Here is a 58,766-nt window from a genome sequence, read left to right on the forward strand (position 1 = left end):
CTTTGTAAAGAACGACATGCATAGTTTAGGTCTTGTACCAAGTATATATGACCTCAGATAAAGTTTATTGAAAGACAATGATCCATATAGCAGACCCCATTTAGCTAAGATTCTCTTAATTTGCTGGGCGACTGTGCTTCTTTTCTCTTACTTTCATTTTTCAATTTTTTTTAGACCTCATTTTTTTTCCTATTTTGTTTTGTTTGGATACATGTGCATGTGCAGGTGAACTCTCTCCTTAAAGTCACGGGCCTGATTCGTTCATTAGTAGAGCTGACTGGGCCAGGCCCAACGTTTTCCTTTAGTTGAAGAAAGCGAGTGGTTTGGGTGGCATGGGCTATCTATGGCCCAATCTTGAAGTAACGCTAAAGTTTGCCAATCCGCATTCGCCGTTACAGTGAGGAGAGGAGCGAAAACCGAAAATAGTTGGTAATGGCTTTCTATACGACGACGCCCACAGCTTGCCTAAGCCGTTGCAGTGCTTCAGAAGGGACTCTTCTTCCCTCACCAGCTTTCAGAGCACTAAAACTTCCACGCTTAAGACCTCTAATCTGGCCATGGGAGAAGGTAACTCGTGTCTTGTAGCTCTCGAAGCTGTGAAATCTGCTTCCAACTCTTAATTGCGCTCCGTCTCTCTCCTTTTTTTTTTTAAAGCTTGGTCCACTGCTTGCAGGTGAAGATGGGCTCGCTGATGGTTTCTCCGATGGGGTTCGGGACGTGGGCTTGGGGGAATCAGCTACTGTGGGGTTATCAGAAAGAAATGGACGGCGACCTTCAAGCCGTATTCAATCTTGCGGTCGAGAATGGGATCAATCTCTTCGATACAGCAGACTCGTATGGGACCGGGAGATTAAATGGACAAAGCGAAAAGCTTCTTGGCAAGTTCATCCGTGAATTTCCAGGTTAGAAGAGTACCCGCCCTGGTGTTTTTTCCATTCTTAATCCAACTTTGTAAACCAGTTTCTTTTGCAGAATGTGTTCTGAGAATCAATAATGCATTTCCGTTCAATTCGGTTATGAGAGATTGGGCTTGGGTTTTGGATAAGAAATTTATGGAAGCTGTAAGGTTCATCTAACTAGATGTGAAGTAAAATGAAGTTTTTTATTGGTAAGATGAATGGAAATTAAGGAAAAGGGGGTGTTTGGAAATAAAATTAATGTAACCAGCATGAGAGAATTGAGAAACATGAAGCAGGAGTCCAACTGATGTCTTGATGGTTTTCTTCTTGAACAACATCCCTTCCCTTTGAGTTGTATCCCTCCTCTTTGCCATGTGTTGAACCAATGGAAAGATATACTGCCAGACCTTTTTTCAACCCTAGCAGATTTTAAGCGATAATGGACATTATTTGAGAATGTTTTGCACAAGTGTAGAAATCTGCAATCTAACTGTACTCATATATTTGCAGGACGAGAGGGTGTACGAGATGGCATTGTGATTGCTACAAAGTTTGCCGCTTATCCTTGGCGCTTGACGCCTGGGCAGTTCGTAAAAGCTTGCGAGTAATACTAACCTCATTTTTCTTCTGTTTTTTGATTACATACTTATGCTTTGTCCTTGTGTACTGTTTTTTGTTTGTGTGGGTTTTTTTTTTTAAAAAAAAATTATTTCCAAACAGACCATCTTGCTTTGAATCTGTGGTCCATCTCAATTGTATGGTTCCTTGTATTGAATTTTTCATATTGTATTTTCAGCTGTTAAACTAGTGAGAGGCTGATGTAGCCAGAGTCAAGATGTTGAATTTAAAAGAGGTGTGGGTTGTGTTATGTTTTTTTGCTGCAATTTTACCACATGCAGGATAACGGGTAACAACATACCCATGAAGTTTTGAGTGACAATTGATCTGCCTGTGGCAGATAAATACGCCCAAAGGCATTTTTTGTGGTGGATTGGGTTAGCTTGTGGCCCAGATTTGAACATCTACTGCTATTATATCAGTGGTTTAGGCAGTTTTCAGCTGGCCTATTTAGGTAATGAGAGGTGGACCAACACAGATGTTCAGAGGACATAGCACCTGGCTTGAATAAATGCCTAAAGTTATACAGGCAGTCATTTTGTTAATCTGATTCGAGACCCTTGTGCAACCTGATTGACCTGACCTGCTTCTTCCTGGTTTGATGTCCTGATCAGTGGCAAAAGTTTGCATCTGTTTCTCTATGTTGATTTGCTATAAGGTTTAAGGAGAACATACCTTGTTTCTAGAACATAAAATAATCTTCTCTGCGGGGCTCAAGAACATAAAATCAAGCTGGCTGAATATTATCCACCCATTTCCAATTTTCCTTTCATATGAAAAAGTAGCTAGATGTGAGCTCTTGTTTTTGCCTGAATCATGATATGTGCTTTTCAGATCTTCTTTGGAGCGGTTAGAAATTGAGAAAATTGGAATAGCACAACTGCATTGGTCGACTGCAAACTATGCTCCTTTGCAGGAGTTGGCTCTTTGGGATGGTCTAGTTGCAATGTATGAGAAGGTTATTTGGATTTATCCTGTAGTGGTAGAACCAATATTTGTTAATAGAATGAGGATTATTGCTGTAAACTTGTCTTGGTCAATATAGTTTCATTGTTTTTGTCTATGAGGAAATTGAGGTACATGCATTGAACGATTTTATATTCATGGTGATGGAAAACATGCAGGGCCTAGTGCGAGCTGTTGGTGTGAGCAATTATGGACCAAAACAGCTTGTAAAGATCCACAATTACCTCAAAACCCGAGGTGTGACCCTCTCCTCAGCTCAGGTACGTCAGTACAATTTCTCATTGGTGTTTGCAGGATCAGCAGCAATAATTCTTATTAAGATAGGAAAAAATAGCTGGACAAGGGTGGTAGGGAAAGAATGAAATGTACCAGGGCCCAAATTAAATCTGTACTGTCACAATTTAAGCTCTCTGTATCCTGTTTCCACAAAAGGGTCTGCCTTAATATATCTGACCTAGGGGTTAATTTAATCAGACAGTGGCACCTTTTGATTAACAATATATGATGCTTTCCAAATTTTCCTCCTTGAATCTAATAGTTCAAGTTCGCCAATTTCTTTGCGTCTGCATAATGGTCCTGAAACATAATGGACAGTCTTCCTGTCATTATTGGTAAACAGTTCCTGATACAAGATGAGACCACATGCATCAGCCATTGGAAATCAACCTTTTTGCATTTTTCATTAAGGAGACTCCAACCTGATTTGACCACTTGGGCTACTTGCAGTAAAATAGTTGCCACCCTGATTCCTTTACAATATTGTTCTGATGACCCCCCGTCCTATTGAAGTTTTAAGGATGAGTGCCCAAGTAGTCACCTACCATTTTTATTTTCTTGATCAATAAAAGTTTCCTTCTCGAGGCATCAAACAATTTCTTTAAGATTATTCAGTTATTAAGATTTTATCTTCGAACTTGTATGTTTTGCAAATCCTTCACGCAACCCAAGCCCATAACCTTAGAATAGGGCATGACTTAATTATCTGGTGCAATACACCTTCATTGTACGTACTAACTAAATACTTTATGTCAAACCTAGCAGAGTCTGAAATTTTTTATGCATTAGGACATTTTTAAATAACTTATCGTTTGTTTAGCTATGTTCTGGGCGCTAGGTACTTGACATGTGCATTGTTTACAGGATGATGTCTCATAAAGATTGGAGATGTTATTCTAATATTGCACAAGACTAATTGTAGGTGCAATTCTCTTTGCTGAGTATGGGGGAGAAGCAGATGCAAATCAAGGATATATGTGATTCTCTTGGTATCCGTTTGATTTCATATAGTCCTCTAGGTCTGGGAATGCTTACTGGCAAATACACAGCTTCCAATCTTCCACGTGGGCCACGGTACTGGAATTTCCTTCTCCCTGACCATGCTGTAGGATAATGAGTAATCAATGGTGAAATTGTATAAGGTATCAGTTACTGTTTAATCACAAATTTTTTTTTGCCCTCTCTGTTACTTTGGTTTTCACCTTTGTACAGGGCTTTGCTATTTGGCCAAATTCTACCAGGTTTGGAGCCTTTACTGCATTCACTAAGAGAAATTGCAGAAAGGAGGAGTAAAACTATACCACAGGTATTTCTCTTATTTTTGCTAATACTTTTTTATCAAGAACTCGGAGTACTATCTGTGCTAGCCAATTTTTCATGCCACATGATATATTATCCTCCATATCTAACCAGGAAATGTCTTTTGATTCTTTAATGGATGATAATTCAGCATTCCAACAAAGATCAAAAGTTCAATTAGGCTAATTCCTTTTTGGTTCACAAATTATTTTATCCGGAGAAGCTTGAACCTAGCCTTTCTACTAATCACGATATTCATGGTCAAAGTTAATCATTTCAGCTCCCTCATGGGTAGATGTGAGGAAAAATTAGGTCAATGGATGAATGGTACACCATGGATGATTTAAATTATTTTCCCTAGGCAGAAGATATGTTTGCTTGTAATAATCTGATAGAATATGACTCAGGCTTGTAGTATTATTTTAGAGGGCGGGCCTTGGTGTAACGGTAAGGTTGCTCCATGGTGACCAAGTGGTCACGGGTTTGAGCCTGGAAACAGCCTTTCTGTGAAAGCAGGGGTAGGGCTGCGTACATTATGACCCTCCCCAAACCCCGTAGTGGCGGGAGCCTCTTGCACTGAGTACGCCCTTTTTTTTTTTTGGGACCCAAATCATATGTAAGTTCTTGCCAAGTCCAGTATACTACAAAGAGGTTGCACATGTCCAGTATAGAAGTAAAGTCACCATTAAGGATATTTGTAACATAATTTGAAGTTATTGCTATATATATATATATATATATATATATATATATATATATATATATATTGCTATAGCTATCTTGGGGGGAAAAGGATAAAAGTTTCAGTATTTATACTCTATAATGTGAGTGATTGAGTTGGAGGAGCTCCTTCTGTAATATTGCAGCAGAACTCTCTCTCTCTCTCTCTAATATTTGTGAACATCTCTGCAGCATGTGTTCTTTGGCTCATGGAGTTGCATCTTGTGGGCAGGTAGCAATAAACTGGTGCATCTGCAAGGGTACTATTCCAATACCTGGAGTGAAGACGGTGAAACAAGTGGAGGAAAATTTGGGCGCTCTTGGTTGGCGTCTCAGTTCAGATGAGATATGTCAGTTGGAATATGCAGCACAGGAGTCTCCACGGAAGATGATCCAAAATATATTTCAGACCAACTGAATATTCATTCCCATCTTATAATGTTATCAGATTGCTCTCACACACTCTCTCCTCCCTGATCATGTGGGTTCATGTATATTAATCGCGAGGCATATTTTCTTATTGAGTTTGTTGGCTGGGCATAGAGATGTCAAATTACATGCGAGCGGTGTTTGGATCCTCTGCCTAAACAAAAAAAAAAGGAAAAAGGAAAAAGGTTGTCTGAGGCTCTGAGCCAACCATGGTGTAACTTCTCCTCTGTCTCTCTCTTCTTCACATGAAATGATGAAATGATCTCTCTATCCTTTGTATAAAAAATCATTTTGTCGCTTCTCATTGGTGCACTCTTTTATGCGGCTTGCTTATAGAACCATATGATGCATTAGTATTCTTAGGAAAGGAAAATGGTATTCCAACATTTGCATTGTGTACTGCATTACTATCCCAATCAACCATCTATCGATGGTTCAAGTAAGCAAATTGGCTTCCATGGATTTTAATTCCAATTTAATGGGAATCATTTGGAATCAATCTGAACCCTAGAAATTAAATACGATTGATCAATTCCGATCCAATCAAACTGAAATTGGGGATTTGATTTCGAATTTTAAAAATGCCATCAAATTGAGTTATAATGAAATTACATTCTAGCTATAATTTTTCAGGAATGATGCTAAGGCTCTCTTTGTGGTGTGATTTTTTTTCACTTTCTCTCTTCCTTAACACTTTTTTCTTTTCCTTGCCTGCATATGAACCATGGTAGATTCCATTCCACAAGGGCCAGCATGAAATCTTCTGCCCAAAAATTTTAAGGCAATTAGTTTCTTTCAGCTGTAATTTGTTCATCAAAACTTACCCCACCAAACAAAAATTGGTCAAGGTGTTTTGTTTTATATATCTCATTGGTCAGATTCTAATATGAAGCAAGGAAAGCATCTTCGCACAAATCTTAGGTAAGTGCGAAAATCCCATTTCTTATCAAAAAAAAAAATTGCGAAAATCCCATTAAAGTGAATGGCATTCTTTTGATCTTATGAAGCTTCAAGTTTATACTTGTTTGAGTCTTTTTGTAGTTAAAGATTTTAATCAATAAGATGGAAGTAGGGTTCTGTGTCACATTGATCCACCCCACCTTTAAAAGACCTTAAATATTCGTTGCGTTGTACTTTCTCAAATACAACACCATTATCTGAGCCGTGTATTACGGCGTTACCCTCAGGCCTCAGGATCTTAAAAATCAGATTGGATCGGTTGGCATCGGCTATCCCCATTCCTGAATCCTGATTCCTCCCCTCATTCCGGCCTGGGCCGATTCTACAGAAAAACCAAACCCTAGATGCCTTAAATTACCAATTCTAGGCTGATCTAGACTGATCCAGGCCATTGTTTTAAGAAAACCATGAACGGATCGATCTCGGCCGATTCCGATTCCAATTTTGGATGTTCGGGAGAAACTGATCCGGATCAGAATTGGAAGAGACCGATTCGAATCCGGTTCAAGTTTGACCCTGGTTACCCTACCCGGCTACCCACCCCTACAAGTATTTCAGCTATATCGTGTCGCCAACAGTGCTGGCCCTGGGTCGTACTTGTACAGAGTTATTCCCTTCTCGTTCTTCCGCTGTCAACTATTGACTAGTCACTCTTCATTGACTCACTTTGTACGCACTAGTCCCTCTTTCTCTCTTCCTCCCTCTCCCTCTCTCTCTCTCTCTCTCGGACTCTTTAGATTGTAGTCTCAGTGATGAACGACCTCACTGAGGCTCTCAGAGAACGGCATTGTTATAGCTGCAAGCCTATTCCAGCTTCTGTTTTTTGCGTTCTCGTCCCTCTATTCTTTCTAGGTCTTACTGTCTCAATCTTCATCTTAGTTGTCGTTCACAACGGATTCTTCTTCGCATTTCTCCTCGTGCTTTCATCTCTGGTTCTTGCTTTCCTGGCTTGGAACACGCTCAACTGGAGGAAGAACAGCGCCATACTTCTCTTCCTCGACTCTTTCCCCGATTCGGACCTTCGTACTGCTAGGCACGGCCAGCTCGTTAAGCTCACTGGGGTAAGAGTGTAAAACGATTCTTGCCTCCGCAATTCCCCTAACCATCCGACATCCGACTGCTTTTAGTTTCTAGGGTTTCTTATTGTATGTTTTCTTTGTCACTACTAGGCTTTATGGTTGAGGAAACCCCCATTGTTTCATAAATTTCTTGTGTATGTTACAATCGTTATTAATAGATGTCTTGCAAATCATATATGCATATCTTGTGCTTCGAAAATTTTCCTTGATGACCAAGGACCAGTTCCTAATCTTGTTCTTTTGATTTCAGTTTGCTTCGTGTGGAAGTATCCCTCTGGAATCATCATATGAAAAGGTTCCTAGATGTATTTATACATCCACCCTTTTGTATGAATATAGAGGATTCCATTTGAAGGCAGCTAGTGCAAACCACAAATGCTTGCAGTGGACTTTAGCTTATTCAGAGGTGTGGAAATTCTTTTATCACCATTGTGAAAAATCTTGCCTTTTGGTTCTAGAAAAATCTTTTAAAATCTAATCTATTCTTGGATGTCTGCTGAAATTTCATCATTAAGCATAATATGATTCATGCAATACTACATTGTCTGATAATTGCTTACTAAGGAAGAAATTTCATTGCAAGAAGTATCATAGTCTGAACATATGTTAAACAAAGTTGTGACTTGACAAGTTCTTGGAATTTCTTCTGATGTTGCAATCTGTTATTTCATTTCTTATATGTAAGAGCATTAAGCTCTTAACATTTAATAGTTTTTTGATATTTGACCTTCATCTGTAGTTACTTTGTTAGATCAACACTTACAAATTTGTTCCTACAGTCACATTAACAGAAAATGGGGTGAGACTGGTGAGAGGTATATAAAAGGCAGGTTATTGCCTCTATCCATTACCTCCTTTTGGATGTATGTGTACCCATGGATTTGACATGATACTTTGGGTTTTCAAGTTGATTAGATGATTTGCCCTAGTTGATTGGTAACAAGTATCTGAGCTTTTGTGAATTTCTCTAAAGCTTCTTCACAGAGGAGAAAGAGTTTATGGGATATGCTTTCCCATCTTGATTATACTCCTATTTCTGCTTCTACTCTGCCCTTGCTCAGTTACTCCATATTCCTATTGGATTAAATACTTACGAAAACCCACCTTAAAGGTTGGTTTTGAGATTATTGAACATAAAAAGTATTTAACGAATAATATTCTTAACATCAGTATTATAAAGTTATGAACACTTACTGAGATCCGCAAAACTGATCTATGGCTATAAGGAATCTGAAAAAATGAAAATCAGAAACATCTATCTATCGAAGTAAGGCTGAAGTGTGATTAATCACTTGAAGACAGAGGTTGTCTCCTCAGTGGTTGAAACCTCTTGATGCATTAGAGTCTAGGTGGCATCCAATATACAGCATCCGAAGAGCTTGTGATAAGCCTACATCAGCAAGTATCATGGCCTATGGTGAACCACTCAATATATTACCTGATTCTGAAAACTCAAAAAGAAGATAAAGATGAAGAGATATTACTCTTGATATATAGAGTCCAAATATATGAATTGTGTTTCTTTGAAGAGCTCAACCTATTCGAAAGTGAAAAGGTTGCCTCTGTAGGATTATGGTCATTCCCTTTTGGAACACTTGAGAAGCATTTTAGACATCACAAGTTCAAAATCGATCTTGACAAGTTTTGGATAATGTATAATTTCTATGAAATTCATAAAAATATCCACTCATCCAGTTCAATGTGCTTTTTATTTTTGTTTTGGGCCATTTCTGAGAGTTGATATTTTCAAAGATCTAAACCATTAATGGCAATGTCCTCTGTTAATCACCTTTCCATATTTTAGGCATAAAAAATGCATGTAGCTCAAATGGTTGACATTCTGCACTGCACCTGTGAGATCAGAGGTTCAAATGCAGGTTTCCATAATTTTAAGCATCCTTATATACTGGTCTATGGCTTTAAAGTTGTGTGACAATGCCCTAGGGATGAAAAGATTTTGAAATTCCAAAATCTCCATTATGCAGAAGTGTAAAGAAAATGAAGTAGGAACAAGTATATGGAGTTGCAATATGCAAGTTTCTTTTTGTGACTGTCATAGGATGCCCCAATGGTTAATATGTATTAGGGAGCCACTAACATGTTGGAACTTTATCCTTGTCCAGAGGTTCTCAACCGATTTTTACATCACTGATATAAAGTCTGGAATGAGTGCACTGGTAAAAGCTGGTTATGGTTCTAAGGTCACTCCCTTGATTGTTGAGAACACACTCGTTAATACTACAGATGGGCACAATATTTTGTCCTCCTACCTCAAAAAATGGTTAGCAGAGAGGAATCTCTCAACTGAAGCTCGTCTGCTACATCTAAAGGAAGGGTACTGCACTATTTATAGACCTCCATACATTTTCAAATGGCTACTACTCTAGAGCTTATTTAGCTGATTTGACAGGTACATAAAGGAAGGAAGCTATGTGACTGTCATGGGAGTGTTGCATAGAGACAACAATATTGTCATGATTCTTCAGCCACATCAAATTATATCTACAGGCTGTCATTGGAGAAAGCTTCTCCTCCCAGTCGACTTTGATGGGTTGATCCTGAGAGTTCTTCGAACAACTAGCTGTTTGACTAACTGATATTCTGTTGAAGCCCCTCAAAGACAATTGGTGAGTCCTTAGTTCACTCTTTAGAAATATGCACAAGTCATAACAGTTAAAAGTAGGAAATCAACTTCTACATGATTGAAGAACTGCCCCTCTAGACCTTGCTCTCGTTATTTAATTTAATTTAATTTAATTTATTGTGTTTTTACTCTCTCTCACATTTCTGAGTGGAAGCAGCCTCTTCCTAGAAGGGAATGTCATCGTAAAAGAAGACAATTGAACCTGCTATACATGCTAAAGGAGAGGAAAGTAACAAGAAGAGTTGAAGGTGAAGAAAAACAATTGTAGATGATCATAGGCTAGTAGTGTGTGCTAGGAAACCTTAGCTCTGGAATGGTTGAAGAATGGACAGTCTGCCTATTCTTTGATATCCTCAACCATTCCAATAATTTGTTCTCAAGACCCGTAACATAGTAGCATCTCAGCCATACAAGGACTTTGTGAAGCAGTAGCTCGACTGGTTGGAGAGAATTGATTGTGTGTAGCTTCCGGCCTAGAAGACTAACAAAGGTAATAGTTGGACATTGATCCCACATGGGTACATGCAGAAGCAGATTCACCTCACCTGCCTGATGTTGTATGTCGAGGATTGCTGATCCTTTCATTTGATTTCTGCTTCAAATAGGTCGTAGGGGGATACCCTGCTTCCTTCTCATTTTTTCTATTCGATTCTTATCTTTATCTTCTCTTTCCATTATCTTTTCCTTCTATTCGATTCTTATCTTTATCTTCTCTTTCCATTATCTTTTCCTTCTTCCTATTCGTAGTTCATTTTTTCTACCACTATTTTACTGTCTGGTTATTTAAATATTACCATCATAACCGAGTTTCCCCACAATTACCAAAGCTTAATTACATAAGTGATAAGCTTATTCTCCCAAACAACCAAAATTACCATAGTCTAGACATTTGTCATCCTATTTCGTCCTAGAAATCAAGAAAACCCATTGAAACCCTCTAGTTTAGTAGTAACTGAATTTCCGCAGTCCATATCCTTCTTCCACTTTTCTTTCAAATTCCTAGGTTTTCATTGAGAAATCACCTAATTGAAACTTTCAATAGGGAAAAAGATCTCTGTCCGGGAGTGTGGCCTACGCCAGTGAGTCTATCTTATGTGAAAAGACAACCTTACCCCCTTGTTTTAAGGAGGAGAGAGATAGACACATGGGAATACTAGCGTAGGCCACAAGAAAACTGCTTCCCCTTTCAATATTACTAATCTGCCGGACCTACACGGCTGAATTGATTGATATTCCATTCATCCCTTATAATTATCGGGACTGAATTTTTCTCGGATATTCATCATATTTGTGTGTTGGGGGGGGGGTATTATGAGATCAAAGTGATGGGTTTCCCTTCCCCTCTCTGCACTGGGGGCGTAGGATGTGTCCAGACACATGGGGTGGGTGAAATGACCGCCCCACTCCCAGAATGACTGAAATGATTGTCCCGTCCCATCTCATGTGTCTAGAGGATTTGGGTCCTCTATAGCACGACATGGTGTGTAGCGCATCATCCGATGGCCCACAGTGCTCTGCACTAGGGGTGTAGGATGCGCCCAGACACATGGGGTGGGTGAAATGACCACCCCACCCCCTGAATGACCGGAATGATCGTCCCATCCCACCCCACCCGATGTGTCTGGGGGATTTGAGTCTTCTGTAGCATGACATGGTGTGTAGTACACCATCCGATGGCCCACGATACTTGGGCATGCAGCCCAACACACAGGTAGGGTGTTGGGCTGCATGCCCAAGCACTGTAGACCGTTGGATATGCGCTACATACCATGTCATGAGCCCAATACTCTGTCTGGTGCAGCTTGCGTCCCTATGCGCTCCCTGGCAGAGAATATCGTCTCAATTATTAATTATTAATGGGCCCATTATTAAAAGTTTCTTTACACTGGTAGGTGCAGAGTTTTTTTTTTTTTTTTTTTTTTTTTTTTTTTTCCTTCTGATAAACACCCAAATTTGTACATCATGGAATGTGATTTGACATTTTCAACTATATTGATTCTTAATAATGTAGTGATTTTTGTTTTTTAGTAGAAATAATAATGGCGTGAATGAGACACATCAAATTGAAGATTGTCGACACCATCTCATACGAATTTTTATCACTTCCAATTCGCTATCCTTTCCAATTCCCTCTAATCCCTCACATAAGAGCAGAAATGATCACCCTATCCCACCTTGGACAATGGGTAAGGTGGTCATTTTTGCTCCTATGTGAGGGATTGAAGGGAATTGGAACGGGCTGGAATTAGAGGTGATAACTATTCTATCTCATACCCAATGTCATGGCACACTCTCCCATAGTGTTTGTGCACCTTCTTTCCACACCATCATAAATTTTTAAATGACAGAAATGATCACCCTACCCCACCTTGGACAATGGGTAAGATGGTCATTTTTGCTCCTATGTGAGGGATTGGAGGGAATTGGAACGGGCTGGAATTAGAGGTGATAACGATTCTATCTCATACCCAATGTCATGGCACACTCTCCCATAGTGTTCGTGCACCTTTCCACACCATCATAAATTTTTAAATGATTTGTTTTAATTGACAAATTTGTGTTTTGGGTTGAACCTTACATGTGAGCAAGAGACCTTTGGGTCTATTTTTGTCTAAAAATTTTCAGCTTTATCTAGTGTGCCATGTTGCATAACTTACGGTGTGGGTATAGAGATACCGTGTACTCCTGCCGGTGTAGGGAACCTGCCCAATTATCTATTATCAATTTAAATCCAACCCTTCTGCTTATAATGTAGCATTTCCATAACAGTCCTAACATTTTGCTCTATAGTATCACCACTTGGCATTATGAACTTGTGTCTTTGGCAATAAATTGTATAATATATTTCCAGATGTAAAAGTATACTATTAGACAGTGACTGGCCTAGCTCATTTTGACCCTGGGTCTTTTATACGTGTTTCATCACATGGCCAAGCCCGGGTCTTAATAATGGTAACCAACTTCAACTTTGAAAAAGTTTGGTTGTATGAGCTCAAATTCTCAGCATGCATTAACTCCGTAATTTAGTGCCATTGCCCATTTATAGTGGTTGAATTCCCACATTCGGCACACATTTACACCATTGGGAACTGAGAACCACTGATTCGTTTTCTACTTCAACCATAAAAGGTGACAGTGTAAATGTGTATTGATGATTCAGTAGTCCAATCATGAGGACACGTTACCCATGGTCAAAGAATTCTTCCCTCTGGGTGAAGCAAACTCTTTGTAATAAAACTCAATGCTCTCTTCCACACATTCTTGATGTTGATTCTAGTCTCCAGACGTTTTGGACTTGATCCACCGATCCAAAGATTTTTTGAACCAATCTTGGCCAATTTTGATCCAATCCAGATTACAATCGAGAACCCAAATTCCAAGTTTAAAATCCTTGCTTGCAAAAGTTTGCAGCTTGACCAGCTGGACCAGGATGAGTATGGAAAGATTTAAGTGCTGCAAGTGCCATGTTTGGTCGCACAAACGGCACTAACAGGCTAAATGAACTATAAATACAAAATTCGAAAGACCAGGGAAAAAACTTTTGGCAAGAGAAAAGGCCACAAACCGAGGAGTAAACCAAAATTTCAACCCCATCTAAGGTACCACGTGGCAAAAATAGATGCTAGCGCACCTATTTATCCAGATGTGCCTGCAAGACTTGAGAGAAACTCGACCGCCTCCTATTCCCAAATGTTTTCTAAAATATCATGACAAATGCCTTCCCTAGTGACTCAGGGTCAAGTTACGATTGCAAGAACAGCAGCAAGGCATATGGTCAAACCATGAAACGGCTAATACAAAAATAATAACTTTAATGACTCAAGGTCAAGATAAAATTTCCTTTAGAAGCAGGGTAATATGTCCACTGAGATACCACCATGCCTACCGAAGCCTTCACCATTACATCTACTTGATCTTCTTCTTTGGCCTCAACTGCAATTAAAATAGCAAACAAATAAATAATGCTCATCGCTATAAATGAGATACAATATATAAAGGGATTTCCTTATAGACAGTTTGTCACCCCTCAAAGTGTTAAATAATTTGTAACCTTACGGTTTTGCCCTTTTGGTAAATAATGCTCATCGCTATAAATGAGATACAATTTTTTCCCAATGAGGGTAATAGTGTTATTTCACATATGTATTCAAAATGTGCATGACAATAGCACGTTTTGATAATGACATAATGACATCACTTTCAACTTAATTTTGGAAACTTTATACCCCTATCTTAAAAACATTTTGGGAATAAGACAATGAGCAATAAAAAGGTGTCAGGTTCTATCTTCTTTTTTTTTTATTTTTATACGAAAGGTGTCCAGTTCTAAATACACCTAGAGGTGTCATTTAGACACTCCTATATATTAAAAAGAATAAGAGCACAATATAACACAAGTAAAATGTACCTGGTTGCTGTGTCCACATTTCTTTTTCCTGCAGTTGACAGCCCGGGGATGCAAGCGTGCATAACATCTAGCATAAAAATAACCACATTGAACAAATGAGGTATTAGTATCATGATAAGAAATGCATGTTCAGTTCATATGCGTCAAAAGATACTATACAGCATGATCAAGGATCATCAGCATGGTTTTAAGTACCAGTATCAGCAAAGACTAATCTGATAATGGTAGTTGAAACTATGGGGCATGGGCTGTTCTTTCCACATTTCCACCATGGATCTGTCAGGATATGGTAAGACTGAATAATCCAGAACGGGATTGGTTCATAAAAATTCAATTTTGGATCTTAGTTCATAAAACTGTCAGCTGATTTATTCATAACACAAATGAAGAATCATAACAGCAAAATAGATGTTGGCATTCTATAGAAAATTCTGTTATTGACCTGCAATGGCAATAGTTACAAGGCCAATATCTTCCCAACCACAGATCGAATTAGTTTATCAAAGGGACCAACACCTTAAAAATGGAGCTGGGCCTACAACCAGAATTTTACTCCACACAACTTACAGAACACAAAATGGTTTCTTCAATTTAGCATGCCCAAATCTAACAGTCACTCCCAATCAACTCAACAACTGAAGCTTTACTTAGGAAGGCAGACAGGATAGTGAACCAACTGTTTTCACACGTACAAGAGAGAAATTTGCAGAGACATGATAGGTAAATGGTAAACATTTCAAAGTGATTTAGGATGGCAACCTTACCATCCCACTAGATTTTCTGAATGGGGCTGCAAGGTTAGGATGAAAATAAAGGACAGAAACTTTAAGTACATACAGATTTGACATGGATTGATGGTGGTAAGACGGATAATTAGAAGAAAAAAAATGGGTTTATGATCGTTAGACATTGATGAGATCGTAATTAAAGATTGGAATGAACGAACAGAGATTCTCTGAGCAGCCAATGCAGAATTATCACATTCTAAGGGATACTGCTTGATGGATATGTGTTTCCATTGAGAAAAACGAGAAGTCAAATACTTGAATTCAAGGACCTGGACAACACTGATGCAATGATTGGAGAAGAGATTGGCAGGACTAGATAAACAAAATAAGAGCAGCAATGAAAGGCTCAAGATCAACTTATCACAGGAATTCTGAGTTGATTTTATGCTCCCGCAGAATCATTGGACCGATGTTTTCCTCACGATCCCTTGTCCACCTGAGCACTTGTTCCCTTGTTCGAGAACAGATATTGGCAAGACCGGTGATGCAATCACACTAGAGTGGTTGGACTCATATGGTCGAGTTTGGAAACCCAAGCCCAAACAAATCCAACCCAATTTGAGACCAACAAGGGTTGGTAGGGTTATTTGGGTTTATTTTATAATCTTCATTCTTTTCTTTTGCTAGGTTTTACTTTGAGCAGGGAGTAGAGTTCCATTCCGTTTTAGTCTTAAGAGTTTGAATAGGAATCTCCTCTTTATATATTTACATGTAGCCATCAAAGGAACAGAATTGAATGAAAAGAAGATTTGAGTTGGAGTGTGTTGTATGAGCCTTCTGGTTGGCCAGAACCTTTTCTCTTCACATTCCTTTCTATATCTCAGGTTCGACTTCTCTCCTTCCTTCTACTCTTCATCTCTTCTACATCTCCTCCTTTCCTTTTCGGTTTCTGATGCGGAATGGGTCACAACCCTATTGAATCCAGCCCAAAAACTTTCAACACCCATGATTTATTTGGAAGATAAGGCGCTGAAACTGGACCAGCAAGAGGAATAAAAACCAGTTATGTGTCTGGATTTTGATCTCACAGTATGGGGGTTCTTTGGGGATGAGATTCTAGGGATAAAGTCACCTAGGGTAGGGATTCCTTCGACTTGAACTTCAAAGTGAAAGGATTTGAAAATATGGGATTCAATTCGGTTCTCTTGGGCTGAAAATATTGCCAAAAATGAAGTAATGGTAATAATAACAGCAAATAGAAGAAACGGAGGAGGTCTCGGGGAAGGGGAGGAACAAAGAGATGAGAGAGATGGGGGGGGGGGGGTGAAGGATCACACAAGCCACACACGCATACACCAGACAAAGTCAATCTTGTTCCATATTCTTTCACTATCTAAGTTGTTGGATTACAAGCATATAAATAAGGAAAGAAAAATACTCTCATACAAAAACAACTCTACTAAGATCCTACCAAAAACAATTCAAAAGTTGGCTAAACTCTTCCTACGTATCCTACCCAAAATAAAAGATTACATAATATTTTCCCAAATAAAAAACTTCTTAAATATCCTACTGAACCAACCAACCATACTTGGAACCAGTTCTTGGTCAGGGCTCTCAAACAGGTTCGGCCCAACCCAAGGAAGTGATACTGCATTAGTTTCCATTCCAGCCTACCTTCCCTTTGTTCTTTTATTTTAATAAAGTACTACCTGTGGTGCCGGATTGCATCTCTCTCTCTCTCTCTCTCTCTCAAGTTTCAAATAAATAACTTCTTAAATATCCTACTGAACCAACCAACCATACTTGGAACCAGTTCTTGGTCGGGGCTCTCAAACAGGTTTGGCCCAATCCAAGGAAGTGATCCAGCATCAGTTTCCGTTCCAGCCTACCTTCCCTTTGTTCTTTTATTTTAATAAAGTACTACTTGTGGTGCCGATTGATTCAAGTAGACACTTAAGATCAAAGAAAAAAATCTGGCTGGTTTGGCGATTCAGGATTAGTTCTCTCTCTCTCTCTCTCTCTCTTAATCCACACCAGTGTATTCTTGCTGTGGGTAACTCCCAAATGCAACCATCTTGAAATTGATAAAACTGGAAGATCGATAAGAGTAAAGAAGAGCAGCGTTCTCTCAAACTGCAATGACCATGCTCACACTGCAGCGATGGAAGGATTCTATGAAGATACTTCACAGAGACTTCTTAATCGATGAGCATCCATTTGAGAGGCATGTTTCTCTACAAGGTGGAGAGTGCCATTGTAGGCTTTAGCACTAAACTAATATTCACCATTGCTTTTACACGTTCAAGAAATAGAAATTCCACCATAAATTAAAACCTAGACAACAATTCAGCCATAAATTTTTCAAAGCAACTTTGATTTTCCAGATCATCATGTCGTTGGATAAACAATTTGGTTCCATTTTTTTTAGGCATAAATGAGCAAGGCTAAGAAAAAGTGGGGAAGAATGTGGTGACTTGTTTGAGTTCAAAATCAATAGAGAGATTTGAAAGTCATAGAGAATCGCAACTTTTATACAATACTGCTAACCTCCAATGACAAATTCGCATCATCTTATAATTTTGAAGCCCTTGCTCAGGAAATTCGTTTTTTCCTGACTATTTCAATCTAAATCTATCAATTTCTGAACCACGACAAAGGAGGTGAAAGTTGATCATAAAGAATGAAAGGCAACAAGGAAATTAGGAATCTCAGAAGATTAAGAAGAAAAGCTCTATTGCAAGAAAAGGCAAACGAGGATGATAAGCATCACACACAATGGAAAGATGGAAGAAACGTTCAACACACTAATTTCAAATGGACCTAAATAACAAAAAATGGATAAACTTTGTCCAACAAAAAGCAACAGTAATAAGCCACATAATGACTCCAAACTCTAAGAAATACTTGAGCACGCAAATCCATGAAACACCAATTTGACTACCAGCAGAATACCAATTCATTAAGAGGGGGGGGGTGGGGAGGGGTGTAGGTGTTAAGCATTAACTTACTTGCGGCATATCATTTTGTCCTGGTTATACTTTCTGGCCAACGCCATCAACGACGGCTCAATGATCCCACCACGAAGCCTCAGAACAAGATGCAGTGTTGATTCTGAAAAGATTCATGTACATGCAAATTAAATATGGAGAAAGAACAAAAAGGGGAAGGGAAAGACTTCAAGAATTACAGAAAGAAAATAAGAAGGTCAAAATAGCTCTAAAATCTTGCCCAACCTTTCTGGATATTGTAATCGGCAAGAGTTCGGCCATCTTCAAGCTGCTTCCCGGCAAATATAAGTCGCTGTTGATCGGGAGGAATCCCTAAGAAATTGAGTTAAAAAAATTTTAGACGCCTCGGAATTAGGAAGAAAGGAACATATGAATCGACCAAATAGCTCTTAAAATTGATAGAGGACGACATGCTCAGTAATTACCTTCCTTGTCCTGGATCTTGGCCTTCACATTGTCAATAGTGTCGCTGGACTCAACCTCGAGGGTTATTGTCTTCCCCGTTAGGGTTTTCACGAAGATCTGCATTTTTCTCTTTCGCTTCTTTCTTCTAAATGTTTTCCTTATAAAGTAAAAGTTGTCAGTCCTCTTATAGGGTAGGGCGGGGAGTGGGGTTTCCGGTTTGCCTAAGAGTGTCAATCCGTCGGTTCAGTTTAATACTGGGCCAAACCAAAACCAAACCTTTGAGCAGAAGTTCAGTTTCAGTTTCGGTCCGAGTCGATTCTGATTTTTAGCGTCTTCCTCTTAAGGTGTTATTACCGGTGCGATACCATCTCAGCTTCTCAATCTGGTTCAATTTAGTATGTTACATACATAGTTAAAAACCAGTAATAACCCAATTTTTGGTTTCTTACCAGTTTCCTATCTGATTTTTTTAAGGTTTGGTTTGATTTTTTTATTTCAGTTTGAGTCAGTTCGCTTCCTTATCGGTCTCCAAAAAAATGCAATCTGAACCGCCAAAATAAGGATTTGTTTCGAATCAGTCTGGTTTTGTTTGGTTGGTTCCATTCGGTCCAACTGGTTCAGGTTGGAAGTTGACCCCTTAGGTTTGCCATGTTGTGGGCAGTTTTCGGGTTTCTCAAGTGTGACTTGGTGCAAAATGATCAACTCGTTTTGGTGAAAAAGGTTACTTGATAGGTCCACCAAGGCACCAAGCTAGTTGTGCCCCTAGGAAGGATGATGTGGCAATCTCAACCATTGAATATTTAGAAAAATGGTTACGATTGGTAACATGTAAAATTTGAAGCTTAAATTCAATTATTTACCCTCCCATATATGTTTATAGTACAAGACTAGGGAAAGGGATTTCTTGCTGGGCGGATCAATGATGCAATAAGTGCATAAGAAGTTCATTCCACGGCCAGGAGAATTTAATCCCTACAATGATTTGACTTATCACCTTAGAACGGTCTTTTCATACGAAGCTCGAACTTTTGGGTTGAACATCATCAAGTGATATTAGATCATGTTAGGAATGTCTCACAAACTTGTACCCGTTTCGAAGAATGACCCACTCTGACAGTTTTTTGTGGCAACTCGAATGGAACTTTTTCTGAGATCTGTTATTGTAGCAGAGGGCTTGGTTACGGTACGATTCGACCCGACCCAATCCAATGGAGGAGCATTATTCTTTACCTGCTTTGTTGTAAAGTGAATGAGATTTGGGGTTTTCAATTTAGGTTTTATGGGTGAGAGCAGCAGTGCCGTTTTTGAGTATTCTTAAGAGATCTCCATTGTAACTTTCTCTAATTTATATAGTGAAACATCTTCAGCTTCGCTCGTGGACGTAGCACACCATATTGGTGTGTGAACCATGTTAAATCTTCGGGTCATCTTGCTCTGTTTTCATTTTTGTTCGTATTTTGTTTGGTTTTTGTTCTATCAGATCAGATTGTCTGTGCACCAACTATGTGGGGGCTTATAGCCCAAAGCTGAAGGAGTTGATGTGGACAACCGATAAATACAAGCACGCATGAACATAGTCATTGCAAACCATTCCTAGATATCCAATAGTAGGAATTGCAATATCACCTCCTCCACATAGCAGAAATAGGTGACCTGCTAAGAAAACCTCCAAGTCTCTAACTAGTGTAGAAAAACTTACGCATATTTTTCAAAGCTTGTTTTGCTACTTGTAAACTCTATTTTGACAGAAACACAGGTTTCATGGCGGTCTATCCCTCCACCAATCAAAATGAATACAAATCCATCTCAAAGTTTAGGCAACATATCATCACACATCACTTGTTTTCTCTATAGCATAACCATCTCTTTAGCTACTTCGCAGTCTTGCACACTCACACTCAGTTACAAGTTTTTTATAGGAGAAGCATATTCTTTAAAACTAGTTAAATTCTTACAAGATGTCCTCTTTTGTTTCCTCTAATAAATGATTTCCTCTTTAGCCTAATTTGAGAAGGGGGAGGGAGGGGGGCGGGAGTTTGTTTCTCTACTTTTATCAGCCTTTTTATTATCTTATTGTCGTGAGTGATTCAAGATGCTTCCTACCATATCTCTTTCTAGCTGCATGACTGAAAGACCTGAAATTCTCAACCTATATAAAGAAACATAAGAAGGATAATTATGTAAAAGGAATGTGACCTTGGTGTGTCCAACTGTTAGATTGGAGTCTTAGACACCCAGACCTCCAAAAATTAAGAAAAATGACAAACTATGAATAGCCCAAGAGAAGCAGAGCCAAGCTGTGGTCTGCAACGTTGTTATAGAAGCTATACCAAATAAGGAAAAGCAAGGAACAGGAAAGGCTCCTTGAATCTGATGATCTGGATGCAAAAGAACCAACAAAGAGAATTCCCCTCTGCTATTTTTAAAGAAAAGAACAATGAATATGTTATGATCCAAAGAAAGTGACAATGGTTCAAGTTTTAAAACACATAACTAACAAGAGGCCTGAGGTAAAATCTTTGAAATCCACAAGTAATGAATGCTAAGCACCCCTAAACATTGTTACAGTATATAAAGCTGGAAAATCAACTCAAAGACTGATAATTGTGCATTTTTTAGCACGCTGGAGTGTTGACAGGATAGAAGGATGTTGGATATATGTGTCCATCAAACCCAGTTCGGTCCGGTTCAACCCGGTTTATCTTTGTATTGAACTTTTATACATTTTAGTTTAATATTATCACATGCAATATAAACTTTTTGAGCACTATGTGTCCGTAAGTTATGCTTAAAATGGTAGTCACGATTAGGGTTTGGGCTGGGCACCCTTATCATATGGTCGTCGCATTGAGTATGCCTAAACATGTGATGTCAGGGTACGAATGCGAGTACTCACATGTTGATGTGTGTATTGGCGAAGAATCTACTTTGTCGATTCCCTCATGTATTACTGCCAGATGTAGAAAGGGATAGACATGTGTCACCGACACCCTTTTGCTTAAGGGAACCCTATCACTGCAAAGTGTGATCGCATTCTTTGGTTCATCTATGACTGAAACTCAAGCGAGTCAAAGTCGGTGTTTTGGGAATGCGTGAACGCTTTGTGAGTGAAGGAGTTACTCAACATGGTTACCACTGCCCGATTGGGGAACACCAAGATAGAGATTGTCTGTGTATGATCAGATCGAAATCTGGATCCAGTGCCGTTTTGGAAATGGTTTTGCAAAATTTATTTTACATAAAATGATACATTATTTATAGTTATTTTAAATAAATTGTTTAATCGAGTTTTGCGGGACCCGATCAGATGCACAAACTCTCTTATATGGACATGTACTATGGATTGAGGTTTGGCAGTACATGTGTACATGTCCTAAATTCTATAATGATGGTGTTGATTAGTGGGGGGGGGGGGGGGCTGTATATGATAAATTGTTATCATATAAGGAGTTATTTGGAATTTGCTAATTTAATTGGCTCTTTATTTAATTAATGGATTTGGTGCTAATTGTAATTATCCATTAATAATTAAATAAAGAATCTACTTAATACTTTCCCTATTAGATTCTGCTTCTTCACCTGTGTAGCACTTTGAGTTTAAACAGAACTGCCAAACAAAGAGAGAGAGAGAGTCAGACTCTCACAGGGGTTCTATTAACTCCTACTAGGATTTAATTAAATCCAGATAATATATATAGGGGACCAAAACGCAGAAGGGAGAAAAGCTCTCCACGTTTTTGAGTAGACACTCTCTCTCTCCTACGTTTTTGGTTTCTCTCTCTCCCTCTTATGATCTCTCTTCTTCTTCCTGCTTCTCTCATCTGTGTTTGCGAGTTAGGGTTTGAGAAACCCTAGATCTGTGCTGAAGAGCTCGAGAGCATCTAGGATTGGCTTGAAGAACCTTGGTAACACCATTGAAGGTTCAGATCTGTTTGCTTCGAGCGCTCGCTGGACGGAGAATCACTGTCTATTGGAGGAGCAATACTTGAGGCTCACCAGGTTAGCAGTTCTTTATTAATTCCTTCAGTTTATTGATTATTAATATTTATGGGATGCGAAAGAAACTCGAATCGATTAATTTCCGCTGCGCATTTGAGTATGGGATGGATCCCTCTTACCATGTGATGGACTAGCGATGAATTTCTCTGTCCCTATTGTGATAACTAATTTTATGGGACGCAATAGGGAAGGAGAAACCCAAATAGGGATGCACCAGGGTTCCCATGGGCGACCATAGGAAACCCTAAAATTTAATGGGGCACCCATGGGACACCATAGGATAACCCAGGGCATGCAAAACCCTAATTTTTTTGTATATTGGTTTCCCTAGGGAACCATGGTTTGATCCCTGGACATTAGTTTGGCCTCCAAAGGAAACATGTAATCAAAAAGTCCTAATTGGATCCAAGAATTAAATATTTAACTATTTTAATATAGAAAAAATAAAATCCATTTACTGATGCAAATGAAGCAGGCTTGGAGGTTCATAGGGCTGGACATAAGGAAGGCATTAGGGGGTTGTTGCGGTGGTGTAAGCTATGTGGCAGTGACGTTGGGTTTAGTTATGCCACCGAAGCAGAAGCAGCCGTGTCCGACGTAGAAAATTGTTTTGTTGTGAATCTAGAAGAGAAAACCCAAACAATTATGGTGCAGTAGAAATGGTAGTGGTGTTGGCATCAGTGATGAAACCAGCAATGGTGTTGGCTGTAGATCTCATGGATACAGAGGTAGACATAGAAACAGTTACAACAGTAATGAGATTTCTATTCTATCAAGTAAAAGAACAGAATCACGTTTAAAATATGGGATTGATAACATAAAAGATATTGAAAGGGTTAAGAGTACAAAACTAGACAAATAAATCCATCAGAGTTTCTTTCAACTAGAAAATGTGTGTTTTTGTCGATATCTTCTACTCTACAATACTAAATGAAAACATGGGCACAGAATGAATCAACAATAGCACAGGCCTGCTCAAGAGAGGGAAATGGATCGTGATTGAGAATATGTGCCCTGATCTAATCAAATTCCATATTCAATCCCGCCAGAAAATCATAGACCCAAAGCTTCTCTTCCCATTTGCGAAAGGCAATAGTATCTGTATCACAAGTTGCAGTGAAATGACCATAGAAACCAAAGTTGCCATAAACCAGGTAAAGCATTATAATATTGGGATAAAGAGAGACCCTTTTATTGCATGTTGTGGATCTTCCTTCAGAGTTCATAGCATTGCGCATCATTACCAACCTGGGAATATGTTTCCTTCTCAACCTTCTAGATTTGAGCAGCAAAGTCAATAAGTAGATATCCTTAGGTAATAGTGGGATCTATTGAAGTGAGAAGATATGACATGACTAAGCATTCTTCAGTCTCCCATTTAACCAGAGCAGGACCAGCAGTAGTAAGTTTCTCAGAGGCCTCGGCAAGATGGCCAGAGAGACCACGGGAACCCAGGGCAAGAGAGCAGGATCTCGACCACATCAAGTAATTACTCCCATCAAGCTTGACGGAGTTCATAGGGAGCGAAGGGAAGTCACATTGTTCACACTGTAGGACTACCCCTTCCTGTCCAGTAGATGCAGTTGACTGATCTGACATAGCTGCTGATCACAAGGAGAGATGGGAAACAAGAAGAAAAAATTACCACATGAAAATCTCCAGAAAGAAAGGGAGATTTACTTCATGAGACAGAAGAACTGAAGAAGCCCTTGGTGGGAGAGAAGTAACCACCAAGAGGAAACCGCAAGGAGGAGCGAGGCGGTGGGAGGTGGCGGTAAAACCAATAAGAGAGAGGGCGGCGGTGTGTGGTGGCAGTACCAAGAGGTCGAGAGGGAGAGGAGGGAGAGGTTGCCGGTGATGGTGGATGCTAGCGGTGAAGGTGAAAGCCGAGAGAGAATGGCGGTGAAGGCTAGGGTTTCATGGATGGAGAAGCTCAAATCCCAAAGTTGATTCCCTGCTCTGATACCATGCTGGAATATTTTGGGAATTGAACTTATGTCAATGAGACACAAGCACTCTCTTATATATAATAAAACGTATGAGATACAAGTTACAGTAATACCCTTAGGGCAACACTAACTAAACCCTAATGAACAAATATACCCTTGTACCCATATTACAACAGATCTTTTATCTGAAACAGGTAAGCTTGCTTCCAAACCTATTGACACCCCTATGGACCCTCACCATAAGCTTGGGACTGATGATGGCAACGATCTTGAGGATGGACATCAGTACAAAAGACTAGTGGGTAAACCTATTTATTTGACTGTTACTAGGCTAGACATATCCTTTGTTGTTGGTGTTGTTAGTCAATTTATGCAATCACCCAAGAAATTGCATTGGGAGGCAGCTTGTAAAATCCTAAGATATTTGAAAGGAGCTCCAGGAAAAGGGCTTATTTATAAATCTCGTCAGGGAATAGATCTGGTAGGGTTCTCTGATGCTGACTGGGCTAGTTCTGCTAGTGATAGGAGGTCCACTACTGGATATTGTACCTTTGTTGGAGGTAACCTAGTAGCTTAACGTAGCAAGAAACAAACAACTGTGGCTAGCTCCAGTGCCACAGCTGAGTATAGGGCTATGGCTCACACTGCCACCGAACAGTCTGAACTAATGTGGTTGAAGTCATTACTCTAAGAATCGGGGTTTCCAATTACCTCCCATATGAAGATGTTTTGTGATAATCAAGTTGTAATCTATATTGCTACCAATCCAATGTCCCACGAATGAACCAAACACATTGAAGTTGATAGTCATTTTGTGCGGGATGCCGTCATGAAAAAACTACTGGTTACTCCATTTGTCTCCTCTGTTGATCAGCATGGCGACTTATTCACTAAGTCTTTGTTCAGTCCAGCATTCCGGAAGGGTTTTTCCAAGTTGGGCATGGAGGATTTGTATGCTCCAGCTTGAGGGGGAGGATTAAACCGAGGGTGCCATGTGATATTATATAATAACGAGTCAACGATAGAGGGAGTCCCTCTATTGTGGACTCCATCTTTCTTTCTTTCTTTATTTTACTTTCCTAGTTGTACTAGGAGTTCTGTTAGCTTAGCTTTCTTTTGTTCTTTCCTAGTCTGAATAGGAGATTTCATATGTACTATGTTTTCTATCTATAAATAAGATTGGAAAGGGGGAGACTGCCATCGGTTGTTAGAGACTCTGGCAGAATCTCCACTCCATTTTCTCCTTCTTCCTCTGGTTTTATTCTCTGATCTTGTTACAGAACTTTTTTACCTTCTTCTCAGCAATACTGGCCCAGATTTTCACATATTTAATTGGTTTTATATGTGTTTTTTAAGATTGTGAAGATTTTCAGAATATTTTTGTTCGGGGAAACGTATATGCTATAAAGTTGGGTGGGTGATTCATGATTGGTCATACGTTATGCGGGAAGGATGTCTTTCTTGAAACCCAGTTTGAGGAAACATACATGCCTATTAGAAATCCCAGTTCATTGTATAGTTATGATGCTATGACCTGCCAGACTCTTACCTATCCAGTATCACTTCCACTCCTGCCAGAAGATAGACCTAGGTTGTCATTAAATGCCACTTACAAAGGTGTACAAAATGGGAAACCCAACTAGCAACTTGAGATAGACAGAATCACACAGAATAAGAATCAATGACAATCAGCTGGTACCAAAAGATTTATCAGCTTATAAAAATTAGTTGGCACCATCACAATAAAGTGAACAGATAGCAGCAGAAACGTAAAAATATTTTGACAAGAAGCAGTTCACACTCTGTAGATTGCCATCTTCCACAACTAAGAGAAGCATGGTATGAATCTCTACCTTTTCAAACTTCTCAACCCGGATTAGAGGTTTCATAAGGGTGGTATATGTGACTACATCGGGTATCAACTCCTATATTCATAAGAAGCAATAAAGGTCGGTAAAATGTAGTCAATGAGGAATGTGCAATAAAACAATTGGCCAGGAAAATGACAAGTATCTAACAACATCAATTACCAACTTACATTTTCCTTCATGTACTGCAGTATTGCAAAAGCTTCAGCATCCCTTCTGTCTTCACCGAATGCATTATTAATGAATTGAGGACTAAAACACTGGGCTTTACACCATGTGTTCTCATTAGCCTAAATGTATTTAGTGCTTGGTCTGACAAACCCTGCAAGACATATAAGGAATGTCAGCTTGCATACTCACCAAACTTATTCTCTTGTTGGCAATCAAGAGTAGCTGATCAACAGCATTCTAAACCTGAACAGTAAATTATATGAAAAGAAAAATACTAAACTTTGCCTTGGTTTGGTAATTAACTGCTGACTGCATAAATTTAAGGTGATTCATATGGCTTGAGAAGTCAGAGAATGCATGCTATACATCTGAGATGTCAGATCGTAAGGAACTCTCTGCATGGTTGTAAATACCACACCCAATAAGCTAGCCTAATTTCGCTTTCAAATTACATAGAATTCCAAGTCCCTTCACCATAGTTTGTCGCATTTCTCTTGTGAAATTCTACTGAAGAACCCAAATTTCCAAATCAGAGACCCTTCCACCCCTCTAGGATCAACCCCAATTGCATCAAAACCAAACTCAACTTTTTCTTAAAATCAAGTTGAGCTGTAGGGTCACATTCCCACATCAGATGTCTAATGGCCCCGTTGAAGCAAAGCACCATTCTTGTATTCTCTATTCGCTCTCACCTCCATTTAATTTTAACTCTCCTCATATGGATCGATATTCTCGCTTTTAGTCCTGAAATCAGACAATCCGTTTGTTGCCTATGGGTCTTTTAATGCTTTTATGTCATCCTACTTGAGGAAATTCATTTGCAAATGCACTAACTAATTAGATACCATCTTCCCAAAAAAAGAAAGTATAATTGACATAATTCAATCACATATCCTCTTAGCATTAGAGTTCTATCCACGGTCCTTATCTACTATTATTCCAATCTCATTTCTTATATACCTTTTCTTATAAAAACTTCTCTTTAGATCACCTCCTTTGCACTTAGTCTGTTGTAGATATGGCTACGTCTTAATCATGCCTACCAAATCCATACTCTAACTTAGTCAAGGTTTTTAACTTATTCAAAATAACACAAGGAAAAGAGAAAGAAAAAGGAAAGAACAGCTTATGCAATCGTACAAGAGTGTGACTTGTGTTAATGAAGTTTCAAGATGGACTGTCTAATGGTTCAATTAAACATTCTAATGCTAGCTAGCTGCCAAAGATTAACATGCAATGGGATGAATAATCATCATCATCACCAATGAATATGATGCCACCTCAATACAGATTTTGCAACCAAAATGCAAGACATATAAGGCCTTGGGGTGACCTTTTCCACGATAAAGTTTAGGATGTTCTTGTTAATGTTTTGAAAAAACTTAATTACAGTCCTTATGTGGCCATGTGCCTAATAAAATTTCATCTGTTTCTTAGAAGAAAAAAATTGTAATAAATAACTGCTCATACAGATTCCAGACACACCAAATTCAGGAATAAGAAACATACCCTCTGCGCATGTGCATTGACCAAAGCGTTGTACATTGTCGAGGAAGGTTTCAACCCTGCAGACTTCAAGACCTCCAAGCAATCAACTGCATCTGTAAACCTCCCTGATTGCCCACAAACGGCAACTAGCATGGTATATGTGACCACATTAGGCAATAAACCTTGGCTTTGCATCTTCCCAAGGAAGTTTTTCACCTCCTCCCACTTCTGCTGCTCCCCAAGAGAATTGATCATGATATTGTAGGTTGTAGTGCAGGACAAGCACCCACTCTCCTGCATTTCCTGACAGAGCTCATCAGATCTGTCGTGGCGACCTGACTTGCGGTGGCAATGGATCATCGTGTTCCAAGTAACCGTGTCAGGCTGAATCTCATCTGCTTTCATCCGTTAGAATGTGGCCATCGCGTGCCCGAGGCCGTTATACTTTCCAAAGGTATCGATCATCACATTGTAGAAATGCCTATCGGGGCAGACACCAGAATTCCTCATCTCCTTGAGAACCGAAAACGATTTCTGCCATTCCCCTCTGTCTCGATAACTCGCCAAAATCCTACTGAAGACATAGGAATTAGGCGACGAGGGCGTAATTGACGAAATCGGACTGGTATCCGTCGCGGTGCATCCGAGACATCAAATGGAGGGCCTTATCGAGATCATCGTTGCGGGCACAGGCACCAATTAGGGAATTGTACGTTATAGGGGTCAGGGTCTTCAGTTGAGACAGCAGGAAGTCGGAGCGAGGGCGTGGATGAGAATGGAGTAGAGTAGCTCGTAAGAGAAGCCTAGGTTGTGCTTTCGAAGCCAGGAGACGAGGGCGTAAGCTGTGTGCCGGGGGTGGAGGAGAGAGTGCCAGAATGGGGGTGGGAAGAGCTCGATAGGACTCGGCGAGTCTAATCTCGGTGGGATCGAGTGAGATGGCAGAGTTGGTAACCGAGTCAGATTCGTTGTTCTTAGTCGTAGTGGTGGAACTTGGAAGAGAGGAAGTGTGGTTCTTGACCTCTGTACCATCAGAGTACACTGTACAGTGTACAGTTTACTTGGGATTGGTTCATACAAATTACCATTAATACCTGAATCTAAGAAGTGGGCTAATGGCTTCCGCTCCAAGTGAGCATCCATGGTTTAACTCTGGGTATTCTTTCCCTGCAATTTGGCCGGGTTAAGACAGAGACTTAAAATAGTCACCGGCGAATGATTTATCCTGGTCGTCTTCTTTGCGATGGAAAACTTGACACGTGGATAATAACATTGGTGCTTGAATTAACCACATCAGCCTTCCATACGGTAGAAAATAGCCAGTTGTTCATTGGGATTCCTATATGGTGGTACTTCATGTAGTCCCCATTTAGTCGTTACAAGTGTTTCACCTAGTTTATACACTTCTAATTGTCTCTTGCAGTAGGCATTTTGTTAACATTGTTCACGAGTGGCTGACTTCGTGGCTCGAAGGGAGTTGTCTTTAGTTGTAGGACTTCTTAGCCCAATTTCATTCCATGATTATCTGATCTTTATAATTCGGATATCGTATATTTTTCACGCTTTAATAAATACATCTCTTCTTATCCCAAAACAAAAATTGTCAAGACTGATGTAATACTTCTAATTGAGGAAATGATCTGATGTGTTCAAATGTCAAAATTTAATCCCATGTATGTCTATGTAGTCTCTTGGAAGATGATAGTCTATTTAGGCTGCGTTTGGTAAATGTCTGAATAGTGTTCAAAATTGTTTTTCCGTTCTTTAAAAACAAAAAAACATGATTTTTTGTTTGGTTTGACGGTTCATTTTTTTGTTTTTTTAGAACGAACCGGAAGAATATTTTATGTAAAGAACGGTTTTTACAGCAAAGAACAAAGAACGACTGATCACGCGATTCACGAGCAAAACTCGTGAGCAAGGCTAGAAGCAAGACCCGTGAGCAAGGCTTGAAGAAAAAATGGAAAGACAGATCTTGGGAAGGAAGAGCAGTATTGGGCGAAAGTTGCAGGTCGATCTTCTGATGAGAACAAAGGAGAAGATAAGAACAAGCTGAACAGTGGTTCAGCTCCCAAAGGAGATAGAAGGGTTAGAATTGCGAGAGAGAGAGAGAGAGAGAGAAAAGGAGAACAGAAGAAATTGATCATTTCGTTATCCCCATCTAACCTTTTACAGCAGCTATTTAAAGCTTTTACAATGAAAGACTGTAATGTAACGGAATCAAGAATTGGAGAGTAACAGGGTCTTCTCAATTGTAATAACTAATCCAACAGAATCACAACTTATGTAACCCACTTGGAAATTAACTCTCTACATAATCCCTGAGCCAGCTGGGAGGTCTTCTTTGTCTAGTAGCTTCCAATGCCACCTCAGCTTGTCTAGTAGTTTCTAATGCCACTTCAGCTTCCCTAGCTTGCGCCACCTCAGCTTCTTGCTCAACTATGCGTTGTTGTTGCTGTTGAGTAATATCTACATATAATTTTGGGGCTGTATCACTCCTTACCCCATCAAAACAAACCTTGTCCTCAAGGTTGAGATGAGGGTATAAGGCCTGAAAGGCAGAGAAATCTTCCCAAGTGGCATCTTCCAGTAACAGCCCATCCCACTGTACCAGGACTTGAGGTACAAGCCTTCCCTGTTGCCAAAGCTGTCGTTGGCTCACTGTTTGAGTTAAAATAATACCGCAAGCATACGGGTCAATCGTAGCTACGGGTCGAACACGAGGAGATATACGCCACTCTATTTAACTAACTTAAAAGTAATGCAAAGTGAACCAAATTAAAATGTTAAATTAAACTAATTAAACTCATGAAAATTAATGCATCCTAACTCATAAGAATCTAACAAAATTAAGGGATTAAATTGACGTCCTAACACATGAGCATCTAACCTATCAAACTAAAACGAATTGAAAGGAATAACAAAAACGCAGCCACACTTCATAATCACATAAAAAGAAATAAGGGAATAAAAGTGCATCCACATACCACAACCATATAAAAAAAATAAAAGAAATAGAGAGAGAAGAAGAAGAAGATAGAGAGAGATAGAGGAAAGGGAGAATGAGATTGAGAGTTTAGATAATAAAACCTGGATGTGCTTGCATGAATGTAATTGAAAAGCTTGAATACTTGCATAAACTTACCATGGCCTCCTCTTCTAAATCTTCAAGTCTTGTCATCAACTTAAGAACTTAGACTAGAAAGCTTAAAACCTAAACTAGAATTAAGAAATTACAATCCAATTGAAGACTTAAATTGAAATTAAAGCATAAACTAAACCTATTACAACCATTAAATAAAAATCAAAAAGCAAATTAGAACTTAGAAAAGCCAAAAATCACAACTTAGAAGGAGAAGAAGAAAAGAAATTTTAGTAAGTGAATGAACTAAAAATTACACTAAAAACTGAATTAAAATTGAACTAGAAACTAACTAAAAACTGAACTAAAAAACTGACCTCTTACAACCCAAAGGGCAAGGGGTATTTATAGGGGGAAGAGAAGAGAAGAGAGAAGAGGGAAGTGTAGGAGAAATATTCCCTAAGAAAAGAGAATATTCTCTTCTCCTTCCTCTTTTGCAATGCCTTGAATCCTAAGAAAAAAGAAAAAAAATAGAAAGAAGAAGAAGAGAAAATTGTTTACATAAAACTTCTATTTCTAAAAAAGTAAACTTCTAATTATAACAAGTGCTTCCTTTTCTTTGTAGATATCTTCTCCAAGCAATAAAATCAAAGATGCATTGACTTTTCAACTTTCCATAGGTGAGAGAATATCTTTCAAAATAAATCTATCCCAAGTAGAATTTCAGAAATGCCCTTGAGAAGTTGGAGGAGAGAGAGAGTAAGGGTGATGACTAGGATTCCTTCAAGAATAAATAAAATACCCATTCTGTCTTTCAGAAAACGTGGAGCATGGGGTGCTTATATAGGCCTCACCATTGTGTTCCTTGCGAAAAATCACCCAAAATAGATCCAAATTTCGTCCAATTTGGAGTTCGGGAGCCCAAGATATCTCAAGTTGAAGTTGGACTGTCCAGAGCCCTCCAAATGGAATCTTTCGGGTACAAGAAATATAACTTCTAGTTATTGTGTTAAGGCCCCTAGAATCTGAACTTTCGCTTCACTTTGTCTCCGGCCGACTGTCAATAATTGCAAATAAACCCCTATAGACCATTTTCGCGCTTCGTTACGGAAACGGCCGTAACTTCTTCGTTTCAACTCGAAATCAAGTGCCGTTTGAACAGTTACGAAGCTGACTCGATGGGCTACGCATCCATGCCATGAACACTTCTAAATAGATTAAAAACATTTCCTTAGCATCATCTCCTCCATTTTCACATGAATTCACCTAAAACCTGAAAAGCACAAGAAAACACCGAGTAACTCTGTCCAATGTGGTAAAATGTATGCTTTATGTCCTAAGATTTCACACCATAAATGTGCTCATCACTCACAACGGCTATCGGAACAACTATTGGTTGAGTAGTCAAATTGACAGGGGGTAATTGCAGTACAGCAAGTGGAGGAGTAGGACCGCGATAAGGTTTTAATTGAGAGACATGGAATACATCATGGATTTGTGAATGAGATGGTAACTGCAGTTTATAAGCCCCTGCCCCTATTTTACCTATAACCTCAAAGGGACCATAATATCTTTTGCCAATTTTTTGAGATGGTCGTGATGACACTGAGAACTGTCGATATGGTTGTAGCTTGAGCCAAACCCAGTCTTCAATTTCAAATTCTAAGTCCCTCCTATGCATGTCAGCATAAGCCTTCATCCGCTGCTGAGTCTTGAGTAAGTTAGACTTCAACTATTGTAATAAAAGCCCTCTATCACATAAATCTGAATCCACTGCCTCCACTGAAGAGTGACCCTCAATATAAAAAGGAATCGTGGGAGGAATTCTGCCATACAATGCTTGAAAGGGTGTCATCTTGATACTTGTGTGATAGGAAGTGTTGTACCAAAACTCAGCCCAAGCCAAACATTTGTACCACTCGCTTAGGGTAATCCGCAAAACACCTTAGGTCTGTTCCAAGGATCTATTGACCACCTCGCTTGCCCATCGGTTTGAGGATGATAGGTCTGTCGTACTTAGTGTAGTTCCACTATGGATCAATAAATGTTTCCAAAAAGTACTAAGGAGGATTCGGTCCCTATCAGTGACAATTGAACTTGGAAACCCATGGAGTTTTACTACCATGTTGATAAAAACAGCAGCTACCTTAGTAGCTGAAAAATGAGTTGGAAGTGCAGCAAAGTGGCTGTATTTTGTGAGCCTGTCAACTACCACAAATATGGCCGTAAACCCATGAGATAGGGGCAAACCGACAATAAAATCCATAGTGATCTCATCCCAAACTTAGTGAGGTACACTCAATGGCTGCAATGTCCCAGCTGGTCTTTGGGTCGAGTATTTAACCTGTTGACAAACTAAGCAATGTTGAATATGGTTCTCAACATCAGTCCTCATGTTTGGCCAATAAAACTTTGCTTGCAATTTTTTTAAGGTCTTCTTGACACCTCCATGTCCCCCTAGTGCAGTATCATGGAACTCATGCAGGAGTTGTTGTTTCAAGGGTGAATCTGATGGAATTCTGAGTCGGTCCTTGTAGTATAAAATTCCACCTCGAATCGAATAAACATCCTCGCCCGCTATCCCATCGAATGGTCTCATGAATGGCTAACGTGAGGGTGGGACTGATTAGCTTCCATTAACTGGTCAATAAAATCAAAAGTAACAAAGGAGATAGCAGTTAAAGTGGCAGATGTAGGAGTCATGTCCTCACAAGTAACTGGAAGATTGGCCACTCCTGGTAACCGAGATAGTGCATCAGCAGCTCCATTGTCATAGCCTGGCTTGTAAAGGATGATGTAAACAAATCCCATTAGCTTACTGAGGTAGTGTTGTTGCTCCGGGGTCTGAACTACCTGTGTCATCAACTCTTTAAGACTCTTATGGTCAGTTTGAATAATGAACTTCTTGCCAAGCAAATATTGCCTCCACTTTTGTACAGCTTGGGTAATAGCATAGAGTTCTCAAACATATGTGGATGCATTCTGTAAATGTTTATTAAGTTTTTTGCTGAAATAAGCAATGGGGTGAGTATCTTGCATTAATACTGCCCCCACTCCAACAAGAGAAGCATCAGTCTCTACAACAAATAATTTGGTAAAATCCGGAAGAGCTAAGACAGGGACTGAAACCATGGCTTGTTTGAGAGCATTGAAGGCTGCAGAGGCCTTATCACTCCATTGAAAGGAATTAGCCTTCAATAAGTCGGTTAGAGGGGCTGCAATCTTAGCATACTGAAATACAAACTTCCTATAATAACCTGTAAGACCAAGAAAACCTCTCAAGGCTTTGAGATTTTCAGGTATAGGCCAGTCAATCATACATTTAATTTTCTGTGGATCTGGTTCAACCCCCTAAGCTGAAACAATGTGGCCCAGGTAATCAATGGAGGCCTAAGCAAACTTGCATTTAGACCTTTTTGCATATAGTTGATGTTGTTGCAAGCATTGCATTACCTCCCGTAAATGTTGTGCATGTTGAATCAATGAAGTGTTGTATATAAGAATGTCATCGAAGAAGACAACCACAAACTTTCGAAGAAATGGTTTGAGTATCGAATTCATCTGTGCTTGGAAAGTAGAAGGTGCATTCGTAAGGCCAAAAGGCATTACTAGGAACTCATAATGCCCTTCATGAGTTCTAAAGGCGGTTTTATGAATGTCCTCTTCCACAACTCTAATTTGATGATAACCAGATCTAAGATCAATTTTTGAAAAAACAGTAGCACCATGGAGTTCATCAAGTAATTCATCTATAGTAGGGATCGAAACTTATCCTTTATGGTGATGGCATTGAGAGCCCTGTAATCAATGCAAAAACGCCATGAACCATCTTTTTTTTTAACCAAGAGCACTGGAGAAGAGAAAGGGCTGTGGGACACTCTGATTATGCCACTGGTCAGCATTTGTTGCACCAAAGTTTCAATCTCCGCTTTCTGAAATTGAGGATATCTATAAGGTCGAACGTTTACTGAGTTGGCCCCAGATTGTAGGTGTATTCGATGGTCAAACTACCTTGTAGGAGGTAGTTGGGTTGGTTCTCTGAACACAGCCTCAAATTCTGCCAAGATTTGTGCTACAGAGGGCGGTAGCTGCCCCTCTTGCTCTGTCTCAAAATTAATGTCTGTAGATACCATCTTCATATGATAAAATGAAGCTACAGTTTGTGTAGCTGTCATTTTAGCCAATTGATGATGAGATACAGGGTCATGCTTGATAGGCATTTCTCCTTGTAACTGAACTTTGCGACCCTCCCATTCAAAATTCATGGTAAGATGCTTATAATCTGTTAAGATAGGACCCAGCTGCTCCAGCCATTGAATCCCAAGAACTATCTCGGCTCCTTCAATTGGTAACAAGTATAACTCAATGGTGAAAGTATGGCCTTGCAATTGTAAGGAAATTGGCTTGCATTTCTTTGAACAAAGGAGGTAATCACCATTACCTATCAGCACCTTGAATTCTCTAATAGGAACAATATGCAATTGCAGTAGTTGTGCCACCCGCGCTTGTACAAAATTGTGGGTGCTCCCACTGTCAATCAGCACTTGTATTTGCCTATCTGCATATGTACCCATTAACCTTATTGTAGAGGGAGCAAATTTCCCTAACAAGGCATGTAAACTAACTTCTGATGTCTCAGTACTCAGTTCCTCTACAATGCTCATATGCTCCTGATCAACATCATCCTCTGCTATCAGTAATAAAAAACGATGCTTACATTTATGTCCCTTAGTATAGCTCTCATCACAATTGAAACAGAGCCCCTTCTCCCTACGGGCCTGCATTTCTGCGGAATTCAACCTGCGAATGGGAATCTGAGAAGGATGATGGATGGTTGGTGTTGGTAAATTGACAGGGGGTGTTGGTAATATAGCAGGTTGGTTGTGTGGAGATCGAAATAGACCTGTGGAGGAATTGGATTTGGGCCATAAAGTTTGAAGTTCTTGGTATTTTTCTTCTTGCATCCGAGCCATAGCCATGGCTTGAAGGAGGGTTGTAGGCTGGGCGATTAACAACTCACGCCTGAGCTCTGGTTTTAATTCTGAAATGAAGAACTTTAAGAGGAATTGTTCCGAAAGGCCACTAACTTTATTGGATAATTGTTCAAACTGGGCCTGGTATGCAGCAACATCCCCAGTCTGCAGGAGCTTAGACAAGGCACCCCTATGATAGCTGTCGAACCAAATTGTTGAACAAGTGCTGCCAAAAAAGATTTCCAATAACCTAGAAGATTGTTGTTGTGCATCCATTGAAACCAAGATGAAGTAGCACCATCCATATGGAAAGAAGCAATGACCAAACGTTGATCCTCAGGTGTATTGTGATAACGGAAGAACTACTCAGCTTTGAAGGCCCAATCTGCAAGGTTCGACCCGTCAAAGCGAGGAACATCCAGTCGTATATGCTTCATCGGTGGAGCAGAGGAAGAAATTGCAGGCTGCAATGGTGGAATGTCGGTATTGGAACAAGGGGCTTGGTTAGTTTGATGAAAATGGATATCATTGAGCTGTGTTTCTACCATGGCCATGAATTGCTGAAGATTTTGATTGATCTCCAAACTGCGCAACAGTAGTTGTGTCTCGGCAGTCTTCTTGAAATCAAGAAGAGAACGAATGTTATCCTCCATTCTCTGGGTTCTAGTACCTTCAGCCATGGAAGACTCTCAATGAAAGCACCAGTGATGAGAACAGAGGAGAAGATAAGAACAAGCTGAACAGTGGTTCAGCTCCCAAAGGAGATAGAAGGGTTAGACTTGCGTGCGCACGAGAGAGAGAGAGAAAAGGAGAACAGAAGAAATTGATCATTTCGTTATCCCCATCTAACCTTTTACAGCAGCTATTTAAAGCTTTTACAATGAAAGACTGTAATGTAATGGAATCAAGAATTGGAGAGTAACAGGGTCTTCTCAATTGTAACAACTAATCCAACAGAATCACAACTTGTGTAACCCACTTGGAAATTAACTCTCTACATAATCCCTGAGCCAGCTGGGAGGTCTTCTTTGTCTAGTAGCTTCCAATGCCACCTCAGCTTGTCTAGTAGCTTCTAATGCCACTTCAGCTTCCCCAGCTTGTGCCACCTCAGCTTCTTGCTCAACTATGCGTTGTTGTTGCTGTTGAGTAATATCTACATATAATTTTGGGGCTGTATCATCTTCTCTCTCTCTCTCTCTCTCCTTCTCTCGGTCGTTTGTTGGGATGAAGATCTGACTAGATCTGTAACGATTCTTCTCCCTTGTGTCTCAGGATTTGGAGCAACCCTCTACTACATCAGTGGTCCTTCTCAGGAATTGGAGCAATCCTCTGCTACTCAGGATTTTTCTCCGCACAACCCTCTGCTACATCAGTAGTCCTCTTGACAACAACGAAGGTGACTCTCTCTCTCTCTCTCTCGCTCAAACAGAATGTCTAAATCCTTTCCAAAACCTGTGATCTTTGGATTTCTAGATTTCCAAACCCTTTTTTTTTTTTTTTTTTTGCTTTCTTTTTGCTGGGCTGAAGCTAATGTCTTTCTGGATTTATGCCCTGGAACGGTGATTACATAAGAAGCTTCATTATCGATAGTAGCATTCACTTAAGTTTCTACTTTTCCCCTTGTTCCACTTGCTCTTTCTTCTCTAGTTTGTGTTGGTCCTCTCAATGCTTTTTTATAAACAAGCCAACCTGTTTTCCTTGCCATTTAAGCTTGGAATCACACACTTTCATTTATTTGAAGGAATGATGCATCTAATGGATCATGATAAGGTAACCGAATATCTTGAAAAGTTAAGGGAAACAGAAGGCCTGGATGTTCAACTAAGGTATGATGGTCTTCGCATTCCTGTAGCACTTAGGATTCAGCTATTGTGTTAATCTTTGATTTGGCTTATTTCCCAATAAATGTGATTATTTGGTGAATCTGAAATTCACGAAAGTTCAACTACAATTTTGAGATCTTAAGCAATAAGAAGTTTTGGCTGAGTTGGTCCTTCATTCCATTTGTTTGCGCATTACACTTGGAAAATTACACATTATTTTTCTTTTGAAAAGTTATGCTCCTTTAAGTTCCTTATATTCTAATTTGTAACTAGTTGTTTTCTTCCTTAGTTTTTATTTATACCTGGTTCAATGGCAAAAGTTAATGAGGAAGGCTAATTATGCACTATTTTATAACAATGAAAGGGGATCAACAGAAATGAGTGCCTGCATTCCATTTATTTTCCAATAATGCACTAGTAAAGGACAATGTTGTTTTCTTACCCTGAATAAGTTATGCTCCTCTAACTTCCTTCGGTCTAATTTGCTTAGTTGCTTCTTCCATATTTTTTTTTGGGAATTGGTTCATTGTCAAGAATTCATGAGGGAGGTTAAAAGATGGTAGGGATTCATTTTTGTACTTCAACTGTCAGAATTTGCCACTGCCTTTACTTCATTGCCCATGCTTTGAGTTGGATCTTGGCATGCATGGGCAATGGCTCTTTTATCTTACTGTCATCCTTGCACTAAAACAGAACCTTTCTTTTTTTGCTTTCATAACAACTAGCCAGGAGAATTGAGATAGTCTCCTTTCACTTGTTAAGGTTTGCTTATTGAGGGGAAAACAAAGCAAAACAATGTCTCTGTCTATGAGCTTTATACTGCTTCTTTCACTTTTTGCCTTTGCTCCATTATGCTTCTCCCACAAGAACAATGGTGGTTACCTGTATCCACAGTTCTATGACCATTCATGCCCAAAAGCCCAAGAGATTGTGAAGTCAGTTGTTGCAAAGGCTGTTGCAAAAGAGACTCGGATGGCTGCTTCATTGCTCAGACTCCATTTTCATGACTGTTTTGTTAAGGTTCTTTCTTTCTTCATAATCCATACTAAATGTGTCACTAGAAGACTAATAACATAACTTCATTGCTATCACCTCACCACCTTTTACTGTTTCTTTTATACATATAGTTCTTTTCCTCTCCTACTAAGCCTAATAGATGATTTCTGAATTATAGGGCTGTGATGGATCCATTCTGTTAGACAGCAGTGCCACCATCATCAGTGATTTCTGAATTATAGGGTTGTGATGGATCCATTCTGTTTACAACTGACCAGATTGTATGTTTTTTGCATGTATAGACTGGTGGTCCTAGCTGGGAAGTACCGCTGGGAAGAACACAGTAAATTAATTAACAATACTTTATCCTGTGTCCCCTAATCAATGAGTATTTGATGGGTCTTTAGCTCAAATTGGTAGAGCACTTGGAACATGAGCATGTTCCACGGGGATGGTGGTTCGAATCCACCAAGGCCCAATTTTTATTCAACTGTTCATAGCATTGTCAGTTATGACACTAATCCACACAAGAACCCAATTTTAATGGCATTTTCTAAATTTGGCATATTTTTATAATTACTTTGGTTACGTTAATGAGATATTTTAATTTTATGCTAAGGCTGGTAAGAGAGAAAAGAGTTTTACAAATATTTTTTGGTGTAATTTAGAAAGAAATGGCAGTATTGTAATTAACATTAAATAGGGAAGAACAAGTTTTACCAAACATCATTTTCATTCTGAACGGCATTCTTGAGACCGTTACCAAACGGTCATTTTTTATCTCAGAACGTCGTTCTAGACAAAAAACACCAAAAAACATTTCTAGTCAAGAACGGACGTTCTTTGTTCAGACATTTACCAAACGTAGCCTTATTATCTATGTAGTTATGAAATTTTTCAACAAATAATACATGCAAGAGAATTCGAAAAGGGAGTCAACATCACAAGTAGGGGCAAATGCCAAGGCCATTTTTGTCCAATGTTGTTAGCATGGCCTAAGATTGTGATATTGGAGAGGCTTGAGGGCCCGTCATGGCATTTTGTATTACCTAGTGGCCTTTTCATGCGTAAAGTAGATAGTGATTAGTATGATTTTTCTAAGAAGTTCATGTTTTCTTCTGAAAAAGTATTAAAAATCACAAAATCATCTTTATAGGGGATTGATAAGTTGTTACAGAATGTAGCCCTTAATACTTGTCATTCATGTGATGGCACCTTGTTGCTATACACTACTTGTGATCCTCTTAATGGGCTAATAGAGGTTCTTTTTCAAATGCCGCACCTTGGCAGTCCAAGGGAGTAGTAGTCCCTCCCAACTACCATAGCAATGGAGGAAAACTTTCTCCAAGATGCTGTTGATTTTATTATTATTATTTTGGGCAAATGTCAACTGAGGAACAAGACATGACTCACAAGGGTCCTGCCGCACTTATTGGGAGCATGGGGCCCAAAGGGCCCACACTTAATTGGAAAGGAAAGGATGGTGATCGATGCTCAGGAGGACGGAAAATTATCTCTTCCAGTTTGCTGATCGGCCCAGTTCCCCAGTTCCTCTAATAGGGGGATGGTGGATCCCACCTGGGCAGAGCGTTTGGGTATGCGTAGAGAGGTCAATTCAGCCCCCCTTTATTAGAGGAACTGGGGAACTAGGCCGGACAGCCAACTGGAGGTGATAAAGATCCCAGGAGGACTTGATCCATTGATTAAGCCTCGGGCATGCTCTTAAGTGAAGATTGCCAAACTACCAGAGAAAGCTTGAGTGGGGGATCTTGGTGTCTACCTGTTCACAACATTTCAAATTTATTTAAGTTTTTGTGTGATAATAAATGTGTGGAAACTATGTAAGATGGATTATATGGTTTATGCAAATCAGAAAATAATTATCCTAAAATTAAAATAAAAACAAAATTAAGTTTTCTAAGGACACTTTTGCCAAATTGGATTTTTCTTTCATTTTCTTTTATTTATTTATTTTCATTTAAAGAGAAGAAGGGAAATAATTCACTACAAGCATTCAAAACCATGGTAGATAGAATTCTGATCAAACAAAATACATGTCAAACTTTAAAGTAAACTTAACATGGACAATTACGACAACATGCACACTAAAAGAAATCGTGCAATTGATGCATTTTTACAACACTTTTAGTGCAGGTAAGTGAAACCCCTCTAAAGGTCAACATTTACAGGTAGGAATGGGCTTAAGGGTGGGGGCAGGATTGGGGATGTGTAGAAGTTGAAGACGGAAAAAAAGGGTAGCATTGTAAGAAATTAGAAGGGGAAAAATTAACAAAGTTAGTACTCAGAGGTATGAACATAATTTTCCCTTTATTTATTTTCATATACATCATTTAGAGACGGAACCTGCTTCTAATGCTTAATACTTTGTTAATTCTTAGCGACACTTACTTATCGATTGATATTTTGTGACAATAAAAAAAAATGACCACAAAAAAATCATCTGGCCAAAACCGACTTTAATAATTTGCAACAGCATATCCAGAGGCAGATTTGTAGTGATTTTTCTTTTACTGCCTCAAAAGGCTTTAGCAGAGTTTACTGAACATTCACTAACGGTTTGTTACAGCCTCTAAAACTTTGATTTCTTGTAGTGCCCTTTGAGTAAAATAACATGAACCAATAGAAAAATAAGAAACTGCATCATATTTTGTGAAATTGTTATTTATTTTTGTTTTAATATTACTTTTTTCTAAAAGTTCTAGGGGGTTCGCTATGGTTCCAAACCATTTTCAACATTGGCATTTTTGGATATATCCTTGTTTGTAGAATCACCAGAAGCTGTGGAGTAAGAGATTCTCTTTGTCGTGGGTGAAGGAAAACTCGTTTCTAAGTATCCTGTAGGAATCCTAACTGCTCATTCCATTTTTTTTTTTTCTGTTTTTTTATACACAATTGTTCTTTGGATCTTTCTCCTATTTCTGACAGTGGCTGTAAGTATAGCATTTTTTTTTTTTATTGAGGTTCATAATACGAATCTATTTCATTATGACTTGATATCAAAACAAAGCCAACTCCTACCACAAGTAAAAAATTGTGTGCTCAGCAAGCAAGTACATGGAATCCTCTAGTGCTGACAAGTGGCAAAATTATCCTAAGTATATAATTACCCTTGTCTTCATTCCCTTAATTTGGTATATTAGATTTGATTTGGTCTTTAATTATAATATTCTAATTCCTCAAGAATTTTATGGTTTTTAATGCTTTGGGTCCTTGTTGAAATGAAAGTTACTAATGGCCACTTGCGTGATCAGTTAAGCATTTTATCAAAAAACAGGAAGGTATACATCTCAGTTCCTTTTCACTCCCCCTCTTAACTCTAATACTAATATAAGCCAAGGGATGTCACATCCATTACCAACCCCACATCAAAGAAATTTTTAGTTAAGAAGCTAAGGAGCTTCTAGGTTGACCTAGCTCTATTTTTAATTCTCTTGTCCAGTCAACTAGGTCTAAAAAATTTTCCTATGACTAAGAGTGTCTAACCAAACAGATTTTGTTAAGGGTTATATATATTTTTTTATTTAGAGACAAGAGTATATACTTACATCAGATTTTGTTAAGGGATCAATTATATATACACTAGTGGTATCTTTTTTGGCTTTTTTTGACTTTTTCTCTTATTTATTTATTTTAGGTCAACATGTATGGTTGAGTCTTCATGGAGGAGGTAAACCAGGAAGGAAAAAAAAAAAAGAAAAAACAAAATAACATTAAGACTTTATATGGTCTGCAACATCCCAAGCAAGCTATAACCTTGAATCCTTGACTTAGTAAATTAAACAAATTAAGGGGAAAATGACTTTATATGGTCTGCAACATCCCAAGCAAGCTATAACCTTGAGTCCTTGACTTAGTAAATTAAACAAATTAAGGGGAAAATTTCCTTCTTTTCTTGGATGACAAAAAATTTTATGAAATCCATACAATATTCTTGCATATGGTATTCAAAATGAATAATTTTGACTCATTACCTATTCCATCATTGACACATGAATTGAAAAAATAATGATAAATTTCCATTTGTTTACAAGCTTAAAATAGAATTTTCTTTTTGACTTGGGAAACCAGTACCAGCTTGAAATGAGCTGAGGACCCTTATCTTCCTCCCTCCCTCCCCCAAACTTTTTTTTATCTTTTGAAGGATCATCTATTCTCCTTATGGTTTATGCATGCAAATACTATTGAAATTTAAAATAAAAATGAATTCACAATTGGCATCAAACACACAACCTAATTATATAAAGAAATTTTCCTCTTTGTTTATTTCCCTCTCTTTTACAAGAACTAAAAGGGGCATACCCAGTACACAAGGCTTCCGCCACTGATAGGGTCTAGGGAGGGTTATAATGTATGCATCCTTACTCCTGCTTTCGCAAAAAGACTGTTTCCAAACTCAAACCCATGACCACTTGCTCATAATGGATCAAACCGTTACACCAAAATGTGTACATGGTTATCCCATCTTTTCATATACCTTCATCCGAAGCAGTAACAAAATTCTTAATCAGTTTTAGTTAACTTCAACTAAAGTATAATAACTTTCAAGAGATTTGCACCTTTGGTTTGGTTATGCTCTTGATCAACCTCTAGACTTGCTTTTAATCAAGATATTTAAAATTAAATTTTTATAGAAGGTGTGTTTGCTTACAACTGCTTTCTAATGCAAGCAGCATCATGTGCAAGCATACCTTGTAATGCTTATATTATACAGTCAATGAGATCAAAGGATGGATGTTGTGGGCCTAGACATTTTCATGGGTTATGCTATGTTTAACAAAAAAGAATCTTTCCCAAGAAAGCAAGACATGATCAAGTTTTTAATTAAACCCTACCCCCTACCCCTCCCCCCACCCAAAAAAAATTAAGGAAAAAAAAAATGGAAGGTTTTAGTTGGAGCAAGCCATAAAGGGCTTCTATTGATTGTAGTAAGATCTTGGGATCGAATCCTGAGGGTTAAAATAATATAATAGTTTATTCCTGTTTCAAAAAGAATAACAATAACCAAGTTGCTAAGACCAAATTAAAGTTGATTAATAGGGTTGGATTAATGACCTAACCAAGAATTATATGAATGGTAGAGCTGACAGCTAGCCCTAAAGAACACATAAACAAAGATATGATTCGATCGATCACATGGATTCTTATACTAAGCTGTGGGGGATAAGCTTGCGATCATTTAGCAAGATTTTGATTCGCTACAACAGATCTTGCTAGCTAGTGTGCTTAAGAAGTGGTGTTATAGGGAAGTAGTAGTGTTTGGTATTCATGACTTTGAAAGATATATTTAAATAGGGTAGAAATGTTCCAATGGTTGAATGAACAACAACCCTTCCTTGCCAATGAGATCAATGAATTTTTATCCTCTCAATTACACTGCTCATACTTGACGTCAAGTACATCTACTAGAGGGAGGTGGACCCCACGTGGACCCCATCTCTGGCAGCGTGTTTGGGCAGGGGTAGGATAGTCATTTCTGCCTCCTCTGTTAGATGTACTTGACATCAAGTACGGGCAGTGTAATTGAGAGGATAAAGATCCGAGATCAATAATTCAAGATTTGAACCAATTAATAAATAAGGAATAGTAGTTCTTGAATCAATTCTATGTTGCATCTGATCTACCTATGAGAGATAGATAGATAGATAGATAGAAAGGAAGAGAATATTATATAAATGAATATGACCTATATATATAGACTTTGTGAATTCTTTCTTTCTTCGTGTTAATTACTTTAATAATGTGCATTATAATAGGATTAAGATCCTTATTATTACTAATCTCAATTTCAAAGCGCCACAAGCAGAATTAAATTCACAGAGGACATGATGATACGAGTAGGATTCGAATCATGTCGGTGCAATAAGAGTGGCTTATGATGATGATCTATAATATAATTACATTAATTACCTTAAGCCGGCCCTAAAACTTGATTCTATGGACTTTAGTTAAATATATCAGTTTCAAAAGAAGAGATCGATCAGTACCCACTACCATTAGCACATGACCCCCCAATGGACACTGAAATTTTCTTCTTCTTCTTCTTCTTCTTCTTCTCGACAATGTAGGGAAGGTAGGATCTCCTGTCAATTTAAGTATTATATCCATGGCCATTGGGGTCAAAAAGATTGAAAAATAATAATTAAAAAAAAAAAAAAGGATTTTATGGGCTATGGAAAGGTGATTCATGACCAACTTGTGCATCACGACAGAGAGCCCTGATGAAAGCTTCTCAAAGGAAGGTCGAAAGCAAGATAAAAAGTCTCAATTCAAATTCAAAGATCCAATCTTGAAAAAGTCAAGAATCTTTAGACCTCCCATAATATATTTCCAGATATTAATTACTATTTAGTAATTAATACAACACAGATCTTCTGTGGCGAGCTGTCCTGTCCTGCCTGTACGTGCTGTGTAGACACAGGTCTGCGCAGGAAAGGGCACCGTGTAATGACCGCCTTATCCCTTCTCGGGCAAGGACAAGGCGATCAATGCGCACCACCTTGTGTCAACGCAGCACAGCAGGATGGGCAGCCCGCGACGCGATAGAAGATCTAGATCCTAATTAATAAGCCCGGCCTAGTTGAAAAAGGAATTTCTTTATGTCTTTCTTTCTTTTGGTTTGGTATGCTTTCTGTCTTTCTCCTTGTCAAAAACTACATCATGCTTTCATGGCACATAAAAGTTGAAAACCAATCCTTGTGTACGCTGTTGTGACACTAGTGGGCTAATTAGTCTCTGCTTTGCCCACTCGAACGGGTTTATCAAATCTAGCTTTCAACATATTTAGAAGTAGTAGTACAAGAAGAAAGATCTGGAAGGAGGTAGTAATTAAAGGCTTACTTGTACTAGCTAGCTATCACCCCCTCTTTGTTCATTTGGTGTGAAGCTTAATTTGATGCTTGATTCCAAGACTTGTTGTTGTGTGAATAAGAAGCTTTTGATCCCCCAGAAGCCAAAACAGGCCAGTAGTGGACCTCAAAATTCTCTTCGTCTTTTTAACAAACACCACATAGGTTAGGCATCTTTGAAAGACACGATAACTGGTATAATATCTGATATGTTGATAGATATGGTGACAAATTAATGAAGGAAAGATACAAGGCAGGCAGGCTTCTCTTATAGGTGGGTTCAGCTGAGAGTAGTGGAATTGGATATATAGCGGTTTTCTTTGACTCAGATCAGCTCTGAGATGCAATAAGCACTCTCACACGCTTTACCAAAATAGCAAGCATTTGCTTCCTCTCCCCCTTGCCCCCCATACACCGCACCGTAAGGAGACCAGCAGAGTCAAGAAAAGGGTATTTTATTTGATCCGCTGTGTCTCCACCCTTAGTATAATATTATTAAAGGCAATTTGTGCATAGGCAGATATGATTTTGCTTTTCAGATTTATGACTGCGCAATAAACTGTTACAAAAGATGTAAACCCCAAGCTTGTTTGTTTATGTTATCTGTCTAATCGGGCTTGAACAGTTTAGAAGGATTTATTTAGTTCATGGTATCAGTATCTGTGTCGATATCGATCATCAATATCAATACAGATTAATGTATTATTCGTATCGATCTGTATTGATTGATACGTCATCAAAACATCGTTTTTCAACACAAAAAATAAAAGAAGAAAATAGATGTTTGTATCATATCTAAGGGTGTTAAACGATATGGTTCAATTCGATTCATGATGTCAAATATAGAAACCAAAATTGAACCATTTATTAAATGGTTTGATTTTAGGGTTCCTAAACCAAACCTTACATACTGTACGTGCACATTAAGTTGTATCACACTTAATGTGCACAGTAGGATGAAAATTCCCAAAAGTGATTGATAAGGTTTTGGTTTGACACCTTTGAAAACTACGGCCAACCCGATAGTAGGACATCGTTAAGAGAAAGCAGACCTATATCTATGGTTTTGGTTTGAACTTTCGAGACTAATTTCTTTATCGGTCCGGTTTTAGGTTAACCCTATATATCTATAATGGAAAAAGAAGCAAACACGTACCACCATAATGAGCCATGAGACCCATACTAATAATGATTAATATACTCTCTCTCTCTCACATCTCACCTTGTGGTTCCCATGTCAATGATACCATTTTCCACACCCCATTGGTATGACGTGCAGATTCCTTCTTACACTAACATAGTAGAAAGCCCTCTCTCATATAAAAAAGAAAAGAAAAACTAAAAAGGTCAAAATCTGACCAGTCCATCCTTACCCACCCCTCCCCTAAAAAGCAGTGAAAAACATGTTTAATACATTTGCAAGAACATCACGCATGAAGCATGGTTCTTTGCTAATCAACGAAATTGATGTTCTTGCACCAACCCCATCCCAAAAAAGAAAACACCTTCATTGATGCGCCATAGTTTTATCTTCTATTGGGAAGTGGTTCTCATAGCTGCTAGCGCAGCTAGTGATGGGCTAGAGCAGTAGATACTTTCCGAGACCTAACAATCAAGGTGTTGCACTTTAGTTGTTAAGGAATGTCAAAGGTTGGCCTTGGGAATTATTTAAGTTACTATATAATCTATGCTTATATATTTATGAAAGGCTTTAGTACTGTTTGCTGTTTTGTTAATAAGAAGACTAGGGATGAAGTATCTACTGCATGCCCATAAATGGCCAATGAAGAGGAGAGTTAATAGACTCTCGGAAGTTGTTAAGACCAGATGTCGAAACCTTTTTATTTTCTTAAGAATAGATATTTTTCTTCCATTCAAAAAATAATCAATTGGGGCTAAAGCCTAAAGGTAGAGAATTAAATGGTATGCAATACCGTTTAAGCCGTTCTTTTCCCTTAATTTTTATTAGAAATGAGCCACGATTTAAGGTATTAGTTTCCAAAATATCATATTATTCAATACATGTTAATATGCTATTACCAAATATACCGTACTAGTGGTATCAAAATTCCAAAATATCGTTATTTAGGTCAAAACAGTCCAATCAAATTCGATACAACTTGGTTGGTTGTATGGGATCACATGGGGCCCAGCCCACCTGTGTAATGACCCAAACATCCCCTGTTTTGTTGGGCTGGATCCTCAGCTCCCACCTCGGTTGGAGAAGAGCTAAATTGATATCTATATAATAATATTCAACATAAAAAGAAATTTTCTTCTTTTTAATGGGTCCTATTACCATACCATGCTTTTTCCTCATGGAATTAGACCTTTGCCTTGCATTGTTCTTTTACAATTATACCTTCTTGACAAACCTAGTGTTAGGACTGTCAAAAGTTGGCCCTCATAAGTAGGTTGACCTTGACCTAAATTGATTGGTGGGGCTCAAAATTAGCTCGATTCATTACTAAACATGTTGAGCTCGCACATCAATGGATCAATGACCAAATGTTCCCAATGCAAGGTTGTAGTCCAATGGTCATCTAATTGACACTAATCGAATACTGTGATTGACCAATAATCGACAATCTATTGTCTGATTAGCCATTTAAGTTCATTTGGTATGATCGATTAGTCAATTAACTCGTTCAAAGTTTGATTATAAATCAGATTTCCTTGAACATGATTATGAATCTGTAAAATCGATCAACCGAATAGAAATATATCCATGTCCCAATCAACGAGATCCAATTACTTATCCATAGAAATAGTGCAGACCGATTAGACCTGACCGGTTGAACCCCTACCTCGAAGGAAAAAATAAAAAAATAAAGAAGAAGAAGAAAGAGAAAAAAAGAAAGAAGAAGAAGAAGAAGAAGAAAGAAAGAAAGAAAGGAAGAAGAAGCAGAAGAAGAAGAGAAGAAAGAAAGAAGGAGCATATGACCATATGAGCACCGTCGATGCCGCAATCTCGCAAATAGTTAATTAACCGCCAGAAGTATCGATACGCGGGAAGCAGGACCTGTCATGATTAGGTCTACAGACATTGCATGACACTTACACGTGGCAGTCAAAGAACGTTACGTATGCCCATGTGGGATGTTAACTGTTCACCATACCAAAGTATAGTCCGGCCTGGATTTCGGTCTAGATACTGGACTGGACCGTCATTGTGACCTGATGAGGCCCGGAACCCAAAAATGAAAGCCCACAAAAGTGCATGGCCATCATGTGTACCTTTCCCCATTGTCCCCGACAACTTCGGGCCATTTAAACTGCCACGTATATTCATTAACTCGAGCATTTACTTCTCCGTTGGATATGTTTTTCCGTTATACACGTATGGCGGCGGAACTTCCTTTTCCGTTATACGGTCCTTCTACTGCCCCTGTTTAACGGTTATTCTTAATTTCCCCACCCCCCCTGTTTTTCACTCTCGCTCTTTCCTCTCTCTCGTTCTATATAAACAAACCCTTCTACTTCTACTTCTGAACCCAAAAGAAGCAAACTGGTTGTCTGTTAGTGAAACCTCTTCAAAGTTTCTTTCTTACAATGAAAACAGAGATAGATGGGCTGTGGGTTTTCGCCATCGCTGCGAAATGCAGAGCGTTTTCGTATGATAACTATGTCTCATCTTTGTGTATCTTGGTTTTAGTTTGGCTAGGGATGGTCTTCCTCTACTGGGCTTACCCAGGAGGGCCAGCTTGGGGAAGGTATGGATGGAAAAGAGGGCCAGGGCAGAAGCCAAAGCCCATACCGGGGCCAAGGGGTCTCCCTGTTTTAGGAAGCATGAACCTTATGGCCAATCTAGCTCACCGACGGTTGGCTTCCACTGCGGAACGCTACGGAGCTAAGCGGCTCATGGCTTTCAGCCTCTGTGAGACGCGTGTCATCGTGACTTGTAACCCAGATGTAGCCAAGGAGATCCTCAATAGCTCTGTCTTCGCAGATCGCCCAGTGAAAGAATCTGCTTACAGCCTCATGTTCAACAGAGCAATTGGGTTTGCTCCTTACGGTGTTTACTGGCGCACCCTTCGCAGAATTGCAGCAACTCATCTCTTTTGTCCCAAACAGATCAGCAGCTCCAAAGCCCAGAGGTTCCAAATCGCCTCTCAGATGGTGTCCATGTTCCACAGTTCTACGGATGAAATTCGTGTCCGAGACGCTCTGAAGCGGGCTTCTCTTAGTAACATCATGTGCTCTGTTTTTGGATGGCAATACGAACTCAATTCCTCAAACAACGAAACTGATGAACTGAGAGGGTTGGTTGAAGAAGGGTACGAACTGCTAGGTAAGCTCAACTGGTCCGACCATCTGCCTTGGCTGTATTGGTTCGACCCTCAACATATCCGACTCAGATGCTCAAAACTTGTTCCCAAAGTAAACAAGTTCGTGAACAAGATCATCGCCGAGCATAGAGCTCAAGCTCCAACTGGCCACAAAGAGAAAATTGCCACAGACTTCGTCGACGTTTTACTTTCGCTTCAAGGACCTGATAAGTTATCGGAACCCGACATGATTGCCGTCCTCTGGGTAAGCAGTTTTGTTTAGTTTGATAACTTGTTTAATCCCTTTTTAAATACTTTTAAGGCGACTTATAATTATAAAAATGAAAACCCAAAACAAAAAAAATTTAAAAGGGTAAGAAGACGCCAAAGAAAAAGCGGATTTGGATGTCCATACTTGCCTTTCTGTGGGCTTTGCAACCAGACTTGGATTCAAACCGAACTCTGAAGGTCTTCGTTTCAATAGTAACTAAATGTCTTTTTTTTTTTTTTTTGTTTTAACAGGAGATGATATTTAGGGGAGCAGATACGGTGGCAGTTCTGATAGAGTGGATACTAGCAAGGATGGCACTCCATCCTGAAATCCAATTAAAAGTCCACGAAGAGCTCGACAGAGTAGTAGGGAAATCACGACCGGTGACGGAAGAGGATATTCAGTCTATGGTGTACCTGTCGGCGGTAGTGAAGGAAGTTCTCAGGCTACACCCACCAGGTCCACTCCTCTCATGGGCCCGGTTAGCAATCACGGATACGACCGTCGATGATCGACACGTGCCAGCCGGGACAACCGCCATGGTTAACATGTGGGCCATCAGCCGAGACCCAAACGTGTGGGCGGACCCGCTGGACTTTAAGCCCGAAAGGTTCGTAACCAAGGACGGTGAGGTGGAGCTCTCGGTATTAGGTTCAGACATGAGACTAGCTCCTTTCGGGTCGGGCAGGCGAGTCTGTCCGGGAAAAGTTCTGGGGTTGACCACAGTAATCTTTTGGGTGGCGTCGCTGTTACACGAGTTCAAGTGGGTGGCGTCAGGTCAGAATCCGGTTGACCTATCGGAAGTGCTTAGGCTGTCATGTGAGATGGCCATTCCTCTCACCGTTAAACTGCGGCCTCGGTGTGGTTAAAAGACAAATTAAGGCACTGGCCATCTATCTCTCTCTCTCTCTCACCGTTAAACTGCGGCCTCGGAGTGGTGAAAAGACAAATTAAGGCACATTACCTGGTCTTGTTTCTCTCTCAATTTTTACTCCCCAAAAAATTGTAAAAATTATGTGCATAGATGGTGGTTACTTCAGTTTCCGACCCGACTGTTATCGGTTGGGTCACCCGTTGGTTCCAACTTTTTCACCGGCTCACTTGTTTGGCCTCCTTGCTACCACTTCTTGTCTTGGTTTTTTGTTTTTAAGTTTTCATAACTCTGGGCGCCTCCTGCTGTAAATATTTTGAAACCATGAAAGTAATGCTAATGAAGTTTTAACATATATATACCCTCTCTATTCCGCCCCCTCCCCTCAAAAAACAAAAAATTTTGAACAAGCGGCATAGAGACAGCATCAATGAGATGTTACAGAGTGTTTTCATAGATTGGAAGGCAGTGGGGTCATTTCATGTCTGTGTTTATAGAGAGAGGATATTAGCGAAGCGCTCCTGTGTCTATCCCTCTCATTCTCTTATGAAATGACATCTTCACCTTCTATTGGTGGAGGAGGAGAGGTAGATCTAAGAAGTGCTGGCAAAGGCCTCACTTTCAGATAGAAATTTTCATCTCCCGACCCCTTAAAAAACAAAAAAGGGACAGCAAAGGGCTTGCAATGTAGGGGAGGGCATATCCAAAGAGTCACCTGATGATTAGATAGAGGACTTGGTGGTGGAGACAGATTGCAAGACCCTTGCCGCATCAATTAATGGTGATCAAGAGTCGGTCCCCTTTGATATTGTCAGTATAGTGAAGGACATTCAGCACCCTATCACATACTTTAGAAGTTGCTACATTCACCACATTTCCAAGGAGATTAACAACGCAGCTTACTCTCTGATTCGGAGGGTCATGTCTTGCATGTGTGAGACAAACTGACCACTTTCCATTCCCTGATTATTTGAATTATGTAACGCGGATACCTTGCGTTCAACATGTTTCAATAAATGAGTTTTCTTTTCATCAAAATAAAAAAAATAAAAAAGATGATTAGATATGATAGAAAATCTAGATAGGTCACGTATAACATGTTCCAATTATAGGGCTCACAAAGCTCTTTTCCTCTTGTTTATAAGTTTTTTTTTTTTTTGTTTTTTTAATTAATTAGTAGGTCCCAATCACGAGAGTTGAACTCCTTGAGTTCTTAATTGTGAGGATTTGTACCTAATCATCCATGTTATTCAAATAATTTCTAAAGCGTTTCATAACACATGGATGTATGAAAATAACTTAAAATCACAAAGGGACTACTAGACAATGACATGGGAAATGCATTCAGCATCAATAAATATTATCACATGGTAGAAGTACCCAGTTGTCTAGAAATTATGCCTTGTTAAAATTTTAGTTAAGGTCCCACTCAGAGATTTACAAAAGATAGTTTTTTTTTTATGAAAATGTAATCACACATCAATCCCAAAAGGTTAATCGACAAATTAAAAGATAGTTAATCCTTAGGAAAATAGGGTTCCCATAAATTTTGCTGAGGGTAACAAAGAGCCTACTACGAGCATGGAAGTTCTCCAACCTATCTACATAAAAGAAGGAACAAAATTCTTGAAGGAATTTTATATTCTTGAGAATGTTGGTGATTTCAATCGGTGATTGAAAGGTTTCAAGAAATCTTTTTAATGATTTTTAAATCTTAAGCCTATAAAGGGCAACCTCAATATAAAAGGGATTGGTTTCATCAAAAAAATATAAAAGGGATTGGCAACCTCAAGAAAAATATTAAAGGATCCAAAACCGAAGACTAAGAATATAAGCCACATTTACAAACTATTTGAAGGAATTCTCATTCTACAATTTACAGTTTAATTCAATTCCACAATTTTAGTTGACACTTGAACACCTATTGGACATGGAAATTAAAAATGTCTTTGGTATGCATTCTCATAATAGATTCTAGGTTTAGAATGTATTCTAAAACCTTTTCCTTTTCTCTTTTTTTCTATTTTCTTGTATAGTTTGGTTCTTTTGATGATCAAACTCGTATATAAAAATCTTGCATAGTCAAATATAGTTAATTAAACATAAGGGAAAGGGTTTTCCGATCAAATTGCATAGAGAAACACTCCAATGAGGTGTGGCAAAACGGTATCATGCATTGAAAGGCAACGATGTTATTTTCGTGTGAATAGGAAAGAGATAGGCATAGAAGTGCTAGCATATTCTACCCCAATGGCTCAAAGAACATTTTCTTAAACTTAATTAGATTAGATCATTGTCATGACCACCAAGAGAGTACTAGGAGAATAGGGACTGAGCAGTGGGGTTGGCCCCAACCTCTCAAAAAGCTATGAAAAACACCGCAACCCATTATCATGTCAGCATCATTATTGTTATTATTATTATTATTATTTTTGCAGTTGTTATCAATGTAACAATGGAATGTGATGCTTTCAAAAATCACAAGATAAATTTAAATCCATTTTTTACGATTTTGTCAATCTAAATTGTCTGTTCTCACTCAGAGTTGGGAGAATACAAAATATTGTCTAAAGTACTGGTACACACAGATGGACAGATAGGTTAATCTAAACTCTGTCCACTTTACCAACGGTCAGAATGTACCCCATCACATATTTATGTGGCGGGTTATTTACCTGATGACGTTTGAAAAGATAACAGACCCTTGTGACAATAATAATATATCTTTTTATAATTATAATTAAAATTGAACGTATATTATGCCCTTACACCATCTACATCATATGTTTTAAACCAAATAATTAATATTGAAAACCCCATGGACGGTTAGGGCTCACCTAAACAGATGATGCAGGAACCTCCGTTTGGTTGCAAAATTAAGTATGAATATGACAAAATTGTGACGTCAAAATGATGCAAAAACTTACTAAAACCATGGGCAACCACAGGTCGACAGTCCACACCCATCCCTATTGGTTGTCCCCTTTGCTCAAACAAGCAAGACAAAATAACATTCTAAATAAATTTAATTAATACAGAAAGAGATAATATAATGAGTTTAATTAATACAGAAAGGCATAATATAATTATTTTAATTATTACATAAGATATAATTTAAAGTTTTTTTTTTTTTTTTTTTTTAATGTGAGAAGGAAGAAGTGTTAAGCAAGATTGTTTAATCATGACGATTACTAAATAATGCCTCTATAGGTGTATTTAGAACTTGACACCTTCTTTTAATTGTTCTTCGTCTTATTCTTTAAAATTCTTTAAGTTACGGGTACAAAAAGATTTTCATAAATAACTTGAAAGTGACTTATCAATACGTCATTATTTGAAGTTGTCATTGTCTTGTACATTTTTTGAATATATATGTGAAATGACAGCATTTGTCCTCACTAAGGAAAAAAATACGTTAAATTAAAAGAGCAAAAAAATAAGTTTACAAATTATTTGACACCTTAAGAAGTGTCAATAAAAAAAACCCCATATATAAATATAAAAAAAAAATTAGCCCTAAAGATTAGGAGAGAATTACAAATAATCAAGAACTTGGTGTGCAAGGTTTGATAAATTAGAATCAATACGTATGATTCACCTGATCTGAAAGGGAATTGGCACACCTAAGCCTGATTCCAGCCTACTTTTTAATCTTCTTTTTTTTTTTTTTTTAAATTTGGTGTGAATCGTATTTTTAGGAAGTAAAGTAGCAAGAAATCACTAAAACTTATATCTTGTAGCAAGATTCCTAAGTTTCTTATCCGAAAAGAATTGGCATACCTAATCCTGATTCCAACTTATGGGGATCATGCACTTCAACTAACAAGTCTCCAACCAACTGAGCTAGTTGCCCACAGACCAACTACAAGCTAAAGGGGAAGGCTAAGACAAGCCCACAATCTACAACTAAGGGAGGGGGGAGAGGAGAGATGAGTGCCTTTTTGGCACAATATACAATCTAGGAGAGTCGATCCCTTGACCTCTTGGGGGGAATGATCTCAACTTACAATGCTTCGAACCAACCGAGCTAGCGGTTGTTTGCTCTAACAGCTGTTCACTAAGGGGATTGGGTTGAAATTTATAATAATACATACAATCATATCATTGTAAGAACATATAATAAACTTACGATGATATCATTATGGAAGGCATCCCAATGGCAACACCCTATATTCACTAAGTATATACTCTGGAAATTATGCATCAAATGCAAATTTGTTTAGAAATTATGGATCTAAATGCATGCAAATGTTAGCCGTATTATTGTTTTTTTTTTTTTTTTTTCTGGTAAAACCCGTATTATTGTTGACTCCCTTTAATTGCAAAAGAAGAGATTTTGGTGGGTTTGTGCTATTGTTGTCTAGGGAAAAAGATTGCTACGACACCAATGTATAGATTCATATACACACCCTCTCTCTCACATCCCCATGATTTAAAACCCTACTGCGCGATTCAATTTTCCACATTCTTGTTGTGGGAAACTGCACTCTGGCGTTGTAGCAATCACTCTCCCTATTATTATCGCTTACAGCTACTAGTCAAGTTTGAATGGTAAGTTCCAAATTTTCATTTTTCTCCTTCCATTAATACTGTCACTGTAAAAGTTGAAAAACATCAATGCACGTCATATCTTAATATATGGGAAAAAAGAATGCTACCTGATCATGTGCAGCCTACGCTCAGACACATCTTGAAATGATTGTCCCGCCCCCTACAAATTAAAAAATCCCCTGGTGGATGCCCATGCATCCTAAATCATGAAGCAAAAATAGCACAAACCCACCAAAATGAATTTATTTTCTATTGGTTGTAGGTAAAGACTAGTCTCAGGACGACTAAAGATAGTCTCACATGGTGAGTGAAGGGAAGACTGTGGTCTTTATAACGACTGAAGTCCTCGCTCCCTCATGAGGCCTTTTAAAAATCGTGAGAGCGATATTATGCTAGTTCGACGGGCAGCTCAAAGCGGACAACATCATGAGACGCATTCCTTGACTTTCATCATTGGCACAGTCTATGGGAAGCCCTTCTCGGGCATGTAAAAACTAGCAACATGCTCTTCTTCCCTTCACTAGAGCTTCTGTTGTGAGCAAAATCGAAAGGAAGACCATGGTCCTTACAATGACTGGAGTCTTTACTTCCTTATGAGGCCTTTTAAAACCCATAAAAGCTAACTTAAAGCGAACAATATCATGAGCCGTACCTGACCTCATCAATATTCAAGATAAAAGAGCTCCAATTAATCTTGTTTTATTTCATTAGTACTGGAAATAGTTTAAAAAAAAAAAAAAGATTCTTCTTACCATTGACTAATAAAAATACATGCCCACTGCATAGGGGACTTTTTCTCTTGATTTTTCAAAGATTCCTATTTATAAGAATAAAAAAAAAAAGTTTTAAGCAATTGTTAAACCGCTCTCTTAACATGTATTGTTGGATTGGGATAAAATCAACTTATTATTAGATGACGAAATGGGTTACACGTCCAAAAGGTTTAGTCTCGTCAGACATTGCCGCTTGGTAGGGGACTTAACTCCTCTCAGGTTTCCTGTCTGGTCAGGTTCGTAGGTTCCTCTCATAGGGGGCTGGAAATGAAGACCTCACCCCCTGCCCGAACGCACTGACCGGGCGGGGTGAAGTCATCATATCTGCCCTCCCTATGAGAGGAACCTACAAACCTGACCGAACAGGGAACCTGAGAGGAGAAAAATTTCTTGGTAGGGAAAGAGATTGTAAGCTATAATGGAAACCTAAGAATTTGGGCCTTGATTAGCTCCCCCTAGAAAGAGAAACACAATAAAATTTGTGCCTAAATCAACTCTCCCTACATGAAGGCATCATGTATCGTCCTTTTTACTCGCCGGCCCCAAATACCCATTCATGCTGCTATTAAAAGTATTTAAAGAGGCATTTATGGAAGAAAAAGAATGTGTCGTCACAAAATGGTACATAAAGAATCATCACATTTCACGAGAGCTAATCGGGGGACTAGAAAATTCAATAGATGAGGATCCTCTCCAATGAGCATCCCGCCCAATAAATGTCCAATGAACGGTTGAGCTACCTAGAACTGTTGACCGGACACACATTGAGATGTATGCGAAGCAACCTAGCTAGTCATTGGATGCCTCATTGGGCAATCCCCTCACTTGAGAGGATCTAGATTCGAATTCAACAAGTATAGGTTGAAATTTCTCAATTTTCATGCGCTCATATTTATCGAGTATGCAATAATGGCCTTCAAGTACAAAGTACAAACATGTGGACCTAAACTGACCTAATAATTTTGTACCATGTTTTGCAAAATTGAAGGTCGATCTCATGTCTTACTGATGGGACTAGATTGTTCTATTACTCAATGACCTGGTACCTATGTCAGATATGATTGTATGTGCCAAAGTCATGGTTTGAAAAATCGGATCGGATCGGATCGGCCGGCCTATCCGGATCAGACTGATCCTCTACAAAAACTAAGATTTAGAGGAGTTTTTGCCGATTTTGGATCGATTTTTGGGAATATTCGTCCACGAATGAATATACGTGGGGATGAAAAAAGATGGAGAGTTGGGCGTGGCGGTTGATTATCTTTGTGAAATTTAGGAAAATCGGTTTGATTTATCTAGATTAACATGTGCAATCGTCTCATTGTTTTCAAAGTACCTCCTAGACCATAGAATCTATTCCAAGAATGTATACCAAACACAGGCCTAATCTGATAAAACTAAAAGAAAATAATCTAACAATGTTGTTCTCTAATGCCATGTTTTATTGTTGAGTATATCTTTGAAAACATATCTCGCTGTTTTGTATCTATAGTGTCAAAATGAAATCTTATAACAATGCAGAACAACAAAGGAAAATGAAAAACAGACAAATCACACAATGTAGGGATTTATGTGGTTCAGCAATGTGCTTTTATTTATGAAGAAATTAAAGTAATTTTCAAAGTACTCATGGAGTATGAAAGTGATATCTCTTCTAAGTTCTATCCTAAAGGGAATTTACCTTTCTTCTTCATGGGCAGAATTGATTAAAAATAATAATAATAATTAATAAGGTTTCGGTTCCATGCAGTATAGCCCCAGACCATATAGGCTATGGTGTTTTCAGATCTTCTGCACAAATAGCTTGAAATTGAAAGTGAGGAGGCAGCCAATGAAAATCCATATTTCCTAATCGTTTCAATTTTGACTATCCAAATCCGAAAAGAAATCCAAAATTATAATGAAAAATGTTGCAATCGATTGAAACTTGAAAGGGATATTGACAATATATATGGGGGTGGAACTAATCCTTATCCCATTTACGAAATGGCATGGGTCCTCATCGTCGATATATATATATATATATATATATATATATGTATATCTCATCCATTCCTGACCACTAATTAATTACGTAGAAGCTAAGAGCTACCTTCATCATCATCATTCCTAGTTTTAAGTTTTAACCTCTAAGGCTCAGATCCAAAGAAAGCCAAGCTTCTTTTCAACTTCATCATAAACGTGAAAGGGAAAGATCTATTTTCAGTCCTTTCCGATGAAATCTCTCAAGATCTTGTGTGTATGGACAAAGTTGGGACATGGGCCAATGCCCACTGAACCATAGCGTCTACATCATTTGCACGAATGAAAGTGTAAAACCCTCTTTTTTCTTCTTCTTCTTCTTCAACAACTGGGCTGGGTCTCACATATGAAATGAA

The 58,766-nt window shown here is 38.8% G+C and overlaps 4 protein-coding genes, 1 non-coding gene and 1 pseudogene across 6 annotated transcripts; 3 read left to right on the forward strand and 3 right to left on the reverse strand.

Moving 5' to 3' along the window:
* The first annotated feature begins 411 nt into the window (after positions 1-411).
* Positions 412-5,227, forward strand: LOC122670604 (pyridoxal reductase, chloroplastic). 2 transcript variants are annotated; one of them, XM_043867547.1, is made up of 8 exons: positions 412-567; positions 674-902; positions 1,410-1,503; positions 2,352-2,501; positions 2,641-2,743; positions 3,682-3,833; positions 3,972-4,065; positions 5,011-5,227. In XM_043867547.1, exons 1-8 carry the CDS (start codon positions 433-435, stop codon positions 5,194-5,196), a joined length of 1,143 nt encoding a protein of 380 aa, XP_043723482.1. In that variant the 5' UTR covers positions 412-432; the 3' UTR covers positions 5,197-5,227. The 2 variants fall into 2 exon arrangements, with proteins under 2 accessions (XP_043723482.1, XP_043723488.1); XM_043867553.1 differs by having other exon boundaries at positions 2,352-2,475; positions 2,642-2,743.
* Positions 5,228-6,851: 1,624 nt separating this feature from the next.
* Positions 6,852-10,401, forward strand: LOC122670620 (uncharacterized membrane protein At1g16860-like). The gene is made up of 5 exons (XM_043867564.1): positions 6,852-7,228; positions 7,497-7,652; positions 9,370-9,581; positions 9,657-9,873; positions 10,048-10,401. Exons 1-4 carry the CDS (start codon positions 6,920-6,922, stop codon positions 9,841-9,843), a joined length of 864 nt encoding a protein of 287 aa, XP_043723499.1. The 5' UTR covers positions 6,852-6,919; the 3' UTR covers positions 9,844-9,873; positions 10,048-10,401.
* A 3,318-nt stretch (positions 10,402-13,719) lies between these two features.
* On the reverse strand, positions 13,720-18,593 carry LOC122670629 (ubiquitin-60S ribosomal protein L40). Its single transcript, XM_043867576.1, has 5 exons — positions 18,463-18,593; positions 18,263-18,349; positions 18,038-18,140; positions 14,299-14,365; positions 13,720-13,823 (listed from the first exon to the last, which is right to left on the reverse strand). The coding sequence occupies exons 1-5, from the start codon at positions 18,563-18,565 to the stop codon at positions 13,797-13,799; spliced, it is 387 nt and encodes a 128-aa protein (XP_043723511.1). The 5' UTR covers positions 18,566-18,593; the 3' UTR covers positions 13,720-13,796.
* Positions 17,493-17,623, reverse strand: LOC122649231. The gene has a single exon (XR_006331205.1). It is a non-coding gene; the product is annotated as a small nucleolar RNA snoR86 (small nucleolar RNA).
* A 7,521-nt stretch (positions 18,594-26,114) lies between the features above and the next one.
* Positions 26,115-29,057, reverse strand: LOC122656029 (annotated as a pseudogene).
* Positions 29,058-49,136: 20,079 nt separating this feature from the next.
* On the forward strand, positions 49,137-51,073 carry LOC122658312 (cytochrome P450 78A9-like). Its single transcript, XM_043853237.1, has 2 exons — positions 49,137-50,187; positions 50,445-51,073. Exons 1-2 carry the CDS (start codon positions 49,207-49,209, stop codon positions 51,060-51,062), a joined length of 1,599 nt encoding a protein of 532 aa, XP_043709172.1. The 5' UTR covers positions 49,137-49,206; the 3' UTR covers positions 51,063-51,073.
* Positions 51,074-58,766: the final 7,693 nt, after the last annotated feature.

The sequence above is a fragment of the Telopea speciosissima genome, chromosome 1 (genome assembly GCF_018873765.1).
Source record: "Telopea speciosissima isolate NSW1024214 ecotype Mountain lineage chromosome 1, Tspe_v1, whole genome shotgun sequence".
Taxonomy (NCBI): domain Eukaryota; kingdom Viridiplantae; phylum Streptophyta; class Magnoliopsida; order Proteales; family Proteaceae; genus Telopea; species Telopea speciosissima.

Coding starts and splice junctions, on each gene's coding strand:
- LOC122670629 (XM_043867576.1), bottom strand. CDS start 18,565: ATGCAGATCTTCGTGAAAACCCTAACGGGGAAGACAATAACCCTCGAG. Junction 18,141..18,262: donor CGATTACAATATCCAGAAAG/GTTGGGCAAGAT, acceptor GAATCTTTTCAG/AATCAACACTGCATCTTGTT. Junction 14,366..18,037: donor GACAAAATGATATGCCGCAA/GTAAGTTAATGC, acceptor TTTTTATGCTAG/ATGTTATGCACGCTTGCATC.
- LOC122658312 (XM_043853237.1), top strand. CDS start 49,207: ATGAAAACAGAGATAGATGGGCTGTGGGTTTTCGCCATCGCTGCGAAA. Junction 50,188..50,444: donor ACATGATTGCCGTCCTCTGG/GTAAGCAGTTTT, acceptor TTGTTTTAACAG/GAGATGATATTTAGGGGAGC.
- LOC122670620 (XM_043867564.1), top strand. CDS start 6,920: ATGAACGACCTCACTGAGGCTCTCAGAGAACGGCATTGTTATAGCTGC. Junction 7,229..7,496: donor AGCTCGTTAAGCTCACTGGG/GTAAGAGTGTAA, acceptor TTTTGATTTCAG/TTTGCTTCGTGTGGAAGTAT. Junction 7,653..9,369: donor GGACTTTAGCTTATTCAGAG/GTGTGGAAATTC, acceptor ATCCTTGTCCAG/AGGTTCTCAACCGATTTTTA.
- LOC122670604 (XM_043867547.1), top strand. CDS start 433: ATGGCTTTCTATACGACGACGCCCACAGCTTGCCTAAGCCGTTGCAGT. Junction 2,744..3,681: donor TGACCCTCTCCTCAGCTCAG/GTACGTCAGTAC, acceptor GACTAATTGTAG/GTGCAATTCTCTTTGCTGAG. Junction 3,834..3,971: donor AATCTTCCACGTGGGCCACG/GTACTGGAATTT, acceptor ACCTTTGTACAG/GGCTTTGCTATTTGGCCAAA.